Below are 70,368 nucleotides of genomic sequence, written 5' to 3'. Positions count from 1 at the left end.
GGGTGGATGACTTTTAGCCTTCCTGCATGAGGATGGAAGAAGGATAAATTCTTGTGCATCATGTCTTGAGAAATCTTTAGCCCTGGATCCTGTCCTGTTTACCTTGTGTCAGAAGGAGGAGCATGAGCTGAAGAAGGGGCTTGAATAAAGACAGAAAGCATCACCCCAGAGGTGCGATTTGCTGTATTTTTACCCTCATTTGAGTTCCTAGCTTAATTCATTAGATCTCCCAGGCTTGGCTCCAAGGCTCTGACAAGCCAAAGGTGCCAGGACAACAGCCCCCTTCTCATCAGGGCAGGTTTCACCTGTTAAGGACAGTGATGGAGACAAAGGACATTGTTATTAGCTGGCATTTTTAGGCATGCAAAATTTTGGGTTCTTCTAGCTGTCAACTAAGCACATCTTTTGGAGTTGAATCAGTTCCTTTCTGAAGCATCACCACACTCCAGTCTCTGTTTTGAGCTTTGAAGAATTCCCCTTCAGTTCCGACTGTGCCTAAAAACCTGGATTCCTTTTGAATGAAACTAACCCAAAAGATGCACTACAGATGCTAATGTTTTTTTTTTTTTCTATGGGACCAGAGTAGGGCTGGCCCAGAGTAAACCCCTGCTGAAATGTGTGCAGTGTGGACAACATGTGCTCAAGACCAACCGTTTGACTATGTTGACCCACTTCTATATGGCCACCCCACTGGCTGGTGTAGTCTTTCTTCTTGCTCTTCCACAACCTGTTACATAGGACTTGCCACGTGTCTGTGCAGCACCCAAAGCAGAGAGACCTAATGGGGCCCGAGCATGAAAGACCAGCACTAAGGACTAACCATATTATAGGATTCTGTTCCTTATTCCTGACTAATCAACACACAGAGAGAAAGAGAGATGAGCAGAAAAAATGCATTATCAATTATGGAGTCCAACCAACCTCCAGCACACCAGGTATTAAGAAAGGGAAGGGAAAAAAAACCCACAACCTTCCAAGAAATTTGACACTTCTACCTGTAAATGATTATTCATCCCGGTGACAAGCATATGACACTGTCCATGCAGATTAGGACCCTGCTGGAGAAGAAAACCATTCTTGCTTCCCCTCTTCCCATCAAAGGCTGTATTGTTCCCAAAGAGTTAACAGCAAAGCAGGTCTGCAATTACCTGGGAATAATGGGGTGTGATTGGGGCACTAAAGAGCTAGAATTGATTTTTTTCAGGCTTTCAGCCCTAGAAGCCCCTCCCTGACTTCCTGGTAACTCATGACCAGCAGGGTCAATAGAGCAGAAATCCTTCTAAAGGGCCAATCTGTATTTGAATTATTTAAACAATGTAGTACAGCCAAGTTAAATGGGGCTTATCAAACGTTACACCTCTTAAAGCACAATTGGAGACAGAAGGATATTAACTACTGAATGCTCCACCGATGGCCCAGAGAGGGGAGGCCAGAAAAAAGGTGGGAGAAAGAAGAAAATAAAAGGGAGGGCCAAGGCAGGCTGGTTTGTACAAGGGGAGGAGCAGGTGTCTGCTGTGTGGTCTTGGCCAGAGATGGTCTCTTCTTCCTTTTGGAGACCCTCCATGCTTACCCAAACCAGGCTTGGCTTTACCTTCCTGACCCAAGGGAATTAAAACCCTGGACTTGGGTTATTTGAGTGCTTAATCTGCATCATCTCCCTCCCCAGGGTGAGAACAGCTGGGGATGTGGCACTAGAGTATACGGGTCTTTTCTTTACCTACTCCTTAAGGCAACGCAGGCAGAGGTTGTTTCCATGTCGCGATAGGCTGTGGGTTATTATCCCCGTGCGCAGCTTGGGATGTGCACTTTGCCCAGAAAGGGCTGAGACACGGAGCCGTCCGCAGGGCGCAGTGAAAAAAGGAACAGGAAACAAAAAAAACCCATAATAATAGCAGGATTTTCCACCAAATTTGGGAGCCAAACAAAAAACTCTTATCTACTGAGAGAGGCTAAGGACAACTAGGGAAAGTCCAGCTTGCCGAGCAGCCCCAAAAGATGGTTGCAAGTATTTTTGCCCATAAAAAAGCAGTGAGCTGGCTTAGGCTCTGGAGCCAAGAGTTTATCCAGGAGAACAGCTCTTGATTTTCTTAAAAAAGTGAAAGCAAACAAGAATCCACCTGGATGTTTTTCTGGCCATTTATCCTGCATTACCCCAACTGGTTCGCGGTGTTTCAGGTGATCGGCTGTGCATCAGGGAGCTCAGAGGGTCCTTGGTGGGATGCAGGGGGGTAAATAGTTCACAGGTAATTCATACACTGACATTTTCACATGACTTATTTGACCTGGAGAGAAAACAAATGTGTTTGCAAGTAAGAAAGCATGATCTGCCAACAAACAGGTCCCAAAAGGGCCGGAATTCACTAGATGATGTATGGACAGGTGAGAAATAATTCAATCACGTACAACCATGCAGTAAAGATATAGGGAAAAGGATACAGGGGGAAAGGGTTTGTAAATTATTCACAGACCAAAAATGTATGAATATGGGTTAACTGGCTTTTAAAGGTTTTACCAGAAGCCGTGAGTCTAAAGCAAAGAGAAAAGAAGGAAAAATGCAAATTAACAATGCTGTCTTAATGACCCATGTTCCTTCATTAAGGAACCATCTCCCCAGGAGCAAGCTTTTGGGAGGGGGTCTTTGCCCACCCCTGAGCTGCCATGCCCAGGCTGAACCCCCGGCCTGACAGCAGCAGGTCGGGGACGTGCAGTCGGGCAGAGCTGGCCAGGAAAACCCAGAGGGAAACATTTCCTGCTGCGAAAGGCTCTCCCATCCAAACTGGAACATTTCAGGAGACGTTGCTGATTTCACTGAGGTTGTGTATTTTTTTTTTTTTTAAAGAAAAATAATGAGGGGAAGGAGAGGAAAGTTTTCCTGACTCTGTTCCATCCTTTTTATCAGAAGTTAGGGATATAAGAAGGTGCCTCGCGGCTCAAATCCAGCCCAGTGCTATCTCAGTATTTGACATTATTTGTCATTTGGGGAAGAATTTCAAAATGTTTAGATTTCGTTACGGTTCAAAACGAAGCCCCAAACTCAACCCTTCCTCCCCCTCCTCGCCAAGCGGCGTTGCCATCCTTCCCCAACCGAGCTTTTAGGACCATCGTTTGCTGCAAAACCAAACAGGTTTTTGGGCCGGTGTCTGTAACCTCCAGCTCAAACAAAACCGGGTGCTGGGTTTGCTCACTCGGCCGTGACAGATCCAGCCCCCCACACCCTCTGCCTCCTCCCCGTGCACGTGGGTGTCCTGTCCCCGCCACTGGATGTCACTTCTCCAACGGGTTCTTCCACCTTGAATGTTTGGACGTCTCGGCGAAGGCCGCCATCGCCAGCAGCCCCTGCTTTCGCACGCTGCTTTCCCACCCTGCGGCACCGGGCGACGTTGGAAGGGGATGGGATGATCACAATATTGAGAAAGCTCAACCCAAGCAAAAGGAGGATTTATAAACTCCCGGCCTAGCCCGCAGGCTGCAAGGTCGCCCCTTATCTGAGTTTGCAGAGGGTTTGCAAAGTGCTGGCAGCCCTCCAAATATGTTTGGGAGTTTTTACTCTAACCTAAGGCTGCCGGACTCCCACATTTGACATTTTCCAAGTGCTGTTAAACGACGAGGCAGCGACCGGGAACAACGTGTGATTATAACAGCCAGCTGGGATAGGGAGAGCCGCTAGCTGAGGCTTTCCAAGAGCCGTAGCAAGTGTGAAGGCTCAGCAGCCTGGTTGTCTGCCCTACGGGAGCCATCTTCATCAGGGATGCTGCAGGGTGGAGGGAGGCGCCGGGCAAAGCCAGCACTCACCCGTTGAAAACTTTTTAATCATGTCCTGAAGGTGGAATAATGAAGTTTTGCAAAGGGAAAAAGTTGGGGTGCCTTTATCAGAGCTGCTCCGGGAGCATCCCTGCCTGGTTGCTTCTGCTCTGCCTGCAGATACCCCATAGGCTGCACCGCCGTGGTGCAGGACCCTGCAAGGGATCCCATGCACTGCTCTATGCCAAAGCCATGGGGTCTGGGCTGCCACCCCCATTTCACAAAGAAACGAGACAAAAAGGAGCCACACGGATGATTCAGAATCAGTAAAGGAGCTTGTGGACTTGAACCTGGTGTCTCAATGTCTGCATTAACCCCTGCCCAGAGAAGCTGTGGCTGCCCCCTCCCTGGCAGTGTTCAAGGCCAGGTTGGATGGGGCTTGGAGCAACCTGGTCTGGTGGAAGGTGTCCCTGCCTGTGGCAGGGGGGTTGGAACTAGGTGATCTTTAATGTCCCGTCCAACCGAGACCGTTCTGTGATTCTATGAAGACTATTCTTCCCCTTTGTACCTTAATTAATCTATCAATAGCAAGGGCTAACCCCAGTTAAAGAGCTGCATTTGTTAAAGGACATGCTCAGTATTGCACAATAATTTAAATGAGCTGAGGTGCCCTGATCTTTAGCTGGGAATATTTCTGTTATTTGGTGGAAAAAGGAGGAAGAGAGGAAATCCACGCTGAAGACAGACAAAAATATAAACTCGCTTGTTGTTTTATTTCCCCCTTTTCTTCCTTTTATCTGGCTGGAAAACTGACTGTGCAGGACAGAGAGTAAAAGAAAACAAAAGAAAGAGGAAGGAAAAACAAAAAACAAAAGTGCTGGTTTTCCTTCTTTCTTTCTCAAGAAAACAAGTCCAGAAAACTTCTTTCAAAACACAGTTTTTCACCTGACAGCTGCCCCCACTTAAAAAATATTGTTTTGAGAGAGGAAATGATGGAAGGAGAGGAACGGCTGAGGAGAAGCGGGATGTGCTTGAATACAAATTGGGTTGGAAGTGCAAAGGGGGTTATTAGTCAGATAGACAGGGAGACTATTTTACATCTCAACCATCTATACAACCACGCGTGCGACCACCTAAATGAAATGCTGGCTTAATCATCCTGGTCAAAGTTCGCTGGCTGCAAACGAGGCTTGTTGTACTGTGGATTAAGAGGGGGAAAAAAATTATGGGATTCTATATACACAGTTTTTCTGGCTTTAGTTAGAAACCCCAGGGTCGGAGCAAAGCTCTGATTTCAAACAAGTGTATTTGGAGTGATCCTGTTTATTCCAAGTGGCTGCTGAGGCTTTGACTCCGAGCTATTAATACAAAATAAATAATTTTCACACGAGCTATTTTTGCCTCCGTTCCCAGAAAAATAAAGACTGCCTCGGCCAGCACGGCAAACGATGCTTTTGCGACACATAAGGGGTGGTGGGAGACTCCCAGGGCACGTCAGACCATGGGTTTTATGGCATCTAAATCCACTGCTGTTTGAGAGGGTGTGTGACCTGCCATAAAGGCAGCTTAGCCCCTGTGAGCGGTAGCTTCGAAAGCTGCCCCTTGCAGATCCTGCTAGGCAGATGTGAGCCCAGATGATACAGATGTGAGCCCAGACGATGCCGATGTGCTGGCACAAGACCCTGCGGTGGATGCAGATGCACCCAGAGGACTGTACTTCTGTGGGACTGGGTGCAAATATGTTTTTTTAGGAGGCAGCATCCTGCCACAGTGCTCCCAAGTAGGGATACAAGGGATCCCTCAAGGAATCTCATTCTCTGTGGTGTGGGACCCATCCAGGCTGGCTGGGATGTGTTTGGACCCGCATCATTTGGATCCTCAGGGCAAGGGAGCAAGAGGTCAAGAGATAAAGGCAGCAGGTCCCTGCTCGGCTGTGTTCCCAGCAGATGCCAGGGACGAGCTGTATTTGCACACCTGCAGCCGAGCCCCCTCCCATACCAATGGTCATACACTCACAGCCCACCTACCTTTTCCACCAGCTGCTTTCCTGGTCCCTTTTTTTGTGGGTGGATGTCTTGATCTCACCAGGTGTCTGCATCCGGGTACCAGATTTCAGATCTAGTGATGGAGTGAAACGGAAGGGAGGCAAACACTCCAACAAATGAGGGCCCCAGTGATGGGAAATAATTCTGCAAAACCTCTGCAGAGGTCACCTGGCCTCCTTCTCTGGTGTACGTGAAGGAGAGCCCTGCTATTTGTCTTCAAGAACAGCTTTAAAGTCTACACCACTTGCTTGTTGTGTGCCCTGTAATAAAGCGGCTTCACTGGGGTTCAGAGGTTCAGAAGTGATCGTCCCTCTGTACTCGGCACTGGTGAGGCCGCATCTTGAGTACTGTGTCCAGTTCTGGGCCCCACACTTCAAGAAAGATGTTGAGGTGTTGGAGCGAGTCCAGAGGAGGTCGACCAAGCTGGTGAAGGGTCTGGAGGGTCTGACCTATGAGGAACGGCTGAGGGAGCTGGGGGTGTTTAGCCTGGAGAAGAGGAGGCTCAGAGGTGACCTTATTGCAGTCTACAACTACCTGAAGGGAGGCTGTAGTGAAGTGGGAGTCGGCCTCTTCTCCCAGGCAACTAGCGACAGGACAAGAGGGCACAGCCTCAAGCTTCACCAGAGGAGGTTCAGGTTGGACATCAGGAAGAATTTCTTTACAGAAAGGGTCATTAGCCATTGGAAGGGGCTGCCCAGGGAGGTGGTGGAGTCACCATCTCTGGATGTGTTTAAGAAAAGACTGGACATGGTACATAGTGCCATGGTCTAGTTGACAGGGTGGTGCAAGGGCAACGGTTGGACTTGATGATCCCACAGGTCTCTTCCAACCTGGTTGATTCTGTGATTCTGTGATTCTGTGAAATGATGGCAGCCTTGGGGGGGCATCAGGAAGGCAAGGAGAAGGCAGCTAGTGAACGTGCAAAGTGATTGCCTCTCCAAATCACAGCCCTTAACCTATATCCACGCCAGGCACTCAGGTCTGCTTGGGGAAATGGAGATCTCTGCCTCTGCTAACACCGTGGTCCCTCCATTGAAATAAGTACCAGCTGGACCAGGAAAGGCTCTCCCACCTCCTGCCTCTGCTGGGTGTGAATGATGGAGGGACGCAGCCTGGCCCTGAGGAGTTTCTCACTCTCAGACTCGCACAGGCACAAGGAAGCACCTTCAAAGTTGCCGGACAAAGGACCTGGTGTCGGAGGCTCCCCCAGGAGCAGGCAGGGGAATTGGTTGCTGCGGAGATGTGGGAGGCATTCGCTGGAGTCTGAGAGTCTGCAGGGAGAGCACGCGGCTGGAAACCCCTACTTACCATTGACATCTGGGTCCTGTAGTTTTGGTGCTGGTTGTTAAGGATCTATTAAACTTTGTATCGATCGATCTAGCTAGCTAGCTTAAATTATCAGGTTATAAAAAGACATACATTAATTTAAGCTGCAAGATCTCCAAGATGGGACTGTGTCCTACAGAGGGTGAACGTTGCAGTGAGGTGTGACATCCGTGTTAAACTACTGGGATGTAGAAGAAGCAGATGAGGCTTTAATACACAGGCATTTCTTGGGTAAATAAAAGGCTCAGATAAGGTTTTAAAAGCAGTTATATCAATCCTAGTTCTGGATATCCATCATCACCTGCAATTTTCTAGAGGCAGGGAGAGCATACCAGGGGAAAATCACTACAAGTTCACCTCGTTCTCATCTTTTTTCTGCAGATATCTCCTAAAAGCCACTATTTTCAATTCAGAGGAAGGTCGTATAAACACGGTCCATCACTGTCACAAATTATATATTTCAATTTTCCATGTTTGGTGAAATCAGGGCTCAGCATATCCTTAGTGCAAAGCACTAGCTTCATTTTACTGTCACCCTTGGAGATCCTAGGTGGCTGGACCACTGTCATATTAATAAGGTCTTAATCTCAAATAGAGCACCTTTGCACCCCATAATATGGCTAAATAACAATAAAATCATATTTGTCCTGCCCATAGCGCTCGGGATCTGCACTGTCCCAAAGGAAATCCATGAATAAGCCAAATCTGAGGTCCCACCAGGACCAGAGGGGGCCAGCTGGGTTTCCCAAGCCCTGAGCTGCAGGCGTCTATTAACAATCACCTTTTTGGCTCCACTAAGTGCACTCAGCCTGACTCGGTTTTATTAGCATCACCCATCTCCCAGTAAACGTGATAAGAGGGTCTGATTAGCCATGGCGTTCAGAGCAGGCTCTGAGCTAGTCTCCGGCACAGCTGTCTGAAGGCTACTTACCACATGTGTTTTCCATGCCACACTTCCAGGCCCAGGAGGGTCTAATGAAGATTGTCCCTGGACCTCATTGTTTACTTTTAGGCAAGCATCAGAATTAAGACCAATTTAGCTGCCCCTTCCTTTCCTTTTCTTTTTTTCACCAGGCTCAGTCTAAACATGCATCTCAAGAAAGAGGCTTTTTTTTATTGCCAGGACAAAGTGTGATAAGGAAAGATCATCTGTCTGCAAGAAAATTACTTCTGTGGGGTTCGGAAAGTGGTCCCAAGGGCCTGATTGCAGCACAGGCACAGCCCCTGGAGAACATTAAAGAATTATAACCCCCATGATAAGGCACTTTCTTTTATAGTGTTTTTTTTTATTTCATAGCAATAGCCACAGCTTAAAGATAAGAACAACATACATTTTGTTTAACTAGGCTCTTGTTCCTTGGTGTGGCGATCACTGTGAACTGGCATCCATCAAACTCTTTTGTGATTTACATGAATACCTGATTCTTCTGATAAGGGAAAGTGTAAGTCAACACAGTTCTGTTGTAATTGGGTGTTACCTGTTTAGATACTGAACTGTTATCTCAGCATCAGTTCACAGGCAAGCTCGACTTTACCTTTTCTTGCTAGGTGCAGAGAGAATGTCTCCGGGTTTTGCATTGGCCCCCAGGTGTTGCAACAAGCTGCTGGGAACGTCTTTTCTCTTCAGTCTAGTAGAGGTGGCCACAGGACGTTGTGGATGCTACGAGTCAATGTGCATTCAAACAGTGATGGGAAAAAATTACAAAAGAAAAAAATCCCCAGTTAAACCCAAAGCCACCACCTCAGGTTCATTATAATCCCTGGCCACAGACTGGTGGAGACTGTGTGGTCTAGCAAAGAGGTACTACCATACCCTTATTTTGCTGATATATTTATCTTAGTGAGCAGCATTTCATGCTTGTAGTATAAAAAAAGGTATTACTGATGTGTGTGTGTGGTAGCAGCAATCTCTGGCCCTCAGCATACCAAGATTTCTTTGCACTAGATGGCAAAGATACTATGACATCTCAAAGATTGATAAGTTTGCAGCCTAAAAACAAACCAGAAAAGGAGCATAATTTGATGACTGCCATGAAGCAGGACTTCCTAGAAGAGTGACCATAGATAGCTCCTGTCTTGGACTGTACCACCTTTAATTAGATGCCAGTGTCCCAGGAGACAACTGCTTTACTTCTAACAAAAATAAGAGCACCTGATCTTCCATAACAAGAATAACTAGAAACAAAAAAAACACAGAAGGAAAGTCAGCGAACAGCTTGAATCTCCCACCTGCAGGCTCTGAGGGCCAGAGGATTGAAGGAATGAAATTCAAATCACTAACCAAAATGTTCATTTGGGATAAGGACCATCCCAGATGCTGCCCAGTGTTTGTTCTCTCTCTGCCTTTAGCAGAGCCAAGCTCAGGAAACTGAAGTGGACAAGCAGCATGGAAGTCAGCCATTAGAAGCAAGATGATCTCTTCTGCTTCCATCCCAAGTTTTAATATCAGCCTGCAGCTTTTCACTATTTCCATGGTCTAAGCCAGGGCCCCAACAAAACCCCCGGAGCAGCAGAGATGTGGGCAGTGGAACAGGAACGCAGGGATCTCTCAAGAACTGCTCATAGATGGGCCGGGAGACCATTGGTCAGTGAGATGCAGACTGGGAAGATCCCACAGAAGGGCTGTAAAGGGATGTTTGGATGTATCTCCTTCCCAAAACAGAAGGTGAATCTGGGTGATATAGCAATGTCCAAAGGTCTTTTATTAGGCCAAATTCTCCTCTTGGTATGAACCCACCTGACTGCAGTGAAGGTGCAGCAATGCTTTGCCGTGAAAGGACTGTTCACGGCACATCTCCCCAAACTACATTGATACCCAGGCGCTAATCCTACGCCACTGCCCAGATGGGAGGAACATTGCTTCCTCCCAGCAAACACTCAGGGATGGATAAATAAGAGGAGCAGCAGGGTAGATAAGGCCTTCTTCCTAGAAGTGGGATCCAGGCCTTCAAAAAGAGTAAGACTCGAAGCCTTGTCCCTCTTCAGCCTCCCCAAAAGCTTCTGCTCAATGTAGAGCTTTGGTTGAGCCCCCCCACATACACGTGTTGGGCTCCAGGGTGCAGTAGGTCATCCATCACCTGAAATATTGGCTTGGCCATGCTTGGCCAGAGTCCCTCTCTACAGAGCTAGCTTTGGGTTGGGTGGGTACCTCCTGGCAAGCGGGAATCATGGCTCTGTTGGCCTCAGGTGTCCTCAGAGGTTGGGAATATTTGATACAGGGAGAGATGTGAAAAAAATGCTCCAGCCTATGTAGCTGAAAAGGTGGCTTGTTGTATTGGGTTGTTTTTATGAGTTCAAAAGAATTTCTTGGCCACCACACAGTTAGAAGACAGGGGTTTTATGGTGGTGTAGAGAAAGACAGTTATATAGATATGTATATATAAAAAATGCTAAATATACTTTTAGCACGGGAGAGCTGTGGTTTAAGAGGCTGTTTCCTGGCTTAGTCTAATTCTCTCACTAGACGTCTTCCTTCACACTAAGTGAAATTCTGGCTGAATTAAAGAACCGCTTTTCCTCTTATCTGCTGTTCCTGTTATCTAACTCCAAGGCAGAGTCTGGGAGCTGAGAGACAGCCAGGGCATACCGTTTTACAGCTCGCCTTCCCAGTGTTCCCCTGGGCTTGCATCAAATGCCAGGAAGATTTGTTAAAAAGCAGCCTGTCACTCTCAACCCAACCATACAGGGGGAACAGCAATGGGAAAGCCACAAAAGAGGTCTCTTTTTGCTGGATATCTTGATTTTTTTATTTTTAGGGTGGAGGCTCACAAAATCTCCTGCAGACCCCAGTGAAGTGGTTGCACTATGACCTCTGTGGAGCAGGGACCATCCTTTCCATTAAAAGGCCCAGGTCCATTCACATGTGCAAGCCTCCAAGGGTGTCATGAAAAGGGAAGCAATAAAATGCACCAACCCTGTTCCCTGTTTATTGTCACTACTTGTTTCTGGCTCCTGAGCCAGGTTGGTGCAACCAGCAGGAGCCAAAAGACCTCAGCTCCCTCCCCAACTCCACCACTGACTTACTGCTTAGTCCTGGGCAAGTCCCTCCACCTGCTTGCACCTCTTTCTCCCCCTTCAGTAAAGTCTTTATTGTGGTTGTAGAGATTGCCAGTCTGGGGGGAGCAGGATATGTTTGTCCAGCACCAAACACAACCAAGGCTCCTACTTCCAACTGTTCCTTTTCATGCCATGGTGAGAACAATAATTAGGGCAGCCCTTAACTAAGAAACCTCTTTTAGCCTTGGATTTTTCATCAGTGTCTTGTCCCAGAGTTATTCACATATCTTTCTCCAGGTTCCCTCCAAGTCCTCCCTTGTCTCAAGGTACCATCAGCCTCTTCCACACTTTGTGTTTGTGCATCCCAGACTTCACAGCTGAGTTAGCTGTGCCAAGAGCTGCACTTCTCACTCAAGCCAGGTTTTGTAGGTTTGCATTGTCATTGTCTTAGAATCAGAGAATCATATGATTCTAAGACAATGGTCATCGTCTTACATGTCTGTTCCCTAAATTAAGAATACACTGGTAGGCACAGAGGAGTTTAGAGCCCTTGAAACCAAATTAGTTCCTGTCCTTTTTGCTCACATGGAGGTTCTTTAGATAAAGCCTTGATTCAGGCTACTTACAGACCACCTCCTTTCACCATCCTGCTGTCTCTGGCAACACAAAGCAAAAAAAACCCCCAAACATACAAGGTTCTTCCTTGTAGGACCCAGACATCCTTCCAAGAAGGGTCCTGCTCCACAGTCAGCTGGGAATTGCAGCAGTCTCAATTTTAGATGCAGTATGGGCGCTCAGCACTGGGTATCAGGAGGAGCTGTTATTTCCAAGGGTTTCCAGAAACGGACAGGGCAATGTTCGTGTAGGTCTATGGCAGACTGCATGAGCTGCAGTTCTGCCACTGTGAAGTTCTGCCTATAGAAAAGTGTCTAAATAGGTATTGCAACCGGTGAAATGTGGCTGTGGTTGGACTTCCACTGGAGGACAGCTCTGGGGGGCTGAGAGGGCGATGAGAGCCCAGGTGTTTGTTACTACTCTTTTCCTCCTTTTTTTCACCATCCTCTTGCACAGTCAGTGTTCACCTGTAGACCAGGAGGCCAATAAACCTCAGGGAGTGGAAACTGGCAGATCCACCTCTGAGGGAGCCAAGAGGGCTTGGTTTGAAGCACGATCTCATGCCCAGAGCAACGAAGAGGCACAAAGTCCTGCTTGCCCTCCCAACCCTCTCCCTCGCCTCCTGGGGAACTTTAGGAAAGTCTCCTGCTTTGATTTCCCCTCCTGTAAAACAGGGGTGCAATCTGCTTCCTCTGAGATCAGCTAGCAAAAAGAGATGTACAGCATCATAAAATGATGGTGATTGGAGCGACATGCCCCTTCGCATTTGAAACAGATAACAATCTGCCCAATAATTCCACAAAAAATCTCGGTATGAATATCTTTAATACACTGATCTGATTTAAAAAGAAACAGAAACCTGGAGTTAAAAAGCAGGTGGGTTTTATCGCCTCTTTTATTATTTAATTTGGCTGGAATGTCTTTCTTTTACTTTAAGATAAATGAACCTTCTGCTGACAGCAACTCCCTTACTTTTTTGCTTTCAAACAAAAATTGACGGGATTTTAGGGGATTTTCTGCTAAATAAAACCAAAACCCCTTCCTCATAGTAGGAAGTGTGTTCAGCTGCTGTCATGAAAAACTCTGGTTAAAACCACAATGTCCTTCTGAGGATGTTACATCATGCAGAGCAGTAGCAGCCCAGAACATTTCTGGTCTCTCCTGCTCTGACAGGTTTAGATTCCCAATTCTTCATCTGTCCACATAAATTCAGGCTGTGGTAAGGACAACTTTAGGGTGCCTGGTACCAGGGCAGCATCCCTGCACCTAACTGCCACAATGCATTAATCAGGGCTTGGACTTCTTTAAAGTCATGCTGAATCAGATGGAGACCAATGCCACCAAAGTGGGGTTTGCCACCCGAGCTCCAGGAAACTCTGCCTCTAAGACACACAAAACTTGGTGCAAGAAACCTTGCCATGGTGTATATCTTCCTAAGACTAAACACTTGCTCGCACACTGCCAGAAGATGAGTATATAGCAGCACCATTTGGTGATACCTCCCAAAGAACAGGCTCAGCCCCATCAACCTTCATTCTCTCAAGTCCTCCCATACGAATCTGTGTGGCTACTCACGTGGAGAAGAAAAGTTAGCTGTAAATTCAGCTCAAAGCCAAGCCTCACAGAGGTGTGGGCAGTGTGGCCTTCACAGAGAGGTTGGCTCACGTTATTGCTGTCCAGCTTCGCAAAAAGTAACATCACCAGTAAAACATCATGGTTTACTTTGTATAGGTGAAGGTGTAAACAAATGATCATGAGCATTACCTCAGTGACAGCTAAGCAGGGCTAAACCTGTGGGTGTTCAGTATTTGCTAGTAAAATTCTTTTAAGCAGGAAGCATGTGGCTTTACCTCTAGACAAATATCTTCCTGAGCATCAGCATAAGAGCTGAAAGCCCTCCCTCTAGCAGACCACAAGCTGGAGACCTCTGAAACTTTTCTGAGCACCCTTAGATTTTCCCATAAAAATTAATACAGTCACTTCTTTTCATTTCTTCTAGCTCATCACATGGACCTGTTCAACTGGCCGTTGTCAATGCCTTTATCTCACTCTCCTCACCCTTGGGGGATGTCACTGCCTGGCCCAGCAGTGAAGGACCTCAGCTGACCCAGGAACCCTGTAAAGCAGAGCAGCAACCTGCCAACCCACATAGAAAATACAGCAAGCAGCTAAATACTTTCTTTAGACAAGGCACATCAGGGACAATTGGAGCACGGACTTTGCTTCTTCACATTGTGTGGATTATGAAGGGTTTTCTTGCTGCATCAATAGCCCATGCTCTCTAGAAGTAACCTCTGTGTCTTTAAGTGCACAATTCGTGGGCTCTGCCAAGTAGACAGGAAATGAATGAAGTTTAAATGAAGAGCTGCTCCCTTTTCTAGCTGTCTGATTATTTCTTTTGATTTAGTATAATCCTGGCAGAGTGCTCCTGATCTAATCACAGGAGCTTGCACTTTGTGATCCAATTACTGCCAAGTTTCTGGGCATTCATTTTGCTTTGAACATTTAAATGTGTGAACTTCGCAGGGGCTGACTGACAGCTCTCAGCTCTGGGATCTCATTTTAATTATAGACCCAGTGGAAATGGGTTAAAATTTGTTTTCTCAAAACATTACCTTGAGAAAGCAAGTTTCTTTTCATGGGAAAGCTAGAATCCTTTCATCTGGGGAGGAAAAAATGAAATAATGTGATTTTCCACAGACTAGAACATCTGCTTCACCTTTAGCCAGTCTTTCGGCCTGTCCATAGCTTAGACATGCAAACAGCTCCTGGCTCAGCACTGCTTCTAGCCAAAGTCTATGAATTCCTGATACCTGGTACCTATTCCTACTCTTACCTACAGGTCTCCACCCCTCTGCCAAACCTGGCTTGAACTAATCAGTAAATTTAAATGCTTTCTGGACAGCCGTGCAGCCAGCATGCTCAACATAGTTTCGTTTTTAAAAAGGAAGCTACAGACACAGAGATAACATTGAGCCTGTTTTCCAACAGCCTTCCCCAGCCCGGACTCGCACAAAGTTGAGCAGAGAACTGATGATTTCAGTGCACTTGGTGAGAGAGTCCAAGACATCTGCTTTGCACACTGATTTTCCAGTGCTGTCACCCAAACACCATCACTTCGTACCCTCAGTCTTTCATGGCCCACAGTTGCTGCAGTCGCCGATCCCCTCCCAACACCCCCGGGCACAGAAAGCGGCTCCTGGGGTCTGCCTTGCAAGATAGCATCACCCCACCAACTCCCAAAGCTTTTCTTGCAATGCCACTGCCCAGTATTTGCTCATGTCCTCACATTGTCCCCAACCCTGATAACTCCTCTGGTCTTATCGCCACCACGGCACTGCCGAGCCATCAGCCCTCCACGTTTCGCAGGGAGGGCACCAGGCTCTAGCTGCTGATAGACCTATCTACAAGCCCATTTAGCATTGTTTTGATCAATGGCTTAATCTCTGTTTGTACGGTCAAATCCCTCCCTCCCTTGTCTGCAAGCTGCGTGTTGGGATGAATGTCCCCTTGGCTCGTGCCATCTCAGAGCCTGGCTACGTGGAGAGCACACCGCAGCCAAACATTCACCGCTTGCACCCCATGGGGCTTTATTACCCTCATTTTAGCAGACAGGCAACTGAGGTCCCAAAAGAGATGCAGTCTCTAAAGTCTCAGGACAACTGAGAATTGAGCTAGGGTTTCCCAAGCCTTAAGGACATCCTTCTCCTCCAACAATGCTGTAAAGGATTGGCCAAGTCATGGCGTCATTGTGCTGACAGCCAAACACAGGAGTCTCAGGCCAGAGACACCTTTCCATCTAAAGTCCTGATATCTTTTGAAGACGTGACCATTTGCTTAGCTTTATTTACCGAGCAACCCTCTTCCAGTCAATGGAGCAGAGATAAGAACATGCAGAGATCTTGATGAGATCAGGCTTCATCTGATAGGACAAGAATAGGGTGGAGAAGAAGAAAGAAAAAAAGTAAAAGTAAAAGCTTATTGATGATCCAGGCTCCAAAATAGGCCAAATCTGAAGGGCAGAGTTCTCCCTCAAATACTCCTCTTTTTTTTTTTTTTTAAATAGCAATGTAAGGGATTTGGGCTCCAGCATTGAAATAGCAGCAGAGAAAAAAAGAGAGCAGGGGAAGGAGAAACCAGGAAAAAACAGATCAAAATGGGGAAAAGCTCTATGTATTTTCACCTCCTTTTTTTTCAAACATGAAGAAAGTGAAATTGGCCAATAATTCTGAAAAAAATCCATCACCAACAGAATATGTCCTCACCCTCCATCATGTGTTTAACATTGGTGACCAACTTTACACAAGGGAAGGAAACAAAGCCCATTTCACAGAAGGAGGACCTGGCCTGGAGGCCCAGCTGGACCCACTTGACATCAGACACTTCCTGTTGGTGTCTAAATTATTGTCAGTAACTGATGGAAAGGGATGGTTCCGCCACCTGAGAAGCACCCACCACGCTGGAGCGACTGCAGAGGGACATTAAGCCTACACAATTCCCAAAGGCTCCTGGACAGCTTGCAGCAGAGTTAAGGGAATTGGCCGCAGCACCCTCAGAAATATCAAGTAAATTATAATAGAGCCAGGCTTGGTTTTTGGCCAGGTGGCCACATCCGTCCTATTAAACTCCAGCTACTCAGAGTAGCAACAGCCAAGCCACCTCGTGGGAACAGACTTGTCATGTTCCCACAAAGAGTTTGGGATATGTCTGTTCTGTAGTCCCTGTGGCTGATGTCCAGCACCCTTGCTCCAGTGGGGTTAAACCTACTAGGAGACAACCTGCCTTAAAATCTTGTAGGAGACTCTTAGCGAGAGATCATTCTCCCAGTTAATAGCAGAGCAAAGTGAATGCACAGGTTGATGGGACATCTGATGGGACTCCATCAGCTTCAGTCTATGGGCCCCTGGAGAAAGGGAAGGGACCAACCCTAGAAGATAAGAGGCCTGACTCTGGCCTTGCTTTCACCAGCTGTACCTCAGCCATGGTCACTGCCTGGAGGAGATGTGGTATGTGTATGACTTGATTTGATCCTGTTCAGCTGAGGATGAAAGCTGGACGTCCATTTTGCAATTCACAGGAGGTATCTGGACAGCAGAGGAAAGGAGCAGATCAGAGAGAACATTTCCACAGTTATAAATAACCCCTGAATTTTGCCCACAGCCTTGAATGTCTGAAGAAAGTAGAGATGGTGGGAGCAATTCTCCAGGCACCTCCCCCATAGCCACAGTGCCCAGGCTCCACCAGATGTGAACAGCTCTGCATGGCATATTAATTCACATCACCCCTGATTTGGGGTTGAAATCCCAAGGACAGACAGAAGGCAGGAAACAAGACAGCACAGATAAGACTCAGAGATGCTCTTAATGCAACTGACCACTGGAAAATGAAAGATTTTAGGGTGCCCTCAAAAAAACCCCGTGATTTATTCCAAATGGGATATGAAGATGTGCAGAACAAAGAGCAAAACCTCTGTTCCTAAGTACGTCTCGCCTAAAATCTCAAGGCCAGGGCTGATGCAGCCCAGCTACGATGCTGAGATTTGCTCAAAGAACAGGTGAGCTGGAGAAACATCTGCAAGGGCAAAGGATAGAAATGCGCTTCCGATGCAAACAAGTGAGAAAGAAAACATTGGAGACTTCTCTGTTATCCTGCTGCTTGTGGCAGAGAGCTGGGCACTCTCATATTTTTAATAACATTTTACATGGAAGATGAAAAGTCAGGAAATAAATAGTTAAACAACAAAAGCCCCGTTGGGTTTTTTCGTTTGTGTAGGGTTTTTTCGCCTGCAGCAACATACAATGTAACATCTTTTGCCCATTCCGTGTTTTTCCCACTGCATGCTGTTAACAGCCAAGGCTTTTTAGACTTGCAGGCAGGCAGTAAGAAGACAGAATTTCAAAAATGTTCTTTGTTCTCTGTATGATACCCAAAAAAAGACAACTCTTGAAAGAGGGAATACATTTTAACTGAAAGCTAAGGAAAAGATTTCAGAATTTTTTCAGCTAAAATGAGTAGAGCCCATGTGGATTCATGCTCCTGTTAGATTGTCCTTTCAAGATCAAAACCTCAGCACTAAATGTAGCTGAGAACAATTACAAACGTTTAAACTTCTTGCTTACAGCAGCTTCAGAATCAGAATCAGAATCAGAATCAATCAGGTTGGAAGAGCCCTCTGGGATCATCGAGTCCAACCATTGCCCTGACACCACCATGTCAACTAGACCATGGCACTAAGGTTCAAACCTAGCTTTTCTTTTTGTTGAGTTTAAGCAGCCATTCATCCACAAATGTCTTCAAATCTTCTTAAAACAAGGAAACAAACCAAAAACCAAACCAAAAACCTGAAAGTGAAATTCAGTTAAATAAAAAAAATAAATTGAATAAACCTGTTACACTTCAGAGATTTGTTCAGCCAGAAACAAAAAATATTGAACCTTCCAGTTTGCTGATTTTGTACTTCTGCCTCTTCCAGATGAAACACAAATGACATTTTTCTTGATTTTGGGAGGATTTTCCACTGAACCAAAAAAAAATGCATTTCCTAATCAGTTCTACTTCTGACACGTGTGTTTTTCTGGAGTGAACATTAGACGTACAGCTCTACCACAGCCTGTATGGAAAGGTGCTAAAAATTGTCCTTTTTGCATGTCAGAAGAAGACAGTAAATCAAAAGTATATATGCTGGAGAGGAGCCCTCCGCGGGTGCGTGCAGCCATTTCTCCGTGGTGGTTTGCCTGTCTTTGGGTGTTAACAACTGGAATATGCTCCGATGCCTCCGACGTCCCGCTGGCATTAGAGTGAGACTTCACAGCTGTTCTGCCAAAGATACATAATCCTGTGTTAAGGCACGGGACTAAGTGCTCTGTGAGAGACGGGTCCTGTCCTGGATCTGCTATCCCTCACAAGGCTTTTAATCATCCTTTCCCTTCTCTTCCTGGATAATAGGAAGCATTTCTTCTCAGAAAGGGTCATTAGCCATTGGAAGGGGCTGCCCAGGGAGGTGGTGGAGTCACCATCTCTGGAGGTGTTTAAGAAAAGACTGGACATGGCACTTAGTGCCATGGTCTAGTTGACATGGTGGTGTCAAGGCAATGGTTGGACTCGATGATCCCAGAGGGCTCTTCCAACCTGACTGATTGATTGGTTGATTGAATAAGATCTACCTACCCCACAGTGTTGTTGTGAGGCTTAACTTGGTCATCTTTATAAAGTACCCAGGGATCCTGTGTAAAAGAGAAAAGAAAAAGAAAATAAAAAGGAAAACCATATGATCCAGCGTAATTTTGCTCTCATATGGCCAAGGAACGACTGCCGGGGAGATACAGCTGGTCAACAGAAGCAAGCCCAAGATCAGCTGCCTCTCTTGGAGGTACCATTGCAGAGCACAGGAGCCACCCTTCATTTAGCCTCTTGGGTACCACCAAGGATGACTCTGCAGTGACACGTTTTTCCAGCCCATGTGAAGACCTGTGCTTTTGCGATGTCTTTGCTTTCATGTACTAAATCAAAGTCTGCTTTGTCCCCTTTGTCTGAAATGCTGTCAGCACATCTTTTCACCAGAGCAATATTCCCCTCAGAGTCAGCCATGAAGATGGTGACCATCTACATGGGAGAGCAAAGGAAGATTTCTGCCTCTGAAAGCTCAGGGAACCCTGCTCACCCTAAAAAGGGTGATGGCTCCCAGGCACTTTTTTTCTCCCCAGAGATGTCAACTGGTCTAATAAAAGCTACACCCTCCCTGCACTCCTGCTCCTCCTTCATCACTGTTTTTATGTTACTAGCAAGAATGTTAAGCCAAAGAAATCTCACACTGGTTATGGGGCAAGACCCCAAGAGCAGGTGCAAGATGCAGTTCACGCTGTCCAGCTCTAGCAGAGGTTTCACTTTGCTTAATGACAATGGATGAGAATCTCCCACCACCCTCCTTACAGCACCCATCCTGTCCCTGGTACCCGGCCAGGGCAGGACAACATGGGGCTGAGCCGGAGCTGCTCTCTCCTGCAAGCCAAGAGCTATATAGACCTGTTCAAAGCACTGTAGGTGCACTACAAACTCATGTCGCAGAGTGTACAAGAGTATCAGGCTTTATAAATCTATATCTATATTTTTTTTCCACCTGGAACAACAGATAAATGGATTGGTGGATTGAGGGATTGATTGACAGATGATAGCTAGAGCTACACAGACATTCAAGTCCAGGCTCCTCCTGCCTCTACCTGGCTTTTTTTTATTATTATTTCCAATGAAAACCTCCAAAACTCAAGCCATGCCCAGGAGTCCCCCTCTCCTCATGGCCCAGGAGTCCCCCTCTCCTCATGGCCCAGGAGTCCCCCTCTCCTCATGGCCCTCTCCTCTTGGCCAGCCCCAAGACTCACAGCGTTCCTCCCGATGTGTATGCCCCATGAAAAATCAGAGGTGCATCTGTCTCCAAGCACGCTGCCTGACAGATACTACTGTTTATTAATAATATCAACACTGTTGATTAATAATTTCAACAATTCTGTTTATTAATAATATCAACACTTTATTAATAATATCAACACTATTGATAATATCAACACTTAATGATCTAAGAATGAGGGCTAACTAGATATAAATTTGCCAACATACCTGAGTATTCTTTCCACATTAGTTTTGCCTAATGATAACAATATGGTTTCATGATAAAATGAACTTTCACGTTATGGTACCTTTTACAATTGCAACGTGCTGTGGATTTTCTTGCTTTTCCCCACAGATGACAACGTGCCACCTTCACCCAAGATTTCCCATCCTGGACAGCACTCCCAGGTCGGTGTGAAGCTTCACACTGAGTCTGAAAGCCAAAGCTAGGCTGAATTTCATCAGTGGTGGAGTCACCATCCCTGAAGGCATTTAAAAGACAAGTAGATATGGTGCTCAAGGATAGTTTGGTGGTGGACTTGGTTAATGGTTGGACTTGATGATCTTAAAGGCTCTTTTCAACCAAAACAATTCTGTGATTCTGTGATTTAAGGGGTCATCAGCTCTGCTGCTCTCCAGTAACGCCAATGCATCAGCAATATTAGCACCAGTGATACTTCACAGTACAAACCCAGAAGAGGAGAAGCAGAGGAGCGAGCAGGCTCTTCCCGATGGCAAAGGGAAGTTGGAAGCTTTATTTGTGCAGCTGTAGGAATCTCGGCGGCATAGTCTGAATTCCTGCTGCCAAGAGCGAAGCTGGGGAAGGTTGTAATGTTCACTTGGCTGGAGAACAGCAGAGCAAGGTATGCTCGGAGTGTTTTTTTGGTGGGATATTTCTGGAAAGTTGGATGGACCCATCATTAGGAAAGAAGAAAATGCCCATGATGTTGCCTCAACTCCAGAAATTGTTGCGTAGATCCCATGGAAATTAAATATAATCCAAAGGAGCCCTGGCAACACTTGGAGATTAACAACTATTTAATAGCACCAGCTCTGCTTATCCAGGCTCTGATCCCAAACACCCCCAGCACTGAAGGAGCTGGGCCCTTCCCACCTGCAGTCACCCTAACACCTCTCAGGGTATGTAGGGCTTTTAGGTCCCTGATTCCTGCAGGAGTTTGGGTCCTTTGCAAAGCTGAGGCCAGGGGATCTGGGGGAGGCTGTGTGAGCATCTGCCTGCTCCCAGCCCAGTGTCCTGAGCTCAGGGAATTCATCTGTGACAGATCCAGGTGAAGAGAGGAAGATTCCCAGAAAGCTCCCAGCTGCCTCCACTGTCCCTGGAGGACACTGTCAACCTCAGATCACACACTCACCCTGCACCAGTGGGGTTTTTTCCTTGTTGAAAAAAACTAGACATTTTGTGCCTTTTTTTTTCAAGTTTTCCGTTTTTAAAACTGTCAATATTTTGTGGTTTTTGACCGGCCATCGAGCCCAAGGTCAAACCAACCTCCTGCACTACCGCTCAGTCCTGCCAGCACTTGCCTGCACATGAAACCTGCTTGTCCTTTGCTCGAGTGAGAGCATTTCACCTGGATTTGACACTCTGAGCATCAGTATGAAAAGTTATCATTTGGCTTTGTGCTTTCACTTTTGTTTCTCTTCTTTTTTTTCCTCTCCAGAATAGGTGAATTAATTCAAACCCGTGCAACCCCCTGATGTGTCAGCGCAGAGAGAAAAGGGTTTTTCAGCCCAGAAGGAGATCAGTGATGAAGCCTCCATCCTGACACTGCATCTGCCACCCAGGGGCAGAGGATTTGGGTCAGGATTGGCCCTTTCTCGTCATATCCAACCCCACCGCTGCTGTTCCCACAGCCCAGTGCCCTGGTGCGTGATGCTCGGAGGGGGAGCAGGGGCATCCCCTCGGGGTCCAGCCCTTCCCGGCGGCGACGGGGCTGGCCGGGGCGCTGACCCCAGCGCCGGGGAGTCTGGAACGGAGCTGGCGGCCGCCGCTCCCCGCCATCAACCCACACCTCATCAATAGGGGCTGACAGCTACGGCCTCGCCGCCCCGACGGCACCGCTGACGGCACGGCACGGCTCGGCACGGCCGGGAGTCGGGGCTGCAAGCAGGCAGCCCCGTAAGGTGGGGTTGTACGCAGACCCGAGGGTCCGAGGTGCAGGCAGCCCCATCAATCCGGGCTGTAGGGAGACCGCTGGTTTGGGGATACAGGCAGCTACATGGGGTGGAGTGCAGGCAGGGCGGTGGGTCTGGGTACAGGCAGGGCGGTGGGTCTGGGTGCAGGCAGGGCGGTGGGGCCAGGTGGAAGCAGTCCTAGGGGATCTGGGGTACAGGCAGCCCTGTAAGTCGGGGTACAGGCAGTCCTATGGGTCAGGTTGCAGGCAGCCCCATGGATCTGGGGTGCAGGCAGCCCTGTGGGTCATAGGGTATAGGCAGCCCCATGGGTCAGGAGTCAGGCTGCCCCATGAGTGCAGGGGGTCCAGGCATTCCCACAGGCTGAGTGAAGGAGCCCCATCTCTCTGAGGTAGCAGCAGTATCACTTGTCAGGGGTACGAACTGCTCCGGGGGTCTGGGAAACAGGCAAAGCCAAGGGTCCAGGCAGCCATGGACCTGGGGGGTGGTCCAGGCAGCACCACTTGTCAGAGAGTGTGGGGATGGCACAGACAGCCCCATTGCTGAGGTGGTACCGACAGCCACATGGGTCAGAGCTCAATGCCAGACCCATAACAGACACCCCCAGGGACGGGCACACCGATGCAGCCGCACACAAAGGTACAGTGACGGATAAGGACGTACAGTGACTAGGTATAGGCAGAGAGACACGTAAGTGAGAGGTACATAGACACGTGGATAGTTATAGAGATACATAAATAGGTATTTCAGCAAGTAGATAGGCACAAATAGACAAACAGACATAGGAATATCTAGAAAGATCATAGATATATGGATATATGGATATATGGATATAGGGATATAGGGATACATGGATATATGGGTATATGACTAAAGGGATATATAGATAAAGGGATAAATGGATAGTGATATTAACTGAGTTTCTGCACTGCCAGGGCTCCAGCCCATGCATTTCCAGGCAGCTCAGCCTTCTGCCTGAAGCTCACCGCTGCTGTTACTGCCAGACGTGAGTGGCTGTGCCCAGGCCTGAGCCTCTGGCCGGTACCCAGCAGCCAAGGAGGTGATGGCACAGCAGCACGGTGACAGTGTACTGCAGGTGTGCTCCACACGTGCATTTTTATCATCATTACATCAAAGCACCGCAGTAAAGAAAATAAAACTGCACATGGGTGACAAGAAGCCTGTCAGCGATGCACCCCCATCCATCCCAGTCAGGCTCCTCTCGTCCCTGGGATATCAGGAACAATTCCTTCACCGAAAGGGCTGTCAAGCACTGGCACAGGCTGCCCAGGGCAGTGGTGGAGTCCCCATCCCTGGGGGGATTTAAAAGCCGTGTAGATGTGGTGCTGAGGGACATGGGTTAGTGGTGGCCTTGGCCGTGCTGGGTTAACTGTTGGGCTTGATCATCTTAAAGATCCTTTCCAACCAAAACGATTCTGTGATTCTGTGAAGCCCTCTCTGTGCTGGGCTTTCACAGCTCCCCACCGACTGAGAGGATCCCGGATCGGGAAATGCAGAGCCCTGACATTTTAGGCTCAATTCACTTGATTTTGGCAGTAAAGCTGAAGAGGAATGTAGCACATTGAGCCACACCATATTTTCAGTGCCTGCCCTGGGACACCTCTGTCCCTTGCCGCAGGGTTCTGCCATGCACACGCAGTGGCACAGACATGCGTGGCATCACACGAGGGCACGTGTGTTCCTGTCCTGTGGCCCCTGTTTCCCTAAAGATCCCGGTTCCACGTGGGTTTTGGATCCTGAGTCTCCTCAAGTCAACCTGGCACTGACCCTCTCCGCTCAGCTTCTCTCTCCTGCTGCCTGGGAGCACGAAGTGCTGCTCCACGCACCTCTGCACCCATGGCTTTGGCCTTGAGGGAGTCGTTTGTATTTATTTCCATTGGGGGAAAAAAAAAAAGAAAATAGAAAAAGCAATAACATGATATTTGGGGGTGGGGAGGGCAGTCAAAAAGGATTTTGAAATGCCCCTGGAGCTTTAGTGAACCATGATGCTCTTTGGACACTCTCTCCCAAGCAGTAGCACCTGGTCCTCAGAGGGGGGGGTGTAGGTGAGGGGGGTGGTGGCATTTTAGGACCGCTATCATCCTGTGAACAGATGTGACACTTATTTAAGAAAGTGTCTCTGAAGGTGTGACAAGAGAATTTAATGAGTCGCAGGGGGGTGGTAGCCAAAAGCACAGCCCCCCCCTCCAGCTCTGCCACCTTCCTGCCCCCTCGGCTGTGGGGGGGGGGCTTGTCCCGCTGGTTCCCCCCTGCCCCAAGCTGTGGGGGCACGTGTCCGTGGGCAGGGGTGCAAGGGGGTGCAAGGGGGTGCAAGGGGGTGCAAGGGGATGCAAAGCTAACGGGGGTGAGGGCAGGATCAGTGCCCCGGGAGGGAGGACCGGTTCCTCCCCGTCCCTAGCAGCGCTCCACCGGGGGTTGATGCTCGGGGCGGGGAGGGGGGTCACCCCTTTGCTCCGTGTCGACCAGATCGGAGGAGGGCAGGAGCGGGCAGGGAGGGGGTCAGCGGAACCATCACCCCCAACTCCATCCCCAAACCCCCCCAAAGGCGGGGGGAGGCGGGGGGGGGTGCGCTCCGCCGCGGTGCCGCTCTGGGATGTCTCCGACCTCGCAGGGCTCCTGCCCCCCCCGCCGCCCCCCAGCCAGCCCCCCCCTGCCCCCAAAAACCAGGGGCGCAGCCGGGCCCATCCCCTCGGCTTGGGACCCGATCCCCCTCGCTCCTTCCACCTCCCAAATTGCACCGGCTGCTCTAACGCAAGGCAACGCCGTGCAGACCCCGCCGGCTGCATCTCCGTATCCCCTGTACCTATAGATACATACCTATAGATCTATACCTATAGATACGTACCTATAACCTATAGCTATAGATACACACCGCCCGCACATGCCACCTAGCCCAGGGCACAGCTATTTAGGACCCCGGTTGCTCGCACCCTGCTGCCCTGGGACGGCAAAGACCCCCCGACCCCCCTCCAGACCCTTCCCAGCTGGCAGCCAAGGCACGGAATAATTAAAATAAATTAAATAATTTTTTTAAAAGGTTCAAAAATACCCGCGCACAGCAGCTGCCGGCTGCGTTTGCCCCTTTTGCTCTGCTAAAACCACACTTGCCTGCTGTTTTTTTTTCCATTTTTAACCATTTTTTTAACCATTTTTAACTATTTTTTGTGATTTTTTAAAAAAAATCCATTTAAAAAATATTCTATTTTTTCAAAAATTCAATCTCTTAAAAAAATTCAAATTTTAAATCAACTTTCCCCCACCTCTTGCCCAATTTCTAATGTGTTTTCTTTTCGTTGTTGTTGTTCACTGCTACTCGCGGGTGCATCCATCGACACCCGGAGCTTTAACTCTAAAACCGCCGCGGAATTAACTTCGATGAGGGGCAAAAAAATAAAAAATACCATCATCGTATCGATTTATTTCCTCCCTTGGGGGGAAGAAGGGGCTGGAAAGGAGAGTGGAAAGGCCGAGGTTTGTTCCGCAGGATTATTTTCAGCCAGATTTCGTTAACCGCTTTGCTTTGTGATCGCAGGGGGAGGAAAAAAAAAAGCAGAGCAGGGATTTTTTTTCTTGTCGCTGCACTCGGCTATATCCCATCCTCTGCTTTTTCGGGATAAAAAGTGTCCCAACGCGATGCTCGGCACCAAGGACCGATATTTGCCCCGCTGAAAGACGCTGGATCCGGCCACGCAGATGCAAAACCCATCGTGGGATTTAATTTTTTATTTTTTTTTTGTATATGTGTGATTTTTCCTGGAAGAGATAAAACCAAGGCAGGTCCTTAAAATCGCCTCTGCTCCTGGTAGAGCTGCTCAGGCGGTTTTAATTAGTTTTAATTGGATTTTTTCTGTTTTTTGGGATTTTTTTGGGTTTTTTTTTTTTAAGGAAAGAGCTGATATTCAGTGAGAATTCAACGAAGCTTCAGCAAAGCGCTGCTTTGATAGAGAAAATTGTCAGGGATTTTACAAGGCGTGGATGGGGAGATGCGTGTCCAAAACCCAACACATCTGGATACGCAGCTGCTTTGGAGAAGCGGGGGTGGGGGGGGGAAAGACATCGATATATTTAATTCTCCCTCTTTCGCTTCGTGCCGATAGCCCTGTGCTCATAAGTATATTTTATGTGTATATACATACGCACACAGCGTGCTATAAATTACTCTGTATAATTAGGTGTGGGCGTATATACGTGTTTACACGCAACGTTTGCATTGGTATGTATATAACTACATATTTATTACTACATATTTATTTCCCCCTTGTGCCTAAAGCACAAGTATCTGCATCGCACCCAGCAGCCCCGCTGCCGATATTTCTCTCCGTGCCATATTTATGCGCCGGTAATTTTATTTCTATACGTGCCTATAACCACCTTCGTGCCTGTATTTGTGTATTACGCCCGAATTTAGCTTTAACCCCTTTTTTAGGCTCTGTCGGTGCCCTCACGCACCCGCTCCGGGCTGGAACCCCCTTTTTGGGGTTTCCCTGTAACCCCCCCGCCTCCGGGTGCCCTTCACCTTCCACCCCCCCTTCAATAAACCTCTTCCCCCCCCCCCCCCCACCCCCGCTTTTTTTTTCCTTTGCTCCCTTCGCCTCTTTCATAGGGAGATTTTTAATTTTCCCAGAGATTTTTAATTTCCTCAGATATTATTTTCTTTCCAAGACCCAACAAGACCTTCCAAGACCCCCAAATTTCCAAGGGGAACCCCGGAGCCGGGGTGTAGGAAATATTAAGGGTGTGAGCATCATTCCCGGGGCCGGGGGATCCCCCATCCTCGGTGGGTCTCACAGTCTGGAGCCACCCCGGGGAGAGGGGGGGCGGTGGGGGGCTGAGCCCCCCCCCAAGGCTCGGTGCCCCGTGGGACCTCGAGTTGCAGCGAGGTGCAGCCGGCTCTGAGCTATCCCTATTACTATCTTTTATCTTATTATCTTATTTTTAGGGCTACCCCACTATTAACTTTAGACCCGGCGGCCTCTGCAGCTCACAGGGAGGCGGTTGAGGGGGGGGGTGCAAGAGATTGGTGTCCAGTCTGGGGAGGGGGCACCCCCAAACAGGCTGGGGTGAAGGGGAGAGTGGCTGCGACCTCATCACCCTGCTTGGACCATGAAGGATTTGGGACAGGAGCTTGGAGAAATCCCCCCCTGTGCAATATCCCCACGGAAAGGGGTTGCCCCCAAAGGGACTGGGGAGCTGGGGGGGGGGGCTGTCGTGTGTGTGCCACCCCCAGCAAATGCCCTCTATGATTTCTGCGAGCTGGGTGTCCCTGCGGGTGCGTGGGGAGGTGAGGAGCAGGGCTGCCCGGCTGGACTTTGCCTGCAGCGTGGGGCCGGCCCTGTGGCCATGCCCGGGGGGGGGGTGGTTTGATTTTATTTTTTTATTTTTTATTTTTTTTTTGTTTTTGCACGGCAATGAAACCTGGCGCCCGGCTGATGGTGCAATAGATACCAACCACCCACCCCCCCGCTTTACCCCCCCCCACCTCCACCTCATTCCTCCCATCGCCGCCCACTTCCACGTGATATGGGCAAACCAGTCAGCGAGTGGGACTGGGAAGTCTGGCCACACTGGGGAGCCAAGGAAGGGGGGGGCAGACAGAGCCCTGCTGCCCCTAACCCCCCCCTCCCCTGCGAAGCAGGAGCAGGCAGGAGCCAGGCATTTCTCAGCCCTCTGCCTTCCCCGCAGCGAGGGGGGGGTCCTGCCCCACGGCCTCGCCCCCCTGCACCCCTTGTCCCCCCCAGCACCGAAGGTGGGTAGCGCTTCCCTGTCCCCTCGCTCCTCTCCCTCGCTGGGACCCCAGCAAGCCCCTTCCTATGGGGCTCCAAAATCTTCCTCCTCGGCCTTGAAAACAGACTCAATTTTGCTTTTTTTTAGGTTGATTTTTTTAATTATCATCATTATTATTTTTAAGGCAGGAAAGTAATTCCCTCCTTTTCCCCCTCCTGTGAGTCCTGCTCCTCTTTGGAGGGTCCTGTGGAAACGGTCCATCCTGGGCCGCTCACCCGCACACGAACCAGCCGCTTCTCCATCCCCTGGGGTCTGGGGGGAAGCAGAGCTCCCTTAAAACCCCTTTTGATCCCGGCTCGCTGCCATCCTTACCCCTTCCCGACGCTGCCTCCGGCTTCTCCCCCTTCCCTCGGCCGCCTGCCGCTCTCCCGCTGCCCTCCCGGGTATCAGCCCTTATCTCCTGGTTATCTCTTCTGCTGCTAAATTCAGCCCAGCGGAGGGGTTCAGCCTGGGGAATCTGCTAGTTACATCTAAATCAGTCCCAAGAGTTATTTCTCCAGCCATAATTCCCCCCCATCCAGCCCTTCCCCGGGTGGGAGATGGTTTTCCAGGATCCCTCCACGATCTGCAGAGAAAACTGTGTCTCGGAGCATTTCACACCCCTCCCAGACCCTACTTGGGAAGAGTGTTTCATCCTGCCCCCCCTCCACGAGTGTTTTTTGGGGTCTCGCCGTCACAAGCCACACGCAAGGCCCTCATGGCATCCCACAGCCTGCACCGTGCCCGAAAACCAGCCCTTTCACCCCAAATCACCCCCCACCCAAAGGAACCCAAACCAGAACCCAAACCGACGTGGGAAAAAGCACCCACCGTGCCCCCCACCCTGCCCTGGGGCTCTGGGAAATGCCTCCCCACCCGGACCCACGGCAGCCCCTGTCCCCAGTGGGTCACCCCACTCTGTGCTCCCACCTTCTCCCAGCTCCCCACGCAGGAAAAGCCCGGGGGGGAGATTAAAATCACCCATGAGGGGGAGTTTTGTGGGTGCTACTAGGGGTCTGCTCCCCACATGCCATCACTTGCAATGGGTCCGGGCAGCATTGATGGGGGGTGCAGCGGTTAATGCCCCCCCCCCCCCCCTTTTAAGCACCCCCCGCGGGTGCGGACACGCGTGGGGAGGGCGCGGGGTGGGAGGGTCGAACCAGCCTTCCTCCTCCTCCTCCTCCCCCCCCCTTTCCTCACCGTCTGCCTAATTTAATTGCCCCCCCTCCGCAGCTCCAGCCGCCTCCCCGCCGCCCCACATCAAACACCGGCCCCGGGGGCCCATTAACAACTTAAAGCACCGATCGTACCTGCGGGACAAAGGTGGTTGGTTTTGGTTTTTTTTTTCCCTGCTCCAGGCCCTTAGGAGAGAGCATCCCTGTCTCTCACCTTCTTGGCTGTGTAACACCCCCCCCCCCCCCCCACCCCTCCAGCCCTTTTCACCCCCCCTAAACTGCTCTAACCTCCTTATCTCCTCCGCCCCGAGGTGGGCAACCGGCCCGGCCGCCGCCTCCTCCCGCATCCCCGGCCGCATCTCCCCCCCTGCCTCCCCCGGAGGTGTTGTTGGACGGGGCGGGAGAGGAGGAGCGGGGGGAAAGAAATGCTGGGAGGAGACTGACCGAGGGTTTTAAGCAGCCCAACCCCATCGTGGAAGGTGTGGGGGGGGGGACACGGGGGGGGCGGGAGGTGATGGATGGATGGATGGATGGAGTCCGGTGGGAGAAGCTAAATCCAGGCGGGAGCTAAATCTCTCCTCCGGAGGGACCTGGACTTCTTGCTTGGGGTCTTGGAGCTGCGGTCGGACCTGCTGAAGGTGGGGAAGGTGGGTGGTGGGGAGCGGGGGGTGGAGGGAAATTGCATCGCTGGTGGTGCTTTGGGGGTTGGCTGGAAGGCTGTACCCACGCGAGACCGCTCCGGCCACCGCTCGCCGCAGCGGAACAAGGAGCCTGGGGTTTCTCACCCGCTCCCCATCGCTCTGGATTGTGGCGGGGGACTCGGCCGGGGTTTGGGGGGGTCCATCGCGAGATGTACCAGAGTTTAGCCATGGCAGCTAACCCCGGCCCTCCGGCGTACGAGGGGGCAGGTGGCTTCATGCACAGCGCGGCCGCAGCGTCCCCCGTCTACGTGCCCACCACGAGGGTCACCTCCATGATCCCCAGCCTGCCTTACCTCCAGAGCAGCGGCTCTTCCCAGCAAGGCAGCCCCGTCTCCAGCCACTCCATCTGGACTCAACCCGGAGCCGAAAGCGCCGCTTACAACCCTGGATCTTCTCACCCTCCCGTGTCACCTCGGTTCTCCTTCTCCACCAGCACCCCCATCCCTGCTACCTCTTCCCGGGAAGCCGCGGCCGCTTACAGCAGCTCCTTGAACCTTTCTGCTAACGGGAGGGAGCAGTACAGCAGGGGTTTCGGCAGCTCCTATTCCAGCCCTTACCCGGCTTACATGAGCCCCGAAATGGCCACGACTTGGACTTCTTCACCCTTCGACAGCCCCATGCTGCACAACCTGCAGAGCCGAGGGACGCCCGCAGCCGCCCGGCACGCCAACATAGGTGAGCGCAGCCAGGGGTGGGATGGGAGAGGGAGGGTTTCACCCCAAAGCCCCCCTAAATTTTCGTGCACGGACCCCTCTTTGGGCAGGGCGAAGGGCAGGAGGGAGAAATTCGGCGTATTCAGGACGTCGGCGCCGGAGCCGCCTCTCTGGCTGCAGAACGTGGGGGTCCCCACGGTGCTGTGGTTGCCCCCCTGCACACGGGCTTTCTCTGCAAAACCACCTTTTCAAAATATCCTCGAGGGCCACAATTTCATAAGAAATAAATATAATTTAGGGTAGGCCTGGAGCAGCAAGAAGTGACGCGCCGAGCTCCCGTGCAAGGGCCTGCTGGCTCCACAAACAGCTCCGAGGGGGATTCAGGGGCTGTGATGGGGATGGCTGCGGTGTGCAGGACCACGATGCTCCGTGGGCATGTAGGCAGCCCCTTCCCCGGCTTGAAAAGGTGTAAAATGGGGAAAATTGTTTGGAAAATGGGAAATCTAAGTTTGGCTCGTGAATCCTAGATCTTCCCTTTGGGCTGTTTTATGTTACGTCTCTTTTTTTTTAATATTGGGAAAGGTCAGGCTAGAAAAAGGGAAAGCGAAGGGAAATTTGGCACTGATGGGGGAGAGACGATGGAGAAAAAGAAACGCACCCACCTTTATTGTCACGCTTTTTGGGGGACTCACAGGCACATCTGAATGACCCAGCCCTGTATTTCAGAGTCTCAACGCTGCAAAAAATCTCAGCCCTGATCTCCTGTGCCGATCCCGATCTCAAACCCTTTCATTTCTTAAGCGCCCCTGCGTCCTACTACCAGAAATTGGCCCGAATGGCTTTAAATATCACTTTTTTATTTTATACAGCAGAAGAGGGAGAAAGGGGGAGAGAAATACAGGGCACATCTTTGCATTGTGGTTTCATAAATCCTTTTTTCCTCCCCGTCTTCTCTCCCTGAAGGTATTTCTGTCGGCTTCGGGGTCGGGGTTAACAAAGAAAATGACTCAAATTTGTCTGCAGATACATTTTAAGACTGTGTTCTTCAACCTGAATTTTGGAGGGTAATTTTTCCACTGTGATTAGCAAGCTTTGCTTTATCTTTAGCATTATTTTAAGAGGTTAAAGAAAGGAAAGTTGGGCTTTGGGGAAGGCTTGGCCTTGCCAATGCCTTTTGCTTTTCTTTGGGCGTTATGAAATTGCTGAAAATGGGGAACAGATTATCTTTAAGGATAAAGTTTTGGCCAACCAGGCAATGTTTTTGGGAAGCCATGAGAAGGTAGAAACTATAGGAAAAAAGCAGGATGAATCGAATAATTGAATAATAATTGAATATTATCAACAAGGACATATGTGTATTCGTATTTGACTACCGTGCCACCTCTGCCTTGGGAAAAAAATATCCCCTTTTTGCAGTGTTCTCAAAAGTGCTCTTAGTAATAAAAATAACTTAAAACCAAAATAATGCAAATGAAGAACTGCAGTTGCAGAAATACCCGTCAGCTTTTAAGATGCCAGAGACTGAGTGCAGCGATTTTGGCGTTCCAAGCCCTGCGTTAAGCAGCGGTTTGCGTGGCAGGTCTCGCAGCTTGCCTTTTGGTGGCAAAAAGTGCTTTTTATTTGGGCTTTTAAATAGCACCGGGAAGACGGGATGTGTTGAGCCAGTCCAGAAAATATTAGCGGTCACTAATGAAGGAGCTGAGATCCCCTTCCATCGCCAGCTCCTAATTCGGGTGCTGGATTCGTGGTGTCCCCTCCTGCATCACCGAGAATGGGGGATTTATTAGCGTGGGTCTAATTACGCCTCTGCCTTGAATGTGGAGACAGCGCTTGGTTTTAAATAAAAAATGCTCAGTTTATGGTAAAAAAAAAAATAACATCTCCCCAAAAAAAACCTGCCTGAAAGCTGGCGAGTTTTAAACTCAGGATTTAAATGGTTGCAGGAATTTTTTGGAAGGCAGCTCCCCCAGCAAGTTGTTTAAGGTCCAGACCTGCCCCTGTCCCCCTTCTCCCTGAGTCGGGACGGGGCCGCTGCCGGGCTGCTCCCAGCTGCCTCCCGACACCCGGGCGATGCTTTGCACGGGCTGCGGGTATCGAGAGAGCTGTACGAAGGACGTAAAGGCTGGCTGGTGGTTTCTGAGCAGGGAAAAGTTGTGGGTTTTTTTTTAAAGAGCAAGTGAAAAGCCCTGATGAGCTGAAATACTGAAGGCACTGAAAGATTTAGTGGGAGGGAAACACCATTGTGGATTCCACCCGTCACGGACCCACTTTAATAACACATCCAAGTCTGGCTCAGCACCCGAGCAGTCCCTGGCACCGGGGAGCCCAGACTCCTTCCTTTGCCTTTCCTTAGGACTAAAGAAATTTTTATTGTCTGCACAACAAGGAAACTTGAGGTGGAATCGCAATCCTTCGCGCCAGGCTATATTAAATTAAGTGATTTTTGCTGCTCTCTCATTTTCCTCCAGAGATTTTTCTTCCTGGAGAACCACCACCTTTGGATAGTACTAATTGCAGAGCACCCCCGGGATCATTAGAATATTAATTATTATCATTTTTAAATACCGAAGATCAAGTCTGTGCAGGTGTAGCTGGGTGTGCAGACACAGATACTCAGTCTATACGACCGGGCACGGCATTTTCTCCCCGCTGTAAAGAAATGCACTGGGGAAAGAAGTTTAGTGAAACTGTATACAAAGGTGATAGAAAATGGAAAAAGAAATAAGATCTTTAGTTCTACTAAAAGAAATAAAGATCTTACTGCTTTTTTCTAATAAGAGGAATTTGAGCCTGGGTTAAAATGTGCCAGTGCTCTGTGGTATAAAGCTCTGGGAAGGATGGATGCATAAATCACAAGGGCCTATTTGAAAAACCTTCCCTGGTGTGAGTTTAAAATGCCAAATTTGGTCTTTTCAGGGTAAGTTTGGCAAACGATTTCATTACCCTGAAGGGCAGGATCAGATCCTTCGGCCGAGGCCGTGAACTTGCTCCAGGCATTGCCTGGGATGGGGTTACAGTGAATTCCCGGCTTAATGAGGCATGAAAAGGACCTGTTGCAAAGTCCCCTTTCAGGAGACTTCCCTGCCAGAGCCCAAAACCACTTGAAATCTGTCCTAAAATTAGCAGCTTGTCCCTTTCCCAGGCCGAGGGGAGCAGGGATCGAGGGCAGTACAGGAGCCCAACTGCATCCAGCCCGCTGCTGCTTGCTGCCTCTGGGGTGGTTGCAGGCTGGGGATGGAGGGCCAGACCCCGGTCTGCCATCCCCACCCCCTGTAATTTGCTTTTTGCAAAAAAGCAGCAGGGTTTTTCCTTTGCCGTGGCACCGAGGAGGTTGATGTGGTTGGGAGCAAATAGGGGTGAAGGGCTGTGGGCATTTCTGGCGGGTGCTTTGTATTTTGTTTTGGCTAAGTCGAAATCAGGGTCCCTCAAACAGGCACCGTCTGAACACAGCAGCAACATCTGGGAAGATCAAAGCCTGGAGCAGACGCTCGGTTGGAAAATGTCTTCTCCACTGCTGGTGGGGGAGAGATTGTGAACCAGATCTTAAGTTTTCCCATAGGGATGCTAAGAGATCTTCCCTGTAGCATCCTGGGGGCCGGCATTTCCAGTGACTCATCGGCATTTGTTACAATCCTCTGCCCTACAAGCAGCCCCTGACCTTCCCCACGCACCTAAGGACAAGGTGGCTGCTCCCTGTGGGGCAGCGGGCGATGGGGGGAGCACAGCATCTCTGCTGTCCTTGTCCTTGGAGGGATGGGGATGTAGGATGGAGGGATGGGGCTGTAGGATAGAGGGATGGGGACGTAGGATGGAGGGATGGGGCTGTAGGATAGAGGGATGGGGACGTAGGATGGAGGGATGGGGCCATAGGATGGAGGGATGGGGCCGTAGGATGGAGGGATGGGGCCGTAGGATGGAGGGATGGGGATGTAGGATGGAGGGATGGGGACATAGGATGGAGGAATGGGGCTGTAGGATGAAAGAATGGGGCTGTAGGATGGAGGGATGGGGCCGTAGGATGGAGGGATGGGGCCGTAGGACGTGCCTGCATTTTGCACGGGACCCTACATCCCCGTTTTGCAAGCGGTTGCATTTCTCACCTCGGCTCGGCCGGTGGGGAAGGTTGGCCCAGGGCTTTGTTCCCCTCCCTCCGCAGGTTTCAAGCCGCCTTCTGCTCTCCTGCCTAATTTAATTGTCACCAGGCAGTCTGGGATTTGGGATGAAACCCACAGAATTAGGGGAGGCAAGACAGAGCTCAAGCACGCAGCTGGTTTTTAACCCCCAAATCCCCAAGCGGTATATTTTAAATTCTAAATAAAGCAACAATAATGATAAAAATATCACCATCATGGGCACTATATCACCCTTATTAATAACACAATCCCTTAATTGAAAACTGCACTCCATCACCAAATACAAATGTTGCATAGAGCAGCCATGGTGCAGTATATAATACATTATAAATGCTCGTGAATTTTTGTAAAGCATTAAAACTTAATGCAGTGGATGGTGGTCCTGAATCTAAGCCTTTATTAAGCCAGGATTAATTATTTTTCTCCTCCGCACACACACTCATGTATGTGTCTTTATCCCTGCAACAATAACAGCAATTATTTTTTTTAAGAGACAGTCTCTATTTTGCTCTCTCCATATTTATTTCCATCAGTTTTGGGGGAAAAGAGGTGAAATCCTTGGAAACAGATGAGGTTTATTGGGTGTTTCCCGAAGGAACTCGGACCCGATCCTGCTGCCTCTGTGCCCTTCTGGTGATGGATAAACCTTGGCTTGGCAGGCAGAGAGCGGCTCCCCAAAGCTCGTTATCCCAAACGCAGCCGGGTATTTTGTAGAACAAACCATCTCACTCCCCATAGCTGCAAAATTAAGGATGCTTTGAAAAATAAAAACCACCAACAAAGCACCAACCAGCAAATAAAATCCAAAATTGGGTGAAAAAGCAGCAGCACAGCGAGATGAGGACGTTTTTGTGCCCGAAGGTCAGCAGCCTGTTGCTGCCGGGGGGATGTGTGCAGGGGCTGTTAACGGTGGAAAAATGCGATTTGAATGAAAATGCAATTAAAAAAAAGTTTGATAGCTCAGTGCCAAAACCTGCAGAGACGTTGTTTCTCATCGGCACAGGGCTCTGGGTTGGGATTTTTGCTCCTCGAGGCCCGCAGAGCTTTGCATGCGTAGGAAAAAGAGATGCAAATATAATAAACCTCCTTTTTGGAGGTTTTTTCCCCAAATTCCCTGCCCCCCACACCAACCTGGTGTGTCCTTCCCTCTCTACAATTTCCTTCCTGAAAAGGAGGTGCAGAAATGGGATATTTGGGGATCTCGCCCCTCTCGGTGATGCTCCCGGGGGGCACAGGGCAGAGGAAGGCGGGAGGATGCAGCTGAGTCCTCCGAGGCTTTTGCAACCCTGTTATAAAAAGACTTAACGAAGCGTCTGCCTCCAGTTTGGGGCTCACGAAACCAGGCGGGGATCTGTGTCGAAAGCTCAGACCTTGGGGTTTAAAGCAGCCGGCTTTGCTCGTGCTGGGAGGGCAGAAACGCAGATTTTTTGCCGGGACGGCCGCGTCAGCGCCGTGTTACAGGGACGTGTGACCCCCGAATAACGTGGTTACGCTGCCAAACTCCCCCAGTCGTGATGGCGAGGTTGGGTTGTTACAGGTATTCTTGCTTTGGTGGGGAGGGACGTGTGTGATTACGCCTGGAGGGTTGCAAAAGGGAGGTTGGAAATGCCAAATATTCACTGTGTAGATGGATCCCGAGCTCACGCTGCTGTCTGGCAGGAAGGTGTAAATACGCCTTCGCTGTGCGAGTGTGAAATGCTGCTTAAATAACCAGGGAAATATGTGAGAACGTGCTCTTGCCTCCACAATTAACCCAAATTATAGAAGTAAATTTCATTATAAGGTTGGATTGAGGGCTTTTTTCTTTTTTATTTGAGTGGGGGGGAGAAAAAATCCTTGTGGGTCCCCTTTGTGGGTCAAAAACCTTGCAGCTGGCTGCGGTAACGTCCAGCGTTACAGCAAAATATTAAAGCCTCTCTGGCCTCTATAAGTCATCATCGGTCACGGCGACCAGTCCAAGCTGTAAATACGTCTGTAACGACAAATTAAACCCAATTATCTGCCATGCCTGAGCAGTGAGGTCTTTATACCCAGGTGCTTACACGTGCGTGACAGCGCTTGAAAATAATTCCATCATCGTTGCCTTTGCAGGGGCTGGTACAAGGGGTGTTGGAGGCTCTTTTGAAAACCCCCGTGTGTCTGCCATGCCGAGCGACACCGTTGTAAGGTCTCGTAGGGCAGAAATAGTTTTTTTTTTTTCCCCTTATAGTTTTTCAGAAGGTCACTTGCTGCACGGTACGCTTGAGTTCGCAGCGTTCCCCACGCCGTTGCACCCTTTTAAGCACTCGGGGCCTATTTCTCTTCCATTGTGATAAGCTGGAGCTGGATTTTCTCATCCCACAAAAGCGCAGGAAGGAGCTGGGTCTGCTAGGAAAGAAGATCTGGGCAGGGGTTTTCGAAGCTGGACGTAGATCTGACCCTGCCATCAGCGCTGAAGCGTTTCAGCTTGTTTCTGGCAAGGTCTGGATTTAAAACCAAGTTTGGGGCAGAGTCAACTGGAAGGGAAAATAATTTTTTCTTTTCCAAGAAGTGCCCGGTGATTATTTTTTTCCCAATTATTTGGTGGCACGGAGGGTTTTTTTGCTTAATTAGGTGGACACCTAAGTGTAGGATGCACCCTTTGCTCATGGGGGAGCAAATCTGGGTCCTGCCCATGTCTTTTTGCTGTTTTCTTGGTCTTTCTAAGTCCAACCCTGCTGTTTCGCCCAGGCAAGGCTTGCAGGATCAGGCCCCCCGGTAAACACATTCAGTATGGACTGTGAAAAAAAAAAATCAAGCCCAAAAAATCACCACTTTGCTCAGGGCTGAAACCACCCCAGTTTTAAAGCGAAGGGAGGTTCGCCTAGGGCCGGTGCAGAATCAGGCCCATGCAAGAATCTTCCGCAGGGAACAAACGTGGCTCCCAGCAAATGATTTGGAGACCCACAGGTTTTCTCGGGGAGGTGAAGCCCCAAAAGCCAGTGGGACCTTTCTTTTTACTATCTGGAAAGTGGCTACTTGGTTTATATGTTGCAGCATGAAGGGATTTGTGCTTTTTTTTTTTCTTTTCCCCAATTATTTTTAATGACCCGTAAAGCTGGTGAGCCCCTTATCGGAGCCAGCTGGGCTGGAACAGCTCGCGCCAGCCTTGGGAAGGGACTTGGAAACTTCTTTTATTTGTGAAAGAGGGAAAAAAATAATTCATGGAAAGTCAAGGAAAAGCAGGTCTTCCAGCGGCAGCAGAGGTGGGGTGAGGGCAGCAGGATGAGGGATGCAGCAGGGCTGATCTGTCTCCAGCAGGGACTGGAACGGGACATTTTGAATCTGGGATAACATCGCTGCCTGGAAATGTTTCCTCCTAATCCCTGGGAATTAGGTCGGTGTCTGCCAGGGGAGCATTTCAGGAGAGGTCCTGCGGCGGGACGCCGCTGCCTGCTCTTGTTCTTCTCCCCAAAGCTCAGCCGTTTTCCTCCGGCCGATGCTTCCAGCCACAGCGCCGTGTTTTTACAGGGTGCCGGGGCAGGGCTGGGTGCCTGTTGCTGTCAGGCTCTCCTAAAAGGTTAAAACCCGAGACCCGCAGAAGAGGTTGGGAGCAGGGAGGGGGAAAAGGAGACCACACTGCTCCCTCGGAGCAAGATTTTGCCAATTCTTGCTTTTTTTTCCCCAGTCCCTGCTTGCGCCGTGCTCTCCAGCTGTGTCTGTAATATTTAAGCAAGTTCCAGGTTGTCCTCTGGCCTCAGGGGCCGGGGCAGTGGGTTGTCTCCTTTGGCTCCGCAAACATCTCCAAACAGTTTGGGAGATACCCCCCTCTTGTCTGCTTCTCAGCTGCCGCCAGCCCTTGCGCTTCGGTGCACCTTGTTTTTCCTTCAAGCTCCAGCTTCTGGAGTCACGTTATCACACGTCAAGCTCTGGTTTTGCAGGAAGGGAAGGAGAAGCTTTTCTGGACAAGAGAAAAGCTGGGAAACCCTGATTCCTTCATGTTGAAACTCCAGAAGAGACAAAAAAAAATAACCTAATATTTATTATTTAAATTCCTATGAGTTTCCAAGACAGGCTTTTGGGTTTGCAAGCCAGGGAACCATCGTTATTTAATATTCAAGGCTTGCAGCGCTGGAGCTGTAAAAAAACAGTGGGGTGGTGAGCCCCAGACATCAGGACTCCTCCGAATGATGTGTTTGGCCCCAGATGTCTGAGATTATTTTGGGAAAGGAGTGCTGGCCCCAGGGGCTGGCTGCTGGGAAGGACGCTGAGTTGGGACATGCCTTGGTGATGTGGAGCACAGGAGAGGCAGCTGGCTTGGGGGATGTGTCCTCCTCACACTCCCCTGGGCTGGGAGGATGCCCTGGATCTTGGGTATGACCGAGGCTTTTCTCCAGGGGCTTCCCACCTTCGGTCCTTCATTGCTTCAGTGGGGCAGATCGTGGATGCTGTGGTTTACCCTGACCCTCTGGATGTGAAGATCTGGCCTCGAGGGTTTTCCCAGATCCCAGCACAAGCAGGACCAGAAGCAGGAGGGTGAAATCCCCCTCAGACCCCCTTCTCTTTTCCCCCAGCTGGGGAAGGGTCTTACTCTGGCAGGGCAAGCACCCTGCCCCGCTGCCTGCCCCTCTGCCTGCCCCTCTGCCTGCCCCGCTGCCTCCCCTCCCGAACCATTTCCATTCCTAAACCAACATCCCAGTCAGACTCTGTCACCTCCCTTCACGCAAAATCAATAACAACGGGTGAGCAGGTTAATTATAATCACAGAATAAACGCCGCGGTCTCAAAGTTCACCCAACTTCAGCAGCGTTTCAAAACGAGCGGACGACGCCAAGAAACTTTCATTGATTCCTCCGGGGCAGGTGTGGGAGTTTGAACCTGTCCCCAAGCTGATCTTGATTCGAGACCTACTCAATTTTCTTCCTTATCTCGACTTTCGCCTATCTTATAATGCCTGTTATTTTAGATAAAAAGTCCAATCAATTGAGTTAGAAAAACTGCAAGTTATATGTTGCCCTGATAAGTTGGGTACCTGCCGTTTTATTGGCCTGGGCTGCAGTTTCTGTGCGAACTGACCTTTGCAGATGCTTTATCGGCAGCCGGGAGAATCGCTCCGTCCTCCCGCCCCGCTCGGGGGCTGAGTTGACTTAATGATCAGAGTAACTAATAAAAGAGGAAAAGAGAAGGGCCAGGGGTTATACAAACTGACTGTCCCCTATAACCATAGTAAACACCTTTTTGTTTGTCCCTGGCTGGCGTCCCGTAGGATCTGGCCTAACTTATTTTGGTGTAGCTCCTCTGAGTGGTATCTATCAGTGTAACACCTCCGGATGGGAGTCAGAGCCTGTGTCTAAATTAGTGAGCTTAAAGAAAACTGGGGCGGGGGGTTGGTTATGCGCATGATAATCAATATTTGTTAGTGCTGTCACGTTCAGAGCTTAGACATTTCATTTCTTCTCAGAAAGGGTCATTAGACATTGGAAGGGGCTGCCCAGGGAGGTGGTGGAGTCACCATCTCTGGAGGGGTTTAAGAAAAGACTGGACATGGCACTTAGTGCCCTGGTCTAGTTGACATGGTGGTGTCAGGGCAATGGTTGGACTCGATGATCCCAGAGGGCTCTTCCAACCTGGTTGATTCTGTGATTCTGTGACATGTGGAGCAATATATACCCTACATATTTCATATATTCCTATACATGGTATATATATATGGCTTATATATATAAAGTGTGTGGGGGTGTTATATATGTGTGTGTGCATGTTATATTTGTGTACATATATATATAAATATATATATACACAGTTTTATACAGCTATGTTCTATATAGCTACAGACTAATATTTCTAACCACAAAAGCAGAGAGAATTCATTAGAGCTGATTTCTAGTTTGCTTAAAGGGCATTCTTAAGGACATAGTATATGTATTTATGCACAAATATATATGTTTATATATATGTAAGTGTGTATCCTCAAGCTTCGCCAGGGGAGGTTCAGGTTGGACATTAAGAAGCATTTCTTCTCAGCAAGGGTCATTAGCCATTGGAAGAGGCTGCCCAGGGAGGTGGTGGAGTCACCATCTCTGGAGGTGTTTAAGAAAAGACTGGACATGGCACTTAGTGCCATGGTCTAGTTGACATGGTGGTGTCAGGGAATGGTTGGACTCGATGATCCCAGAGGGCTCTTCCAACCTGAGTCATTCTGTGATTCTATACATACATACAAATACATATGTATAATGCACACACATATGATAATACTACTACAATTAATCATATTCCTACAAGCAGGATTTTGCCCATTTGACTCAGATAAATGTCTTTCCCTCTGATCTGCACCAGTCTGGAAAAAAAAAACCAAACTTTCATTTTCTGGAGCTGCAGGATTGCAGAAATGCAGGTTGAGAGATCTCTAGTCCAGCCTCCTGCTTGCAGCAGGACAGGCACTAGGACTAGCTGAAGTCAGCTGTGGATTTGCCGAGATGAGGCTTGGAAATGCCTAGAGATGGAAAATCCCCCACCTCTCTGGGTACTCAATCCACCTCCTAATGGAAACGCTTTTCCTAAGGCCCAGCCTGTGGTTTGTGCTGCGTCCCCTTGTGCCTTCTCCCACTACTGAGAAGAGTTCGGCTCTGTTCTCTGCGTACATCTGCCTAGTTTCTCCCTGATGTCTTTGTAATGATCCCAAACAGCACCAGTTTCCCTGTGCCCAGAGCTGGCCCTGACTTTGGTCCACCTGAATGCTGGTGGTCACCTCTACAGACAGACAGATGGTCACCGTCAGACAGACAGATGCTGCACTAGGACGTACGACCACAAGCCATTGGGTTCCTGTGGTTTAAGGAGTTCCAGCTCATAGAATCATAGAATCATTTAGGCTGGAAAAGACCTTTAAGACCATTGATTCCAACTGAAAACCTAACACTGCCAAGTCTACCACTAAACTGTGTCCCTAAGTGCCACATCATCAGCTGCTCTGTAGGCTGCGTCATGCTTGATGATGAACTAGTGCCAGATGCCAGCCATGGGAACCCAACAGACCACGCTCTTCAGTCATTAGCATGGCCCCTGGCAGGGTCTGAGCACAGATCATCTCAGGCTGACCCAAGGAGGTGCAGGTCCTGGGAAACAGCTTGGATGTGACCACTGTAGATTGGGGACCAAGAGTGTCTGAACATGGCCAGACTCCGCCAGATGGGCTTAGGGTCAGGGTTCACCTGTTACGCAGTAACTGGCTCCGGTTCACCAGTTACCCAGTAGCCATAAGGCCAGTTCCCATGGCTCAGTCACGGAGCAGCAGCTTTGGCATGCCTCCGCAGCACACCTGCACGTGGTCCCCTGTGGGTACACCAGACATGGCTACATGTGTTGGAGATGATCCATTGCCTGTGCCCAACTCAGAAACAGCTGGCCAGGTGGAATCACGGCATTGCAAATCCCAAGCTTTTCTGATCCTCTACATTTTTTTCCCCATCGTCCCTTCCCTTGCAGTCATCAAAGGAGAGCCTCTGGTAGGGCATGTCCGTTTGGAGATGGGCCATATTTCAAGGAGGAAAATGCTGTAGCTGTTTTTCCTTTGTCAAAAGAGAGAAAGACCATTTCCAGGTGCCTCCTGCCAAGCAGACCCCAGGCTGTGGATGGCTCCATCCTGGCAATTTCCTGGGCTCTCCACGCTAATCTAAGATTTGTTCAAAAATATTTGGACAGTCGATAAGCAGAGGAATCTCCTGTTTATCAGAAGAGGCTCAGATATTTACAAGTGTAAGAATTGTAAGTAGGAGTAAGAAAGGGGAGGTCACCTTGGTGGGTGGGATCAGGCGTGCATCCCAGCAAAAGAAAGCAGACCTTGGAGCTCACTCACGCACAAGTTGACAGTCAGCAGAAGTTGCTGTTGGACACCATGTTGCTATCAAAGGGGTGGCCAGCAAGTGCTCCGACCAAAAGCACTCTACATCCTTGGGGATGTTTGCATGCTTGTCTCCTGTACAGCAGGCTGTGGGACATGGTACTTCAGTGTGGGGGTTGACAGTCTCTCCACTTGGCTCTGGTACAACCATTGGGCTTGATGGTTTGCGGTCTGGTGGTTCTGGTGTGCTGGAGAGCTGTCAATGGTTTTCCATGCAACCAGGCTGGCCAGTCCCCCAGGACCATCTCCTGCCCCTTCCCAAACCAGGCAGTTTGTCTGAATCTGCTTTAGAGGAAACCAGTCCGTTTCCATCCACTGCTTGTTTCCACATCGATGACTGTGGCCTTTGAAAATTGTCCTGTTGCTCCTCTCCAGTGAGGCAGGGAGGAGCCTTTGCTCCTTCTCACAGAGGAAGAACAGTGTTGTAAGCAGATGAAAAGCCTTGCTCAAACGAAGCCTGCTGCAGAGCCAAGACTGAACTTAAATCCAGGCCCAGGATTTGAGCAACCTTCCCATCATGTCTCCCTTGCACATGATCTCAGCTGGTCCCTTGGCTGCTTCTACCTCCACTGTCCTTCAAACCGGGGAAAACATCTCCATGAAGCAAAGGAGTATTCTTGGCTGTTGGCAATGGTGTGTGCCATAGACCTTGGCTTGCCGCAGGCAGAGGAGGGAGCTTTGCAGGGGAGGGACGCAATGTTCCCTTCGCCTTGACGTGAAACATTTGGCCTGGGAAGGGCTGCACAGGAACAGTCTCACTGTGGTGTTCCACGAAGCAAGGAAAAAACAGATCTCTTTGCCTTTCAAAAGTGACACGTGGCTCAGCCAGATTGTAGGTTCAATGTTTCCTAAGCAGTGAGTAGGGTCTTTGTGGGGGAAAGCTGTTTGGTCCAGGCAGCCAACTGGGTAACCAACCATTTTCTCCACTGTAGATATGTCCGATAAATCCCAAAACATTCCAGGACAGCATCGAGCCATTTTTGTGAAGCTTTGCAATGATACATTTTGCTTGAAACGGTGTTTCTGGTCAACAGTGAGGAATTTATCCCCTTCTCCATTTCCTGCAGATCAGCAATCACAGAGGTGATGTTCTTTGTTAATACAGATCAGAGCAGAGTAGGGAGCCACATTCCCACCAGCAACCAACCCAGTGATGGGCACTACTCAAACACGCACTGTCCTGCTGTCCCCATGTGCCTACATCTCATTAGTCTAAAATAGTGGGGCCCTGAATGAATTTCCTCCAAATTCTGTCAGAGGGGAAACAGGCAGAGAAGAGGAAGGGGGGAAAAAAAGCCAATGGGTAGAACCTGTTTTTACAGAAACATCCTTGGCTCCATTAGCTGAAGGGTAAGATAATGCACGTGGGCTTTCTGATCCCAGTCTGTGTGTCAAGCTGATCCCAGTCTGTGTGTCAAGCTGATCCCAGTGTGTGTGTCAAACTGATGATGTCCCAGTCAAACAAGGAAAGGCTCACTGACGCCTTTCTTGTGGCTACACGTCTCTCCCATGCATAAATTTGGGCTCTTTTATTCACAGCCACTCTCTGCCCCTTCTACGTTTGTCCCTCCTTTCCAGTTCAGCCCTGCTCTGCCATGGTATTGGATCAACCAGTGTTGACTGTGATGTGACTAGAAACTTTTTGGTGGGTTTTCACCCTTGAAGCTTCAGCTTCTGTAGTTATGGACTTCATGGGAGCATCACAACCCATTTAAAACAGAAGATATGACTTTCAGCTCCACTACCTGCAGCAAAATGCTTAGTAAAAGGACCCCTAAGAGTGTGAACTGTAAGAAGGGTTTCCACACTGTCACTTTTTAATGGAAACAGTCTTGGGATTTGGGACAAACCATCCTGAGCAGCTGGGAATGGCAAATCCTGTTTCCTCCTGCCATGCTGTCATGACTGTCCCTTGAAGCAGAAGGTGAGAGTGTCTTGGGTGGGATGCCAGGGTGTCCATGTGTCCAAGGGGCCACCTTCCTTTGTCTCAGCCGTGAGTACCCCTGAGAGTCCATTTGGGATTCGTGTATACACAGGATTGTGTCTCTCACCTCTTATCATAACAAATTGTTTTAGGAAACTGCTTCTCTGCGGGGAAAACTGCTCTCAGGGTCTGTTTAGAGCCTGTAAGTGCCTGGCTGTGTTTGAAGGACAGCTTCTCCTTTGCTGAGTTGCTTCATTGGGTTGAGAAGACACTTCTGCAGGGGGAAATGTTGATATTAAATATCCCTCCATCTGTAAACAAAACTCCAGTGTTATATTAATGGAAGTCTCTTTCCATTCCTCTTCACCCAGAAGGGGTGAAGGCAGGAGGGGGCTGGAGGGCAGAAGAAGGTAGACAACCTCGTTGTTGTTTCTCATGCAGCAACAGCAGGGTCTGAGACAAACCAGTGCAGGGAGGGCTCTTTGTCCCCTTCTAGAGGCTGGTTTGGGAACAGAAAGTCATAAACTGGTTGCTGGCTCTGAACTGGAGGATTCAAAATCTCTCCATCAGAGGTATTTTTATGGTTGTTATTCCTTTGGGTCCTGATCCCTCAGGTTTGTGTGTTCAAGACGATCTCGTCAAGGCTAACAGATTTACAGTTGCTAAAGAAAAGCCTGAACAAGCCCAGAAGGTCTGGACCTAGGAATGGGCATGCTGTCAGGCTGGCACAGCTGAGGTTTGCAGAGATGGTGGAAGGACTACAGAGGGGAGTTCAAGCCACCCTTCAGACCCAAGCCCTGGGCAACCTCCCTCTGATTCCAAGCTGACTTGGTTGCGAGAGGGTATCTGATCCTCCTGGTTGGGAAGGCAAAAGTACTCAGACTTTGGGTGGGCCATGCCCTTGGTCAGAGATGCTGTCGTGTCCTAGGCATGCTGGAAATAATGCCTGTAGGTGTGGGCTGGCTGGCGGTGCTCAGATCTGCTTTCTTGTTGAGCCCTGCATTGTCCCTACCAGTTGATCTCTGTGGACCTGGTGGTCAATGTGAAGGACCACTCCCAATGACTAAGAGCCACAAAGGGCCATATCCAAGAATGCTTTTCCCCTACCAGATCCCAGTGCCTCACTTAGGATTTTCTCCTGGCTCCCTGGGGACTGAATGTCCCATTGTGGAAAGTATTTCTGACATTAGCATGCTCAAGGCCTCACCCAAGATTAGGAGACTGTTGTGCAACACACAAGTGACATTTCCTGCCCTGGAGACCTTGCAGTCCTCATAAACAGTAGGCGTGAGGGGAAAAAGATCTCCTTTATATAGCAAGCTGATAACCAGGATAGGGACAGGACCCAAACCATCCTCTCCACTGGGTCATTCAGTGAAATTTCACCAATCTGCTTTTATGACTGATCCCAAGACTGATATTATCCAAGATAAGGGCTGGGCAAAGGCGCTCAGGGGAGCTGTATGTTCAAAGAAGAAGATGAGGCTATTCAGCACACATGAGGCTACTCCAGCCGTGGGCCTGTGTCCTTCTCAGCCTAACCACCAAACTTTATCCTTTCCTCAACCCTGTCTCAGTGCTGGCCATACCTGGCTTTGGGAGAGGGAGCAAATCTCTCCAGCAGAAAGGCTATTACAGAGGTGACCGGACGGACCCATAAATCTCCATTATCAGGCAGCGGCTCCTGTGCCACAAAACGGAAATTATTGCCCTGAGTGCGACTGGGGGAGCCTTTCCTTCCCCCCGCATTGTTCAGGGCCCTCCGGGAGCCGCTCCGGCAATTTGCTGCCTGAAAAAACGTTTCCTTTCCCGGCTGCTAAGTACAAGGAATAAGTGTCAGGGGATCTCATAATGCCAGGATTTAGAGCTCCAGCCCCAAGACGGAAGCCAAGAAAACACTTTGCTGCTTTTTCCCGGGGAGCCTCCAGTCTGCCGCGCCTTAATCCACGTTATTAATAACAATGTCAAATTAAACAATCAGTGCACTTGAGGCTCAGTGACCTCCGTGTCCAACATAGCTCAGCTTGCTGGTGGATCATGGTTTCTGTGGGCACTGGGCTTGTCTTGGCAGGGACCTTGGAGATAGTGTCGTCTGCTCATGAGCAGCCAGGCATGGGGAGAGGGTCTTGCCCCCAGCTGTGCCCCTGGGGGAAGGAGGCAAGCAGACACCATGGCCCAGAATGTCAGAAACAAGCAGCCATTTTGAGCATTTGCATTTCCTAGGTCTTGGACACCCACCCAGGTCAAGCTGCACGGGCTGCAGCTCTTCAGGTGATACTTTCTCATTATTTTGTAGACCGTCAGGTTTTCAAGAGCAGCTGGGATGTCTCAGCTGTGTGGCCAGAAGGTGAGCTCAGAAAGCTTTGCTCAGCAACTTCATAGAATCATAGAATCACAGAATGGTTTGTGTTGGAAGGGACCTTAAAGATCATCTAGTTCCAACCCCCCTGCCATGGGCAGGGACACCTTCCACTAGACCAGGTTGCTCAAAGTCCCATTCAACCTGACCTTGAACACTGCCAGGGAGGGGGCAGCCACAGCTTCTCTGGGCAACCTGGGCCAGTGTCTCACAGGAAAGAATTTCTTCCTAATATCTAATCTAAACCTACCCTCTTTCAGTTTAAACTTCATCCTTGAGTTTAGCGATGCTGTGAAGTTATAGCACCTTTTTTAGAAAGAAATCCAGTCCTTTGCCTTCCACTTCTCCATTGGTGCCAAAATGCCTTTCGTTCACTAAAGGGCGTGCACTAAGCCTACATCACCTTCTCTGAGCCAGTATCCAGTAGTGTTCAGGACACATCCTTCACCATCAGCAAGAATTCTTTGAAGCACAGAGAGGATATTTCTCCTCCAGGTGAGATCTCTTGAGACCAAGGAACTCTCTCTGCTCTGACGGGGCTCCAGAAATGGTTTTAATGAGGTTGCACTCTGCAGATGTCATCTTCTGACTCAGCACTGGGTGGTGCACGCAGGGGACGCACCCATCTGATATCGCCCCGTGAGGTCTGTGATTAGGGAGAACCACCCATTGCGTGGAGCCTCAGAGTGCCCTGGGAACAAAGTCTGTTCCTTCCCCGTCTCGAGTACCAGTGATTCCTGTTTATTAATGTTCACAACCTTTGTCAACAGCCGAGAGGGGGAAATCACGCAAATGCTATTAATACAGAAGCAGAAGAGGACTTTTGGAAACTTACACCAGTGAAAGTCCCTCAAGAGAGAAGCTCCAGTCCAAATCCCATGGAAACTGAAAAAAAAAAACCAAAACCACCCAAAAAGTAGTCAAGAATATAGCTCAGACAAATACAGATGAAAAAGGAGAGCAGGTCTCAAGACTGCTTTGTACTGGTGTTTTTGATGTCTGATTACAAACCAACAGTGAAAATAATGTGGACGGTGGGGCTGAGTGTCACAAACTCTTAGGAAATAACACTCAATATCCAGTAGTAAATTTGAATCTTGCCAGACTTACATTTTGCCTGGTTTAAACTGCATATCCCCTGTTTTTTTTTCTAAAAAAAAAAGTATTCCCAGACTTGACATTTCTTCTTATCATATCCATTTTGAGGGACCTTCTTCAAGACCTACTCCAACTCTTAACATTTCTGAGGGACTGTTAGGAATTTTCTCTTTTTTCCTTGATTAAAAACTTTCAGATCTTTATTTTCTGGTGGAAAAATTTCCAGGAAATATGATATTTTGTAATTAGTCACTGGCACAACTCAAATCGGTCAAGAGTTTTAGCTGTTACCTTTGGACTACCTCTGCTCTGCTAAATTCTCCCTGGATTATGTCAACAACTTTGTACCAAATTATTTTCAAAGAAGAAGGGATTTTCTCACAGGACAAAAATGACTGTGAGAATAATTGGGCTTTTTCTTTGGAATATGATAATCAAAAACCTCAACAACTTCTAAGATTAAAAAAAATAGTGAAATGTTTCCCTTTCTTGAGATTTTTCAAGGAAATGAGTTCTTTCCTGACCAGCTGTTCTAATTCCTTCTCTTTTCAAAGGAAGTTTATTTGATCTAGATTTTGGCTGTGACTCAGTGGTGATTTTAAAGGGGAAAGCGAGGCATTATGGTTACAGTATCACTGAATCCACGTGTACAAAAATCACCTGGAGGGATTCCCATCTTTCCTAAACCACCAGAATTGCTCAAAGGTAATGAGATTTTCCTGAGCTGCTGAGAAGACACCGGCTTCTTTTTTCCTTCTTTTCTGGCTCCAGAGCACCTTGGGTTCATTCATTTACTGTTTTCTAGTATTTCCCCATGGTCACACAGTGTGTTCTCTTGCCATTTTTAGCTTGGTTTTCTAGGGAAAATTAGGCTCACGTGAATCTTTTTCTCTGTGTCTCTGTTCACTGGCGCCACTTTAGTAATTTTTTAATCCTTTGGCTTTTTCATGGTCATGTAGTTTCTTACAGATTTTCCAAAAATAGTCTGAAGAAAAGAGAAAATAAGGTTGACATTTGAACATAACCCTTATTAGATATCAGAGGATCCACATGGGACTGAGACACTGATCAGCCAGAAGCCAAATATTACAGAATCACAGAATCAATCAGGTTGGAAGAGACCTTTGGGATCATTGAGTCCAACCATTCCCTGACACCACCCTGTCAACTAGACCATGGCACTAAGTGCCATGTTCAGTCTTTTCTTAAACACAGCCAGAGATGGTGACTCCACCACCTCCCTGGGCAGCCCTTTCCAATGGCTAATGACCCCTTCTGAGAAGAAATGCTTCCTAATGTCCAACCTGAACCTCCCCTGGCGAAGCTTGAGGCTGTGTCCTCTTGTCCTATCGCTAGTTGCCTGGGAGAAGAGGCCGACTCCCACTCCACTACAACCTCCCTTCAGGTAGTTGTAGACTGCAATAAGGTCACCTCTGAGCCTCCTCTTCTCCAGGCTAAACAACCCCACCTCCCTTAGCTGTTCCTCATAGGTCAGACCCTCCAGACCCTTCACCAGCTTGGTCACCCTCCTCTGGACTAACCATATTGTTGGTTTACTGTTTGGGGAACTATTGTCTTCCAGCAGAAAGCTGAGATACTCATATAATAAGCAGGTAGACAAGCACAAAATATAGCAAGATGCACAATAACATTTTAAGAGTTCATGTTATGCTGGTCTGTAATGGCTGAAGGTCCTGATGCAAAGCTCTTACCGTCCTCCAAACGTCTCCTGTGCGCTGCATTTTGTTGGGAGTTTTTTCAGCAGCCTAGTTTATTTCCAGCCTATGCTAAGTGATGGAGTCCTTTGCTGTCATTTGTCATTTTCTTCTTCTCCCCAATTATTTTACCATCTAGTGTTCCCTTTTTGGTGCCCACAACAGTATGTCTCCATGTGCAGGAAGGAATGGTTTTGTAACAGAAGAAATACATCCCCAAGCTGAACTCAACAGCTGATACTCTCCAGGTGGGGTCACCATCAGGAACGCACATTTTTAAGGGCCATGCCAGCTGCATACAGCTATATTTACATCTCAGCAAAGCCTATAGCTGATGCTTATATTTTATAAGGTGAAGTTTGTGTCTTTTCAAGGTCATTGTATTCCAGGGTGAGCTGACCTGTGTCTTGCCAAATGATGATGCAGTTGAGGTGCGTTGTGTTGACCCCTGCACTGCCTTGCAGATGATATGGACCTTTTTTAAGAAAAGACACCTAGTGCCATGGTCTAGTTGACACAGTGGTGTTAGGTCAAAGGTTGGACTCGATGATCCCAGAGGTCTCTTCCAACCTGATTGATTCTGTGATTCTGTGACCTGCCATAGCCAGAGGGATTGGACTGGCCCAGTCCAGGGCAGTTGTCCTCACCCTCACATCACAGCTGCAGCTGGGCCCCAGTGGAGGGTGAACCAGTAATGTGGTGGGTGAATGCACCAAGCCCCGGAGAGTGACATCAAGCACAATGGACGTTTGCATCAAAAGCTGAGTCTCTGACACCTGTGAATGCCCAATGACATCTGTTGGCTGACAGCCTGGGCTGAGGTTGTACACGTGTATTCTTGCTGTTCAGGAGATGCTTCTCGTGCAGAGAACAGGGTGAAGGCATATGAACATCTCAGTCCTTTGAGTCTCTGCAGCCATCCCCCTCTGCAGAGGGGCCGGGTGGGAGCTGGCATGGGCCAAGCGAGGGAGAGCAGGGCGTACAGGCATGGCTTTCCCTGCCCACACCTACTTCAGGCCTGTTGAGAGATGCTCGGGCAGCTGTCTGATCTCTGGGCAGTTCTGCTGTGTGGGTCCAGGCTTGTGTTTGTCCATGGTCTTGATTGTGAACACGGCTGTTCACCTGTCCCAAGCTGTTTGTCCAATCTTGAACATTGGATAACGTGAGAGCAGAAGGAGAGGTCTCTATTTCTATCTCCTTGTATCCGTGTCCCAGCACATCCCTGCTGCCACAGGAGTCCTGCAGCCAACACTGTATGGCAGGGAAAGGGGTTCCTCTTACCAATAATCCCAGGGGCTTCCTTGAGCCCTATAAAAGCTGAATGTTTGTGATCTCTTGAAATGACACTTCTGGGCTCAAATATTGAGAACCAGCCCAGAAATTAAATGTATAGCTGCTTAATTAATCAAGTCTTTTCCCTTCTCTCCCATCATGGCAGCAGAATTTTTTGATGATTATTCAGAGGGGCGAGAATGTGTCAATTGTGGGGCCATGTCCACCCCGCTCTGGAGGAGAGACGGCACAGGGCACTACCTCTGCAACGCCTGTGGGCTCTACCACAAGATGAACGGCATCAACCGGCCCTTGTTCAAACCTCAGAGGAGGCTGGTAAGTCAATATCACACAATGTATGTGGGGCAAGGCTGTGTGCGAGGATGAGGCAAAAAGACCTTGGCTAGGTGGAGATGCCAGGGGTGTTTCGACTCCTTGGGTCACCATCTACCCAACGTAGGTGGTTTTGGTCCAAATTTCCGAGTGCTTCCAGATTGCCTTGTGCTTGGTACACTCCAAGATCTTGTACTGTCCAGACCAGTTCTGCAGACACCCAGGCCAGGCAGTGGAAGGGGTTGTAGGACACCATGGAGTTGGTTTAGCAACAGCCAGTCTTTGCTGTAGTATCCCTGTAGGCATATTAGGAAGAATGGAAACCATTTCCAGTTCTACCACACCACCAGTCCATCTTCTCTTACCCTCAGGGTCCTCATTCCCCAGTCGTTTCATGGTGACTGGCCACCTTTTCTGGATACCCTGCTCCTTTGGACGAGTTGAAGCAGAGCTTGTGGGGCAGATCAGGGCATCCCAAAGCCTGTGCGGTCAGGATGGGGTATGCATGGGAACATCTCCATGTTGGTATCTCGCCTGTCCCTGCCTGTTTTGGTGAGGGGATTTGGGAAGGTCTCTGCAGTTTGTGCCCCAGGGACATGGCCCTATCATGAGTCCAGGCAGAAAGGACCCAGCAAGCCACCCTTGAGGGCCATGTTTCCCCACTCCTTGTCTTCCATGAGGCTCCATCCCCAACATGCCCTGCTCTTCACATCGCTGAGACCTGTCTGTGCTCAAACCCAGCCATCCCCTGCAAGTGTCAAAAATGACACTGGCAGCTTGAGCGCTGCCACCAGCCACAGCCACCCAGCGCCCTCTTGTGAAAACCCTTTCCTAGACACTGCACTGACTGAGCCAGGCAGTGTCTGCACCCTGGCACCCACGCCCTTGCCCTCTTTCATTTACTGGTCTACACGTTATCTTTGGGCACATCTGTGCAGTCAGGAATGGCCCGTTGGGTACCAGGCTTGGTCCTTCACAGAAAGCAGCAACGCGTGCTGTTAACTCTGCACAGCCTTGGGGTAAGGCTTGGGAAAACCCCGTGAGAAACATAAATGCATGAGCTGTGCAGAGCTGTACATGCACTTTGTCACTTGGCTGGGCAGCTGGCAATCTTGTAAAAATGGCCACATTTCTGCTTTTTCTTCTGAAAGAGAATTTCCATAAAGAAAAGGAGGATATGTCTAGGGGTGCAAGGTAGGAGTGTGGTAAATGGGCTGCCCAGGGAGGTGGTGGAGTCACCATCTCTGGAGGTGGTTAAGAAAAGACTGGACATGGCACTTAGTGCCATGGTCTAGTTGACATGGTGGTGTCAGGGCAACGGTTGGACTCGATGATCCCAGGGGTCTCTTCCAACCTGATTGATTCTGTGATTCTGTAAAAGTAATGACAATTGTTCTACCTGAATAAATATACTCAGTATAAGTGATTGGGTTTAATCTGTCACTGTGTAACCTCCTTTTTTTGGAGACTGAGATACACCCGAGAGCCCTGCAAGGGGAGAGCTTTGCCTTTGCTGCAAGCTCTCTTTTAAGCTCTTGGTCCACTTACAGAGGCTGATGATTGAAGTCAATACAGGGTGAGGTTACAACTAAAGGAGTGTTTGGTTTCTCTGCACCAAAAGGGCTTCCAGCTTTCCAAGTCTTAAGAAGTACTTGAATTTCAGTTTTTATTGTCCTGCTGCTGTAGATTAACTGATCCTGTTTTATAATGAGGGAGAAGACACAGAGAGAAGTTCTGTGGCAAAGATCACAGAGGAAATCCCCAGTAGCTGCCAGGTCCTCATCTCCCAGGCTTTCACCCCGTACACAGGATCCAGCTATGCTGCTCAGGTCTGCTGAGCTGGGTACATGTCCAAGAGCATCAGATTTCCTCCCTAGCGGCTCCTCTTCAGGCACCGCTAGAACAGGCATCTTCATACAGCTCTAGCACTTCTGTTCAGTCCCCAGTTTATCAGCAAGCAAAGAGGGAATTTGAACCCTGCCTGTCCGGACTTTATCCTCAGCCTCTTAAGATCTGTGCTTTGAAGGATACTGGGAAGAGTCAGGCAGGCGTGGAGGATGTGGCTTCTTCTTCCCCCACCTCCCACTCTGCTTCCAAGCTCAAATCTGGTATTTTATATGGTTTCAAGCCCATTGTCTTCCTCCTGTGGCCTTTCGAGCCTGGCTAAACCAGTTCACCCAGACAGGGAACTTCAAAAGACCTGTTCCCTGCACTGCTTCATTCGTGGGGATTCCTATTAATTATCCCTCTTTATCTTTAGGAAGATGATGCTGCTGGAAGCACTCTTAGTCTTATGTCCCCCTCAAGCCACATGAGCAACATCACTCAAACACAGCAAGGAGTATGTAACATTCATGGCATTGATAATGTCTTCTTGGGATATGCCATGATGCTTGGAAGGTGAAGGGCTTGGGAGGCTGAAAGGGCAGGATGGTCTGAGGTCCAGATACCTTAGTGTAGATGTGTGCACGTGCAGTGAGTCTCTAAGCTGCTACTAGACCTGCTGGAGATCTGGGGCTCTGTTCAGGTGATGTCTCTGGCATCATCTGAGATGCCCTAGGACAGCTGAGATGTCTGGGCAGTGCTGGCAGGCAGGAGGCATCGGAAAGGCAGTGGAGCAGAAGATAAAAGGCAGGAGGGGAAGACAAAGGGAGTTGTGTTATCCACTGCAGCAAGGTGAGAAGAGAAAAAGAGAAATAAGAGAGGCAAGAGGAGAGGAACACCTGAGGCGTGCTGGAGTGAGCTTGTTGGGATCTGAGATGCTGCCAGTGGCAGCAGTAGAGAGCTAATGTTTTTTTTTCCTCTGCATTTTCTTTCAGTCGGCTTCCCGCCGTGTCGGCCTCTCTTGTGCCAACTGCCACACAACGACAACCACGCTCTGGCGCAGAAACGCCGAGGGAGAGCCCGTCTGCAATGCCTGCGGACTCTACATGAAGCTCCATGGGGTAACGCCTTCATTGATCTTTACTCTCTATGCGGACGGTAACAATAGCATCAAGCTGGGGATTGGCTTCGTTGTACAACTCCTTGCTCTCTTGGAGCTGTTTTTCCTGCTGTCCCTACGGGCCTCAGTCCCCCTCAACATTACATCATGATTATACTGCCAAGGGGTGATGAATGCAGGGCATTTCTCACATACTAATTTGCTACCCTTTGTACCCACGTCTTAAAACCCAATAAAGGCTCCAGATTCTTCATACTTAAATTCAGGCACTTTAGTGAAAACCTGAGTCAGAAGCACAAAGAAGGGCTTGGCCCTTCCACATGAGGTGTCAGATCCCACCTAAGACTTGGTGGTAGATTTGTCATGGGAGCAATCGATGACTTCTCTTGCACAGGTGCCCAGATAGTCCCTTCCTCTCAGTGGGGGCTTCATGTTTGATATATCTAGAAGAGTTCCATTGGAGTCCAAGGACTTTAAGACACAAATCTCCAGTCCTCCCACCAGTCAGTGGCAACAGGGCCACCCTCATGGCAGAGACAGAGGCCTTCAACACCCTGGTGATTGCTTAGTAGCAAATCCCCATTCTGCTTCTCATTGCTACCTGCAAGGACTTTTTATACATGTCCATGCTCTCAGTGATGTCCAGTGCTTCAGAGTGCATGGAAGGGCATTCATGAATGACAGGTCAAAGCTGGAAGACAAGGTGGATGAATGGAAGCCTTACTTAACCCAAAAAATTCTTCCTAGAAATCCCAGCGTGTTTCTGATCATGAGGGTGACTACCTCAGTGGGATCAGATCCTAAGGGAAGTCTCCCCACACAGGCTTGGTACCTTTCCAGAAAGCAGGTATTATCCAGAAAGATGTCTTCTGCTCTGAGTTAAACAGGAAAGTAAATCACATGAGCTGTTTATCCCTTCTGGCCTTAAAACACTCCATATCTATGGTGTGAAAAACCTATCTATTCCTATATGGAATGGAATGGAATGGAATGGAATGGAATGGAATATTTTAGTTGGAAGGAACGTACAACGATCATCTAGTCCAACTGTCTGACCACTTCAGGGCTCACCAAAAGTGAAAGCATATTATTAACAGCATTGTTCAAATGCCTCTTAAACACTGACAGGCATGAGGCATCGACCACCATTTGGAAGCACACCTTATAGCTTTGACATATCTCTTCACGCAGCAGTGCTGACCAGTGACTTTGGGCTCCATCTTGTTGTTGCTTTCAATGAAATCATCTGGTTTTCATGGAGCCTATGAGGTAGAGCTGCAATTGTGTTCTCCTATATGACCTTATGGATATACAGAAACCAATGTGCTTGTACGTTTGGGTCCATAGGTTCCAAGGCCTTTAGCAATGAGAAAGGAGGGCATTCAGACAAGGAAGCGCAAGCCGAAGAACCTTAACAAAACAAAGACGCCAGCAGGTAAGTGTTGAATGGGGGAGTTTATTGTATGTGTAGACATGTGTGCACTTGTGTTTCTGACCATCACGTCCTGGGAGTCAGACACCCAACCACAAAACGGGTTGATTCTTCAAAAATGGGGGATGCCTGAATGCCTTTCAGCAGTAACAAAGCCCTTCCCACTATTTATTTTTTATTTTATGGATAGGTGGGTACAGCTCTATACTGAAAGGTCTTTGGGAAGAGCCTGGTTTACCGTTTGCTTTCTCACAGGTCCATCCAGCAGCGAGAGTCTTACTCCGACCACCAGCTCCACCAGCAGCAGCAGCAGTGCCACGACCACTGAGGAAATGCGCCCCATAAAAACAGAACCTGGGCTCTCATCTCATTATGGGCACCCCAGCCCAATTTCTCAGGTACAAGGGGGAGCCAGCCCCCCAGTAAAGAGATTCATATGGTCCTCTATGGTTTGAAGCTTTGTTCACAGGATTTTCCTTTTTCCATAGGCATTCTCAGTCTCCGCCATGTCCGGACATGGATCATCTATTCACCCTGCGATTTCAGCTCTGAAGCTTTCCCCGCAGGCTTACCAGTCAGCTATCAGCCAGTCCGCACAAACCAGCTCCAAACAGGACTCCTGGAACAGCCTGGTGTTAGCTGAAAACCACGGGGACATCATAACTGCATAATCTGGTCTTCCACCCACGAACTTCAGGCTGATCCGCTTGAGAGATGAAGATGCCACGTAATCATGAAGTCAATGTTGTTTCCCACCTCCTCTGCTCTCCTGCCTTCTCTCCCCTTGTGTGATGTTCCAGCAAAGAGGTAAAGAGGACTTATCCGAGGTGCAGGAGAGCTCTTACACAATGAACAGAGAAGATCAAATCTCAAAGTAACTAATGGATTTGAAGCCTTTTTTCCCCAGTTTAAATGAGCCTCTCTATTTGAGTGTCACCACCTTCTGTGAAATAGACAGAAACACAAAGTTGGACACAGTTCTTGATTTTTGTTTATTTTAAAATATCTGGCATTTAAGACTCAGACAACGGTGGAGCAGAGACACTTTTTCTTCTCCTGTCACCATCTCTTCTTTTTCCTGACCAGAAGAAAATGCCACCATCTTCTCATTACCCAAATTCAGTGATCTTCCACCAAATGGAGCCAGTTCCAGAACAGTTTGTTGAACAGACTTCACTAGACATGCTGTGGTGGCTTTAGTGGATTTGATATGATCTAGGGCTGAGAAAAAAAAGAGACCTTACCCCCCCACATCCTCAGCTCACACATCTAGAGCATTGTCTTCATTTTCCTAGATGGTCTGAAAAGCTAATGAATGCCCGTATTTAACAGTAACTCCTTTCCTATTTATCATTACAAAATCATGGGACTGTGTTTCCAAAAGGCTGTTGTTGGCTGAGCCTGGAGAAGGTCTGCCCAAAGTCAAAGGGAGATTTTGGAAGGAGGAACCTTCTGGAAGCAGGTAGAGGAGACCCATGCTGGTCATCAAATCCTGGAGGAAATTGCTGGGCTCTTCCCTTATGGATAGCTACAAGCCAGGCTTAGAGATTATTCAAGAGCACAGCAAGTGAAAGATGCTGTTCAAATGCTGCTGTGCCGTTGCTTTTGAGACAGTTAATTTAATTACTTTGCATACTTTTCTGTTGGTTTTGATGTCATGGATGAAATCTGATTGTCATTTCTTTTTAGCTGTACTGTGAGTGCCCACTTTCCCCCTAACAGCTGGCTCATGACCATTTCACACATCTAACCCTTTAGGATTTCACCTTTTGCAACAAGCAAAGGCTTCAGCCTCTAACGGAGGTAGGCAGGGGCCGTTTGCTATACCCAGCATGTGCATAGACTTGCTTGCCTGCAAGAGAAGCATAACTCCATTCACGCATGAGTATTAAACAAGGCTTGTGTGTTTTCTTGCCCATAAGGCTCTCAGCAACCAGGGAATCCTGGCAAATGGAGTTGGAAGAGATGCTGAGAGCTCACTGACTCATTCCCTTTTCCCAAAGGGATCAATTCTACCTAACCTAGCCCTGACTGCTCTTTCTCTAGCATGTGCTTAACAAACTCCAGCATCGCGGATGCCACCACTCCCCTGTGCAGTCTAAGTGCTTCACCAGATGCTTGCCATGACGTTTTCATCACAGCTTTGCCTGTCCAGGCAGAGAATTTCTGGGACACCTCATCCTACAAGATTCTCCACTCTTGTTTCTGATCATTCCCAAATCCTGTTACTCTTTTGGCCTTCCCAGCTCCTCTCTTCCTCTCTGCATCCAGAACTCGAGTACATAACTACCAAGTGAAAATCTAGAAGAGGGACTGTGCATCCCTCCCAAATGTGCCATCCTCTGTCTCCCACTGTTTAACATTCCCACAAAGAGTGTTTCCTCCCAAACACCAAGATACGTGGCTTGGTGAAGAGGAAAGCCACATACATGTTTGAAAAGAAAGAATGGCATTGTATTGTATTTGTTTGAACTCTCCATTTTCCTCCTGATGGTAGAAGAGCTTCTTTAAGGAGAAGGATTCAACTGGACTGGTCATGATAAAGACTGGGACTGGAGTCATAGTAGAGACCCGGACCCTTCCACATTCCCTGTGCTCTGCGTAACTCAGATTTGCAGGGTTTTGGAGAGGTAACAGAGCCTCTGCACTCTCCAGAGAAAAACAACATGGCAGTGATGCCATAGGAATGGCTGGATGATGTTTGCACAAGTTTCCATTCTGTTTTCCTGAGCTAATGCAAGGTCTAGCCTCATTAGTGTTAATTACAGTCAATGAAAAGACATTCATGAAACATGAATAAAAAGAAATTAAATTATGTGATTCTGCTCAGGTCTGGTAGGCTGCAGAGAAGAGGCCAGAAATAGTACCTAAAAATATGAATTTGGGCTGAAAACATAAAGGTGTTTCTCTCTGAGCATGCAGGTCTTTAGCCGGCCTCCTCCTTGAACTACATTCCTTTGTAAATGGCAGTTGAGCTCTCTTGGGATCTGGCTGTGAATTCCCGTCTGTGACAGAGAAGCATGTACCACAAGGATGCTGCTCGGCTAATGCACACCTTTGGGATACCCTGGGCAACCTGAGAGGGAGGGAAGCAGGTGGTCTCCTGGAGAGGAGCTAAGGTCCAGACCAACCACATGCCCCATTTCTCTTTCCATCTAGATGCTCCCAGAGGCTCTGTCCACCTTGCCTTCTCACTGTGCTCCTCCTCCTACCCTCAAAGCCAAACTCCCTGGCTGAATTTTTATCCTGCCCTTAAAACACACTCCGAGATACCGTAAAGGAGTCTGCTTGCAATGCAAGAGGGGAAAACCCCTGAAGAACATCAGCCTGCCTTATGCTCCCTCAGGTTATCTAAATGACCATGGTAGAGATTTGTTAACTGGTTCTCCACTTTCCTCAAAGACTTAAAAATAATTCTTGAAACACAGTGAGGAGTATTTACAAGGACCTTGGTAACAGGACAAGATGTCTGCTTTAAGAAGGCGAGGCTCTGGGAGCCATGAGGACAACTTGGCTCTCTTTAGTGGTAGAAATTTGCTCTTTTGTCCCTCATTTTGCACCACAAGCAGTAGACGTCCAGATGCAGCTGGTTCTGTTGTTCTTTTCAATCACCCAAAACTATGGTACAGCTATTGTCGGTCCAGGAGCATTTGCCATATTCCAACCAACACTGATATCAAGATAGTGAGAGGCTGAACTCAGACAGGGCACCATCATGCTAGGTGCAGTAAAAACACACCACAATAGATAGGCTCTGTCCTAGGCAACCCGCAACGATAGAATTACAGAATAATTTAAGTCAGAAGGAACTAGATCAGGTTTCTCAGGGCCCTGTTCAGTCAAATTTTGAGTATCTCTACGGATGGAAATCCTACAACCTCGCTGGGTTCCTGTTCCACTGTTTGACCACCCTCATGGTGGAAATGTTTTTCCAAATGAACATTAGATTCTAATGAGAGGCAAAATCGTGGGTAAATTAAACTCTCAGGCTGGGGACTCCCAAGCAATGAGTCATTGCAGGAGACTGAATGTTGTCTCCAAGCCCAGGAGTCACATGGAGCCCCTTCTTGTAGGTAGGAGCTGGGACGGCCAACGCAGGATGACAAACAACAGAAGTGACAGATGAAGGGATACTCACAGGATGAGAGGATAAAAGGGCTACCAGTTTCAGAAGACTCAGCTCATTCTAGCAAGAGGGACAGCTTACGAAGTTCTGGGTTCCATCTGAGCTCTGCTTTCCTTCCCCTTATGGCATTTAGAGCCTGCTTTGCTAATGAAATTAGACACAATTATTAGAGACTCATTAAAGCAAGATAATTATTACTATTATTGCAATAATTTATTTCATTGCAGAGTGGCTGGAGAACCTAGTGAGGACCATACCAGGCCAGGTCCTACACAAATGCAGGACTGAGAACTCTTCTGCTCTGAGGAGTAAGAGCAAAAGCCTAGTCCTGCAAAACACTTAAATATGGATATAAATGCATTTGTGGGACTTGTTCCCTTAGAAGGTCATCATTAATCACACATGCAAATTTTGATGTCGAAGGGTTTGCAGCACTAGGCTCGGTTGTGCCAAACCAGACCTTTGCAACGGCTCAGCGGTCACCAGAATGAGATGGGCAGATGAGAACCAGGACGGGGAGCCAGAGGCATAGAAAGGTCATTTCTAAATGTCTTTCCTCTTTGTGGAAGCGCAATATCTTGAATCACTTCAGTTATTCTTTTGTAAATTGATCAGAAGAGATCCATATTATGCTTGCAATCTCATGGGCTGGCTGGAGAGTGTGCAATCAGGAGGAGCTCAGGAGTGTTGTAAGGGAGCTTTAAAACCGATCAACAACTCTTAATGTAACATTGAAACTGTGACTATATCAGGGGTGGTGTTTTGTTTTGCTTTTTTTTCTCCCCATCTATAAAGTTTGAAGCTTCCCAGGTCATCTGGGAAGGTCCCATGGAAACAGACACTTATTTGTAAGGGATAGAGGGAAACCAACCAACTGAACAAGCTGTAATTATTTAAAGATGTAAAAAAATATATATTACGAAGTAGTATGGCTACCAATCCACGTAACTTCTACACCTTTAGAACTAATGGAAATAAAACAATGATAATAAAACCAGAAGGTTACTGCTTGACTCTGACTACCCTCGTGGGCTTCTTGGAGAGGGCTGGGGGTAAATGATCACATATAAAGTGCACCTGGAGAAGCAATGGTGCAATGGGTCCTGTCCTAGGGAGCTCACAGCGATAGAATTACAGAGTAATTTAGGTCAGAAGGAACTAGATCAGGTTTCTCAGAGCTCTGTTCAGCCAAGTTTTGAATAACCTCAAGGATGGAAATCCTACAATCTCTCTGGATTCCTGATCCAATGTTTGACCACCCCCACGGTGGAAATGTTTTTCCAAATAAACATTAGATTCTAATGAGAGGCAAAATCATTAGTAAATTAATTGCTCTGACTTGGGGACCCCCAAAAAATGAGTCATTGCAGGAGACTGAATGTTGTGTCCAAGCCCAGGAGCCACACAGTGCCCCTTGTTGTAGGGGGGAGCTGGGATGGCCAACGCAGGATGACAACCAGAAGTGACAGATACAACAATGGAGCAATTCAAGGCCAGGTTGGATGAGGCTTTGAACAACCTGAACTAGTGGAAGGTGTCCCTGCCCATGGATGGGGAGCTGGAACTATGTAACCTTTAAGGTCCCTTCCAACCCAAACCAGTCTGTGATTCTATGATTTTAATACAAGGGGAGAAAAGCACCCAGTGTGTTTTCCATGCAGCAGGTAATTCCCATAGTGCAGCAGACAGCACAAAAGCTGCTCAGGGCACCTCAGCACCATTATGACTTATCTTTTTGCTCTGCTCACTAACACGGTTCTGCAGAGCAGGCTGTTGTTCAGCCTAAATGCCCCCAGCTGAACCCAGAGGCACCGCCCTTAAGCCAAGATCACATTGCCAGCAAGGGTTGGGTGTCTGCAGGGGGTGGAGGTGGTTGAGCACAGCCCTCCCACAAGCACTCAACCTTCCTCCCAGTCCAACCAGTCCCTGGACACCGTTGCAACTTAGTGGGGTAAGTGAGGCCAGCACTTGAAACCTTGCCCACTCCTCCCACATCAGCTGCTTGTGGAGCTCCCCTGCTATCTGGGGGGAAGGTCCTCCTCTATAACAGTAGGTGGGTGGAAAGGCTTTGGGTGCAGAGGGTGGTACTGAGGGTGGGTTTGTTATGGAGAGGGTGGAGATGCTGTGGGAGGTGGCAGGGGGTGTTGGAAGGAAGACTAGGGGCAGAAGAAGGGCTCTGGAGTCCAGGGGAGCAGGAGTGGGGGAAAGGCTGCATGGTCTGCTCCCTTGGTGCATGCACAGGGTGGGCCTGAGAAGGGCAGTGGCTTGAGGACTGGGTGCAGGAATGTGGGGCTCAGGAGACATGCTATGGGTGCCTGCTTTGGGGCTCTGTGCTGTGCACATGAAGGTTTTGTGTGGTTCCTCTTTCCCCAGTGCTCTGGTGTGGATAGATTGCTTCCACTGCCCCTGGGAGGCATGGAGGGGGGTGGAAACTCAGGGCTCAGATGTTTTGGAGACCTGCAAGTTGATGCTTAGATGAGTGAGAGAAGATGGTGAGCTCTGATCCCCCCTAATTGCACATGGAGTGTCAGGGCTGTGCCTTGAAGTCCCTCCAGGAACCTTGTGCAGGGGTGTGAAGCCATGGTGGGGCTTCCTCTGCAGTGGGGTTTGGGGCTGCAATCCCTGGATGCAGGTGAGCTGGCAGCACGGGTGTGCAGATAAAGCTGGGCTGAGGAACCTGTTTCTCTCCATGGACTTTGCCACAGGGACTTGAGGAAGAAAATGGCTGTGATGGGATTGTGGTGAGCTCAGCCTCTGACTGGTTTTATTGTATTTCTGAGTTGCAACTTTCCCTCAACTCTAGAGCACCAAGTCTGAGAGGGACCTGCTATTCCCTCACCAGCTGCTGTAGATGCCAGAGGGCCCGTCAGTGAGAAAGTTCCAGCTGCTGACCTCCCCTTTTGTGGGACAAGTGGTGGCCAAGGTGGGGGGAAGCAGCCGGAAGATCAGTGTGAGTGACCTGAATGCCCTGAGGCTCCAGGACTCCCAGGTGAGCTGTACTAAAGATGAACTTATGGTTCATGGCAAGTCTGAGGCAAACCACCGTTGTCCTGCATCTGGGTGACAGAAGGTACCTAACCAAGCTTGTGTTTGAGGTGGACCGTTGGCTTTGTTTATAGCCACAAAATAGGTGCATGTGGCCAAAGAGATGTGAATGCCCATTTTGGAGTACTGCTCTGTGTTGCAAAGTTTGGGATCAAGGTTACTGTGAGGAGAAGCTGTTGTAGGGTTGTGGCTAGACATGGAGATACCCAGAATCATTTGCAGTTTGGGTCAGTCATGTTAATGCACTGGTTCTGTGCCTCTCAAGGGATGAGGAGTTGGTGTTGGCGAGGGCTGTTTGTACGAGGTGAGAGTTGATTTCTTTGGTATGTGGATGTTAAGAGCAGCAACCTTGTTTCTCTCAGCTGTGAGCTTGCACAGTTTCTTCCCTTATAGTAGAGGGCAGGTTTTCACCTGGCTAGGTTGAAATGTCTATGCTGTGGGTTCTTGTGAGATAGTCGCACTGGGTCAGTCCTGCTGGTGGCTTCACTTGTCTGACCTCCTTCAGATGATGATTTGGACTTGACTGACCAAATGTTAGTGCACCCTCACCCCTAATTACCTGATAGTCTCAGCTGGGGACACAGGTGTGAGCTGCTCAACAGTCATTTGTGGCTTCAGAGCCACCCTTGAGTCAGGTCACCCTAGCCTGAGACACTTGAGGCCAGCACAAAGTGGGGAGGCAAATGAGAAGCAGTGATGACAGACTTTGAAACCCTGAGTGCCCTGGTATGTCTCTTTGGCCTGACGGGAGCCTCTGGGAAGGCTTCACCCTGGAGTGGTATCTGAATACCTTGTGTAGATGAAGATGGGATGCTGAGAGGATGACTGCAGCTCTGATGGTTCAGATGCTAATGAATCCCACGTTCAGGGTGGGGTGATGTGCCTTCTATCTAAAAGAGGTTGTAGAAGATAGTCACTTGTATGGAAACAGCCAGAGGTTATGTGTATCCTCACTACCTCCCACCTTTTTTTTCAGGTTCATGGGAAGAACTTGTACCTGGCATTTGTGGCAGCTGAAGGTTCCTTGGGACCAACTGCAGAAGAGACAGTGCTGCAAAGAGAGGCTGCTAGTGGGGCAAGTTCTCCTGCCCAGGTAGGGCAAGAACAGATTTGTGCTCCACAGACATATCCCCTGGATGAGGAGCTGCAGGAACTTCAGCACTCAAGATCTGAAGCCCCAGATGCAGCAGAGGGTCCGGGCAACTGGCTACGCTTCCACTTTGGCTTGTTTGGCAGCGTTCGGGCAAATGAGTTCTCAAGAGCAAACAAAGCCAATAAGAGGGGGGACTGGAAGGACCCTATACCCAGGTATGTGGTGGAGTCCTCACAAACCCAGCTTGCTCCCTGCCTCTCATTCTGAAGAGGCAACTCTTCTGTCTCAAACTGTATTTGTGTGGGAATGCTGTTAGCCCTGTCTTTTCTCTGATAATTCTTAAGTAGGCATGAGAGGTGGCAGGAGTGGGTGTGGGGTGTGTCCAACCAGGGAATCCACCGTGCACTTCACAGAATGGTTGGGGTTGGAAGGGACCTCTGGAGATCATCTAGTCCAACCCCCTGCCAAAGCAGGTTCACCCAGAGCAAGTTGCATAGCGTCGCGTCCAGGCGGGTTTTGATTATCTCCAGAGAAGGAGACTCCCCACCCTCCCTGGGCAGCCTGTTCAGTGTTCTGCCACCCTCAAAGTAAAGAAGTTCCTCCTCATATTCAGGTGGAACTTCCCATGTTTCAGTTTGTGCCCGTTGCCCCTTGTCCTGTGACTGGGCACCACTGAGAAGAGTCTGGCCCCCTCCTCTTGACACCCACCCCTGAGGTATTTGTAAGTGTTGATAAGATCCCCGCTCAGTCTTCTCACTTGTGGGATGCATGTTGCCTGTCAGCCTGGGGATCACAGTACCAGCTCAGTTAAGGTTTTTATTCAGAGAGAGAACTTTTAGGATGCCAGACTGAATAATGCCCTGAAAATACCAGTTTCTCCCAATTACATGTTTTAAAAAAGCCTTGGATAAATAGCACACATCTAGGACAGCTGGAATCACTGATTGGAGTGCTCTAGGTGAACCTGCTTTGGCAGGGGGCTGGACTAGATGATCTCCAGAGGTCACTTCCAACCCTTAACCATTCTGTGATGCTGTTGAAGGCAGCAGTGCTTTGAAAACACGGGCTACAGTCTGTGTCCTGAGTCCCACTGGAAGTGAACTGAACAAGGGGTAAATACTGGAAGACAGCGTGGACTGTGCTCTTGTGAGCTGTTTAGCCTGAGTGGTTAATAATGCACAAGGTGGGTCTGGCCCCTGTGTATGTTGTGTACTTGTTAGGGACACCCTCCCCACTCCCCCATCATGAAATCTCTTGAAGGATTGCTTTATTTCTACACAAATAGTTTCAGACATAGTCAGTTTTGTGTGCGACTTTCAGCATCAGTTTCACTGATTTGCAGACCCTGCTGCTGGAGCCCCTGGTCGTTTGGCTTGCCTACTGGGGAGAGCTAAGATGCTGATACATCTCCCTGCCTGCTGCTGTCATAGAATCAATCAGGTTGGAAGAGCCCTCTGGGATCATCGAGTCCAACCATTGCCCTGACACCACCATGTCAACTAGACCAGGGCACTAAGTGCCACGTCCAGTCTTTTCTTAAACGCATCCAGAGACAGTGACTCCACCACCTCCCTGGGCAGCCCCTTCCAATGGCTAATGACCCTTGCTGAGATGAAATGCTTCCTAATGTCCAACCTGAACCTCCCCTGGCGAAGCTTGAGGCTGTGTCCTCTTGTCCTATCGCTAGTTGCCTGGGAGAAGAGGCCGACTCCCACTGCGCTACAACCTCCCTTCAGGTAGTTGTAGACTGCACTAAGGTCACCTCTGAGCCTCCTCTTCTCCAGGCTAAACACCCCCAGCTCCCTCAGCCGTTCCTCGTAGGTCATACCCTCCAGACCCTTCACCAGCTTGGTCGCCCTCCTCTGGACTCGCTCCAGCACCTCTTGGCTAGGGACCACAGCGCAGCAGAAAGAACAATTGTCCACAAGTAGCTGTGGTGCTTGGGGACGTGGTTTACTGGTGGACTTGGCAGTGCTGGGTTAATGGTTGGACTTGATGATCTTAAAGGTCTTTTCCAACTAAAACGATTCTGATTCTCTAAGTTGTGTGGGTTCACAACCAAGTTTCTTGGCTGAAATTGTTAAAGAGGCTGCCTTGCATTAACATGGTGGCCTGGTGTGTTGGAGTGCCAGCTTGTGACCCTGTGCACACAAGCAGGTGTAGTGATAAAGCTGTAGGGAGGGAATAGCTGGACTAGGGTACAGCCTTTGATTCCCACTTGAACTGTGGCAGCCCTCCTGCCTGAGGGGACCTGAGGGGCTGGGACTTCAAGATGTCGCCCTGGCTGTCATGAGAAGGAATCTGCACGTGTGAGGGCTGATGCCTCACTGTGTGCTTCTCCCTAAGCTTATCTCACATACAGGCTCTTTTCTCACCTTCCAGTAGCTTTTCACTCCATTGCTACGCTGCTCTTTCTGTTCCTTCCGTGTGAGTTTCTTCAGCCAGAGAAGAATATAATGAATGGTTCAGGGATGTTTCTGATGAGAGACTTCAACTTCTCTGCTTCTCCCAGGCTGGTTCTGCACTTTGAGAGTGGAGGCTTCCTTGTTTTCTACAACTGCCGAATGCACTGGTGCTCCTCTCCAAGGGCTGATCCTGCTTCTGACATCCTGTCTGTGGAGTTCCACCGTGGCCGGGCGCTGGATGCCCTCCGTGCACCTGATCCCATCTGCTACACCCTCTTAGACCAAAGATACTTTTCAGGGCTGGGTGAGTTCCAGGGTGTAGTGGCAGAGCAAGAAATGGAGGAAGGTGGGTGGGACGTCTACAGGTCCAGAGACCTGCGTGTCTGAGCCTTTTACTCCCTAGCTTTATGGCTTCTGTTTGATCCAGCTGGGGGTATGTGGTCATCTCACTGAGAACAAGGCTTGCAGTCTGTAGCTAAAGGCTTTTAGAATTATAGAATCACAGAATGGTTTGGGTTGGAAGGGACCTTAAAGATCACCTAGCTCCAACCCCCTGCCATGGGCAGGGACACCTTCCACTAGACCAGGTTGCTCCAAGCCCCATCCAACCTGGCCTTGAACACTGCCAGCGAGGGGGCAGCCACAGCTTCTCTGGGCAACCTGGGCCAGTGTCTCACCACCCTCACAGCAAAGAATTTCTTCCTAATATCTCACCTAAATCTTCCCTCTTTTATTTTAAAACCGTTCCCCCTCGTCCTGTCACTCCATGCCCTTGTAAAAAGCCCCTCTCCAGCTTTCCTGTAGCCCCTTCAGGCACTGGAAGGTGCTGGAAGGTCTCCCTGGAGCCTTCTCTTCTCCAGGCTGAACAGCCCCAACTCTCTCAGCCTGTCTCCAGAGCAGAGGTGCTCCAGCCCTCTGAGTATCTTTGTGGCCTCCTCTGGACTCGCTCCAACAGCTCCGTGTCCTTCTTCTGTTGGGGGCCCCAGAGCTGGATGCAGCACTGCAGGGGGGGTCTCATGAGAGCGGAGCAGAGGGGCAGAATCCCCTCCCTTGCCCTGCTGGCCACGCTGCTGGGGATGCAGCCCAGGATACGGTTGGCTTTCTGGGCTGCCAGCGCACATTGCTGGCTCATGGTGAGCTTCTTGTCAACCATCACCAAGTCCTTCTCCTCAGGGCTGCTCTCAATCCATTCTCCACTCAGCCTGCATTTGTGCCTGGGATTGCCCTGATGCACATGCAGGTCGTTGCACTTGGCCTTGTTGAACTTCATGCGGTTCTTATGGGCCCAGCTCTCAAGCCTGTCAAGGTCCCTCAGGATGGCTTCAGATGCTGGAGTGCACTGCATGAGCACAGTGAACTGTCTTTGTGCGTGTGACTATGCATTAGCTTGTACTTATGGAAGAAAGGAAGGTCTGCTTCAGGGGTAGCGGGAAGAGACTATCTTCCAGTCCAATTGCAGCTGTAAGTCTACTCCTTGTATGCCACCTCTGATATGGGGAATGGTGTTGCTAGCTGTGATCAGAGGCAGAAGTCGCAGTGATTGGAGCCATAGGTCTGCGTCATCTGGATAAGAAATATCCTTATTGTCTCCTTATTTCTGACCCTTTCCAGGGAACATCATTAAGAACGAGATCTTGTACCTGGCCAAGATCCATCTGTTAACACAAGGCTCTCTCTTGGCCCTCCCGGATCTGGAGCGTCTGCTTGACTGTGCCGTTCAGTTCAGCTCTGACTGGCTTCACAGCAAGCTGCGTGGCAAAGGGCTGCACCCTCAGATCTACCGGAAGGAGCAGTGTCCCCTCGGGCATGTGGTGATGAAGGGAACTCTTGGACCCTCAGATGGCTTCAAGAGACTTACATGGTGGTGTCCCCAGTGCCAGCCTGCGGTGCTGTCAGGCAGTGGGGATCCTTCCTCAGTCACTGAGTGACCTGGCTTTCTGTGTCCCTCCTTTCCTGGAGGGTGTCTAGGTGGTCTCTGAACCATGCTCTTCATTGTCCTCAGAAGGTCTTTGTGTTTTCTTTGAGGCTGTTGAGTTTGCTCCTCAGGGACAGCGAGTTGGCAGAGTTAAGTGCTCAGAGGAGGTTACAGGAATCACTGCAGTACTGTGTGCCTCTGGATGCAAAAAGGAAAGTGGTTGTAAATGTCTATGTTTTTGTGTCACAGTGACACAACAGTGTAAATAGTTTGACCAGTTCTGAGGTGTCTTGGTCCCCCTGTTCAGTCTGTGGTGAATGGAAAGCTATTCAGCTTTAACAAATTATAGGGGTGGCCCCTGTGGGAGGGTCTGTGAGGCTCAGGCGTCACTAGTTACAACTGGGATCACAAGCCTGACAGATCTGGGGGGTGTCTAACAATGTTTGTGACAGGGATTGCATAAAACTCATGATCTGCAGGGTAACTTGAAAGCAGAAAGGTTTGGAAATAAGAGATGACGTGGTCCATCCTTTGTTGAGCTGTGTGTCTCTATGCAGTAGGCAGAAGCTATTGCTGTCTTCTCTCTCTGTATCTATTTTAACAATAGATTGTTGACTTGAGTGTAAAATAAAAACTGGAGTTAGAATTGGTGATGTTCAGCGTTATTCAGTGTGTCTTTTCTGGTAGTTTCTTGGTTAAAAACTGAGGTACACAGGGAAACTCCAATGTTTGGTGCTGTCCTTTAGAGGATGGTACCAGCAGCTTTTCTCAGCTGTGTAAGGGTGGCTCAGCAGGAAAACTCTTTTCATGGGAACTGGATTTACAGGTGGATTGCAAATCAACTGGGAATGCTGGAGTTAAAGACCTCAGTGGAAGGCTGCTTCCCAAACAAGACTTGCACAGCCTCTCCCCTGTGAACTGCAACGCCCTTGAGTGCTTGCAGGTTATGGGATTGCTAAATAATCCAATTAATGGGGTTATGGCGCCAAAGATGGTTAATGTTGCTTCTGATCATGTACTGCAGAGTGTTAGTGAAGGCCTGGAAATGAGGGATGGTATTTTCAGTGCCCTTTTAAAACAAACAAAAAAAAAAACCACCACAGAAAAACTGGAAAACACCAACTTGAGGGATCATAGAATGAATCATAGAATGCTTTGGGCTGGAAGGGACCTTAAAGATCATCTAGTTCCACCCCCCCACCACAGGCAGGGACACCTTCCACTAGACCAGGTTGCTCAAAGCCTCATCCAGCCTGGCCTTAAACACTGACAGGTGTTTAACCATGAGCTTGCAGGTGGGTATCTGTAGGGGAGAGGCAGTTGAGTCAAATGCAGGAGGAGGTCACAGAATCACAGAATTGTTGGGGTTGGAAAGGACCTCTGGAGATCATCTAGTCCAACCCCCTGCCCAAGCAGGGTCACCCACAGCACCTTGCACAGGGTCATGTCCAGGCAGGTTTTGAATATCTCCAGAGAAGGAGACTCCCCACCCTCCCTAGGCAGCCTGTTCCAGGGCTCTGGCACCCTCAAAGTAAAGAAGTTCCTCCTCATATTCAGATGGAACTTCCCATGTTTCAGTTTGTGCCCGTTGCCCCTTGTCCTGTCACTGGGCACCACTGAGAAGAGTCTGGCCCCATCCCCTTGACACCCACCCCTGAGGTATTTGTAAGTGTTGATAAGATCCCCCTCAGCCTTCTCTTCTCCAGCTGAACAGCCCCAGCTCCCTCAGCCTCTCCTCGTAGCAGAGATGCTTCAGCCCTCTGACCATCTCCGTACCCCTCCGCTGGACTCTCCCCAATAGTTCCTTGTCTTTCTTGAACTGGGGGCCCAGAACTGCACACAGTTGCTCCAGGTGTGGCCTCACACCCTGACCCACGGCAGGCTGGGATGATCCCGCCGAGCGAAGGGTGACTCCAGAGGAGAAGCGCCACTAGGGAAGAGCACAGAAGGAGACTTAAATAAAAACCGGCCTCGCGTCTGAGGCGGGGAGGGCCCGGCCGCACGCCGGGGGCTGCTGAGGAAGGCGGGGCGGGAAGGGGGCTGCGGCGCGGGGCTGCCGGCCGCGGGGAGGGCGGTGTGGCTTCCCCAGGGCCCCACGGCCCTGACGGGGCTCCGCGGCGGCGGGGCCGAGGTGCGGGGGCCGC

At 49.1% G+C, this 70,368-nt stretch overlaps 2 protein-coding genes across 3 annotated transcripts; both read left to right on the top strand.

Moving 5' to 3' along the window:
* Positions 1-30,065: 30,065 nt before the first annotated feature.
* GATA4 (GATA binding protein 4) lies at positions 30,066-56,311 on the top strand. 2 transcript variants are annotated; one of them, XM_068406548.1, is made up of 6 exons: positions 30,066-30,591; positions 51,101-51,267; positions 54,084-54,209; positions 55,556-55,643; positions 55,896-56,038; positions 56,129-56,311. In XM_068406548.1, exons 1-6 carry the CDS (start codon positions 30,066-30,068, stop codon positions 56,309-56,311), a joined length of 1,233 nt encoding a protein of 410 aa, XP_068262649.1. The 2 variants fall into 2 exon arrangements, with proteins under 2 accessions (XP_068262649.1, XP_068262640.1); XM_068406539.1 differs by having other exon boundaries at positions 51,098-51,267.
* Positions 56,312-62,617: 6,306 nt separating this feature from the next.
* On the top strand, positions 62,618-68,237 carry NEIL2 (nei like DNA glycosylase 2). The gene is made up of 4 exons (XM_068414262.1): positions 62,618-62,755; positions 63,788-64,119; positions 66,417-66,613; positions 67,921-68,237. The coding sequence occupies exons 1-4, from the start codon at positions 62,618-62,620 to the stop codon at positions 68,235-68,237; spliced, it is 984 nt and encodes a 327-aa protein (XP_068270363.1).
* The last annotated feature ends 2,131 nt before the right edge of the window (positions 68,238-70,368 follow it).

The sequence above is a fragment of the Nyctibius grandis genome, chromosome 1 (genome assembly GCF_013368605.1).
Source record: "Nyctibius grandis isolate bNycGra1 chromosome 1, bNycGra1.pri, whole genome shotgun sequence".
Lineage (NCBI taxonomy): Eukaryota > Metazoa > Chordata > Aves > Nyctibiiformes > Nyctibiidae > Nyctibius > Nyctibius grandis.
This window is presented reverse-complemented; position numbering and strand designations above follow the sequence as displayed.

What these genes read in the sequence shown, in the direction of transcription:
- NEIL2 (XM_068414262.1), top strand. Translation starts at nt 62,618, where the DNA reads ATGCCAGAGGGCCCGTCAGTGAGAAAGTTCCAGCTGCTGACCTCCCCT. An exon ending in TGAGGCTCCAGGACTCCCAG is followed by an intron (nt 62,756 to 63,787) that starts GTGAGCTGTACT and finishes CTTTTTTTTCAG; the next exon opens with GTTCATGGGAAGAACTTGTA. An exon ending in AAGATACTTTTCAGGGCTGG is followed by an intron (nt 66,614 to 67,920) that starts GTGAGTTCCAGG and finishes GACCCTTTCCAG; the next exon opens with GGAACATCATTAAGAACGAG.
- GATA4 (XM_068406539.1), top strand. Translation starts at nt 30,066, where the DNA reads ATGTACCAGAGTTTAGCCATGGCAGCTAACCCCGGCCCTCCGGCGTAC. An exon ending in TCTACATGAAGCTCCATGGG is followed by an intron (nt 54,210 to 55,555) that starts GTAACGCCTTCA and finishes TTGGGTCCATAG; the next exon opens with GTTCCAAGGCCTTTAGCAAT. An exon ending in ACCCCAGCCCAATTTCTCAG is followed by an intron (nt 56,039 to 56,128) that starts GTACAAGGGGGA and finishes CTTTTTCCATAG; the next exon opens with GCATTCTCAGTCTCCGCCAT.